Source organism: Adiantum capillus-veneris, chromosome 22, assembly GCF_014529385.1.
Source record: "Adiantum capillus-veneris isolate H3 chromosome 22, ASM1452938v2, whole genome shotgun sequence".
NCBI lineage: Eukaryota > Viridiplantae > Streptophyta > Polypodiopsida > Polypodiales > Pteridaceae > Adiantum > Adiantum capillus-veneris.
The window spans coordinates 97,213,973-97,286,061 of NC_140952.1; the positions used below are offsets into that span (position 1 = coordinate 97,213,973).

The 72,089-nt window shown below is 42.9% G+C and overlaps 1 protein-coding gene and 1 pseudogene across 1 annotated transcript; both read right to left on the reverse strand.

The window, feature by feature from the left end:
- Window positions 1-24,787: 24,787 nt before the first annotated feature.
- LOC147429863 (ran-binding protein 1 homolog b-like) lies at window positions 24,788-29,876 on the reverse strand (annotated as a pseudogene).
- Window positions 29,877-39,976: 10,100 nt separating this feature from the next.
- On the reverse strand, window positions 39,977-46,576 carry LOC147429864 (auxin transporter-like protein 1). Its single transcript, XM_086495069.1, has 11 exons — window positions 46,471-46,576; window positions 45,932-45,960; window positions 45,114-45,173; window positions 44,855-45,067; window positions 43,919-44,104; window positions 43,448-43,560; window positions 42,823-43,006; window positions 42,076-42,173; window positions 41,727-41,934; window positions 41,217-41,474; window positions 39,977-40,540 (listed from the first exon to the last, which is right to left on the reverse strand). Exons 1-11 carry the CDS (start codon window positions 46,574-46,576, stop codon window positions 40,343-40,345), a joined length of 1,653 nt encoding a protein of 550 aa, XP_086351195.1. The 3' UTR covers window positions 39,977-40,342.
- Between the last annotated feature and the right edge of the window lie 25,513 nt (window positions 46,577-72,089).

Below are 72,089 nucleotides of genomic sequence, written 5' to 3' on the forward strand. Positions count from 1 at the left end.
TGGATAGCTAAGGGTAGAGGGGGTGGTTTGTAACCCCCCCCCCCCCCCCCCCCTCCCTGCCTCTGCAACCTCGGATTCGCATGTATCCATTTGAAATGACCGGCCACAGTAATAGACGCGGTAATGGTCCCGATAATATCCGCGGTAATAACCGCGGTAATGCCTGACACCTAAAATAGGCAAGAAGGCAGAGTATGCCGTATTTTTGTTGCATACTCTGCATTCTTGCTCTCCGCCATCGCTCCCAAGCTTCCCCCCCCCCTTTCCCCCATCCCTCTCTCTCCCTCTCCAAGCTTCCCAAGTTTCGTCGAAGGGGGTTTCGTCCAAGTTTCTGCCCTCGTCTTTGGAACCACAACATTGAAGGGGATTTCGTTGAAGGGGGTTTTTCGCCATCGTCTTTGGAAGCTCAACTTAGCCGAAGCTCAACCGCGCTACAAAGAAAGAGGTAAACACAAAAGAAAGCACCTCCCCCCCTCTTTCCCTTTTGTTTTTTAGTTCTACTACTACTACTACTACTACTACTACTACTACCACACACACACACACACACGCACACACGCACGCATAAATCGAAAGAAATTTAAAAAAATAGAGGATCCATAACATACTTCATTCATTTGGAAATGGTTGCTTTGCGCGACTTGTTTGGAAATGGTTGCTTTGCTAGGCTTATTTGGAAATGATTTCTTTGCGCGGCTTGTTTGGATAGAATTTTAGATAGAAATGTTGTTAGAGAGAGAGAGAGAGAGAGAGAGAGAGAGAGAGAGAGAGAGAGAGAGAGAGAGAGAGAGAAATTTAAAGAGAGGGAGATAAATGGAGAGGGATAAATAGAGAGAGAGAGAGAGAGAGAGAGAGAGAGAGAGAGAGAGGGATAGAGGTAGATAAAGAGAGAGATAATTAATGAGAGGGAGATAAATGGAGAGAGAGATAGATAAAGAGAGAATGAGACAAAGACGGAGAGATAGAGATAGGGATAGAAATAGAGAGAATGAGGGATAGACAGAGAGAGAGAAATAGGGAGAGAGAGAGAGAGAGAGAGAGGGATACAAAGAGAGAGAGAGAGAGAGAGAAAGAGAAATAGAGAGAGAGAGAGATAGGAAAAGAGAGAGAGAAAGATAGAGAGAGAAAGATAGGGAAAGAACTAGATAGGGATAGAAAGAGAAAGAGAGAGATAGAGAAAGAGGGGGGGAGAGAGAGAGAGAGAGAGAGAGAGAGGGGGGGGGGGGGGGGGCAGCGCTACATGGAGACAAGAGGTCGTAGGTTAGTTGAGGGCTAGAGTGCAAAAGGGTCAATGCTCAAAGTGGGACACCGTGTGCAGGTAAGGGGAGGTGACCATGAGCAGTTAAAGCGGGGGAGATGATCAAGAGCTGTAGGCCAAGGTGGGAGAATGGGGAGAGCACCAAGGGAGGGCAGCTCGGACCTTTTGAGGGTCAAGGCCGACCATTATAGAGGAGAAGCCAGCGCTATAAAGGGAAGGGGCTCTGGGCATGAGAAGTGGGGCCGCTGGCGGTATATGAACGAAGAAGGGGGCGCTCTAGTTGCAATATAAGAGAAGGGGCCCAGCCCGTAAGAAGGGGGGTGCATACCATGGATAAGAGGGCTGAGGTGTGCAGGAGTCTAGGGCTACAAAAGAGGAGTCAACTCTCCAGAAGGGGTCACGACCTGCAGGTGAAAGGGTTAACATGCATGAGAGCAAGGAGGGCCAAGGAGAAGAAGGGCTGGTTTGCAGCAATGGAGAGAGAGATATTGGTGAGTTGTACCCATGAGCAGGACACGTGAATTGTGAAGAAGCAGGAAAGGGTGTCAAAAGCTGCACTCAGTTAGCTACCAAGCTGATATGGATTGTAAGTGGATTGAGAAAAACATGGGTAGTAGTGTCGAAAGCTACACCAGCACTTGTAAAAGCCTTGATTAAGATTCAAGCTCATCAAATATAATGCAATTATCTCTCAACTAAGCCATAGTTATTACTCTCTCTCTGGTCCCTCTCCTCTTCAGGCATGATAACACCTCTTTGCTACTCGCTTCTCAGATTATGCCATCTTTGCCATACACACTCTCACAATCAAGCACCCCACATGTTCCCGGCTAAACAAAAAACAATGCGACATATTTGGTGAACCCAACGCAAATTTAACCGGGGTAGACGGAGCCAGCCATGTCAACAAACCAAGAGGAAGAGATGCAGCAGATTATGGGGTTAATGGTTGCTATTTTGCAGCAGCAGTATGCAAGTCAAGTGCAAAATACGAATCCAAATTTGGGTACCAATCTGAAAGCTGAGAACGGATAATTGTAGCAGTCTGCAAAAAGTGAATTGGGTGAATTTCAAGGGCAGTATAACACAAAAAGATGTAAAGTATCAAAGCCACTAATAGAAAATAGGAAATCTGAAGCATCAGATAACTAGAAAAAAGAGATGTTGCTACAATTAGCACTTGAAACTAGAAAATCTGAAGCGTCAGAAAACTGGAAACAAGAGAATTAGCACTTGAAAATGCCAAACACTCATTTTTTAATCACTAGGGGATTTTTGATGGGTATGATCGAGTAGGATACTTATGAAGAGGAGCTGAAGCTGCATGGGGTGCGAAAAGAGAACAAGATTCAAAAATTTGACAGGTTTGTGATCCGAGATTTCATTGAGCGAGTTCAGGGGCTTCAACAACAACATATGCATAGTTGGAGTGAGTTTAAAGCTGCAATTATCCGAGAACATTGGGATCCAAGCATGTATGAAGATGATGAGGATTGTGTTATTATGCCTATCTATGTGAAGGTTTGCAAGCAAATTGAGGCTATGCTAGAAACTACTATTGATGAATGCTTGCTTGAGGATGATAGGCTAAGGATGATGAAGAGGTTGTGCAAGATGTCTATGCAAAGCTTGGAATTGCAGACTCCATGTTAATGGCTAAATTTGAATACTTACAGGGTCAAGAAACGCATGAGGGTCTAGAGGGTCTATACACACTTGAGGGTTCAGAGGGTGTAGATGTACATGAGCATCTACAGGACTTGTGTATATCATATTTATAGGGTTTGGATGTACCAGATTTCAAAGGCTTGGATGTGCAAGAGTATGTTCTTACAGATATGCAAAGTGATGATTTAGAGGGGCTACAGACTCCTTCTTTATCAAGAGTTTGTGACACAACGTTCACTTTATGGCAGAATGATCATGAAGTTGATGATGCTTATTCAAAGGGGGTGCACACAAAAGTGCAATCTCTTGGTGCTGCATATGATTGGTTGCATTGTGCCGATGACATGGACGGGACTGTCAATGCAATTTTCAATGTGCATGCTAAGCTTTGTGCTACAGAAGTTCAAAGATATTTGGATGAGGGGGAGAAACTTGATGAGCAGTCTACAACAGATGTGGCTAGAATGCATACCATATGTGGAAAGCCTAGTTTGCAGGCTGAGACATGCGGGATAGAGGAATCTTTTGAAGCAGTGGACCTTGAGCTTATGTGCTTATTGGATGAAGCTTTGGAAGGCTTCTCAATTACACATGCAAAGGGTACCAAGCAATTTGATTAGAATCATACCGTGCACGTTTATCCAAATGTGATTGATGATGACCTTATGTAGTTGTTGGATGATGCTCTATTGGGTTTAGGGCCTATACAAACTAGGGGAATGTTTTTTGATGCATCTTGAAAGTCAGATGAAGAGGATTTTTCCAAAGACTTGATGTATCCAGATATGCATGATCGTAATTTTGATGCTAGAGGGGGTGAAGGTGAATAACCAATCCTCCTACATGTGGTTGATGATCAACAATTGGATGAGCATGATGCACAAGGGAGATGGAAATATCGAATGTTGCCAGATGCTATATGGGATTTTCTATTACCCTAGGAAGTAGGGGATTTTTACCTAGCTTTTGACCTAGGAGGAAACAATTATATGCACGGTCCAAGGCAATTGTTTGATATACCGTTTGATCTGGGTGGAGCTAGAGATGTTTGTGGTTTGGGATTGTTGACTTATATACCATATGATCTAGGTGGGATTCAGGATGGTTTATGGGCTAATGGATACTTATGACTTTGATGAGAAGTTCTTGTGTTTTTTCTATGATGCTGGAGGAGAGAATATTCAAATAAGACCACAAGTTGCAAAAATCTTCAAAGCATGTTCACAGTGGGGATGTGCTTGTAGGTTTACTGGGTTTTTCTTGCAGTTTGGAATAATGGTTGGCACATACCAGAGGATGTGGAGGGTTTAGAGGGGGTGGATATCCTGCCGCTTTGCGGGCATGAGGTGAAAGATATAAATTTGCATACATATTTGAGGTTTTACCAAACTTATGGACAATGTTAGGGGTTGTTATGTCAGCAAGTGGTAGTGGAAATCGAAGCTCTATGTGGTTTTCTAGACCAAAAGGGATCCAGGTAAGGGTTGACAGGGTGGCATGTCAGGACAAGGGTCCTACGGGGCAAGGCCCAACCTAGGGGGTCAGGGACCTAGGCCAAGGGCCTGGACTGGATCAGTGCGGACTGAGGATCCGCTTAGGGCAAGAGCTAGCAACTAGGCCTATATAAGGGGTAGTAGGGAGGAGGATCCTATGTTCAGTTACCCTAGGTCTTATATTGGTATCAGAGCTGAAGGAGGAGAGAGCTATGGAGGAGGAGGAAGCCTTGCACGGATGATCTCTCTCTCTCTCTCTCTCTCTCTCTCTCTCTCTCTCTCTCTCTCTCTCTCTCTCTCTCTCTCTCTCTCTCTCTCTCTCTCTCTCTCTCTCTCTCTCTCTCTCTCTCTCTCTCTCTCTCTCTCTCGGAGTTCCACATACACAAGTCGTGGGAGCGGAGCGGACCCTTGGAGGACGGAGGAATCGGGTCAAGGACGACCGTGTACAGCGTTGCTTAGAGCAGGACAGGAGGTGACATGAAACTGGGCGGAGTGTGGCTTGCTGGGTTTGCCCTGGGCTAAGGATGACAGTTCGTCACAATAGAGTGGCTTGAAGCTCACGGCAGCACCCATCAGCGCTCTGAGTTCCCTGCGCAGTCGTCTGTAGTGCCGCCATCGTTTTTTTTTTTGGCATGAGTTCATATTATTGAACATGAGAGTGCCCTAAGTTGGGCACCCTCCCCTGTTAAGCAGCAACTCCCGTACGATGCATGGCATACGAGAAGCCTTCCCTCGTGATGCATGGGATACGAGAAGCCTTCCCGCGTGATGCATGGGATACAAGAAGCACATACAAGCAGATACGCAGGAAGCGAAGCATTAGTGGACGCCGATTGTTTTTGAAAGGAGACAAGCAGATACGGAGGAAGGGAAGCACTAGCGGATGCCGATTTTTTTTTAAAGGAGTCCGGCAAATTTCTAGATTCAAGCAGTACCAAGTCTGGTACCAATTAGGTGATGCCAGACGATATGGTCGCGGTTTGCATACATGCAACGTCGTTTGCAAGATCACCGGCAAGGCACTTGGAGCTGGCAAGTGAATTCGAAGGACGTGATTGACCTCGGCTATGGACAAGCAATGATTATCAGGTTTGAGATTTCATGTTATTGCAGTTTTCAGGTGTGCAATTGTATTGCAAAAACAGGTAATTATGCTAATCTTGGCTATGTTTCCCTGCGAGACTACCTATGGGTCAAGTATGCCCATGGTCATTATGTCCATTTTCTTGCGCATCGGGAAAGGCCCTTGATAGAAAGAGTATATCATCTATTGCACCAATTAACACGTTTAGAAAATCATTTTTTGTTTTTCTTACTACTTCCAAATCATTCGCTTTTTGGAACTGCAAGATTGGTCGGCAAGTGTGCTTAATGAGGTACGCAGTTGATTTTTGTTTATTGCCATCTGCATAGCTAGTTACACAATGCTGGCTGTATCTCTACATAAGGTAATGTATGAGACTGTCATGAGACACTTAGCATACATGTATCCATAAGGTAATGTATGAGACTGTCATGAGACACTCAAATTTTGTTGCATACAAGGGCCAATTTTTTAGTATCTCAAGGAGACATACATGGCCTCTTACTGGACGTGTTGAAGGAAGCAAGGCTTCAATTTACGATTCTTGTATTGCGATTTTTCCCGTTTGGGGTATGCTATGAGCACACGCCTTATGGGAATTTCTCCATATGCCTGCAGGATATTTCGGGCCAACTTTCTCTCGCGCAATAGAGATGATTATGATCTACATTTGAGTGAGTTTTTCTTCCATCTCCAGACAACTCGTTAGAGCAGGATGACAAGGTTATTTCATTACATGACAGAAGGGAGTATATGATACAAGGGACGTATATGTACATACGACAGCCTATACTCGTCCAACAGATATGGCTATGCTCCATTTTTATGCGTATTTCCTTCCACGGAATCTCGGGCCGATGGGTTACAGCAAAGACCAGGTAAGCCAATTTTATGTTCTTCATAGTTTTCCATGTTTACATCTTTGATGGGAAACTATTGCTTTTGTGCAAAGCAAAGTGTTTTCACAATTTTACATGAAGCAAGGCTTCTCCCTTGTGCCAAGGTACTGCCCAATGACTTGGAATCACGAGCAGTGGCACACAAGATTGACAAACTAGCAAAATAGGGAATACCACCTCACAAAATCCCTGTTAGGAAATAAGACGTAGCTAAATAGATAATTGAGTAGATTACTTAATGGAGAGAGACAGATTTATATACACGAGATTATAGAGTAGAGAGAGAGAGAGAGAGAGTACACACGATATACATGGTTCACCCAATGTGGGCTACGTCCACGGGAAAGCAACCACTCAATGGCTTTAGTACTTCAAAACAAGAAGTAGTTTACAAAAGGATTATACCCTTAATGGAGCTCCCGCCTTGCTTCACTCTCACCACCTCACACTCACCTTGTTGCATCAACTTCACACTATGAAATGTGTGTAGATATGGCCTCCTTTTATAGGCCAAAAGAGCTGCCCTCTCTAATGAGAGACAGCCATGTGTAGCCGCCCTTGTGCGAATAAGTCCAAATCGGACCCTCCAATCCGCCCATGTGTGGCCGCCCTTGAGAAGACAAGTCCGCTTTTGAATTCTGCCACCGGCCATTGACTTCCGACCACCGGCCAACCGATCGGTTGTTTTCCGACCACTTTTCGGCCGTCGTCCGGCCATAATATTCCGACGAAAAAGAATATTCCGGCGAAAAATAGTCTCAGGGGCCTCCGCCCCCGAGGCCTTTAAAGTTGGCCCTGATTCTTGTCCGTGAAAATTTTGGTTTCCGGTGAGTGATTTTCCTTCACGCACGATGGCTTCTCCTCATAATGGGGGCCTTACAAATGTGCGCTTTTACCACAGAAAATTACAAGGGTAAATCAGGCTCCATACTTAACAATCTCCCACTTGGAGACTGATCTCCAAACCAAACCTGTGATTGCTTTCCATTCTGGCTTCTTATCCTTGAATGCCGATTGAAGATGAGCAAAAGCTCAACTTCTCCTTGTTGACCACCTTTGTAAACATGTCTGCAGGATTTTCACTTGTATGCACCTTTCCTAGCTTTAGTTGTCCCTCTTCCAAAAGAGTGCGTATGAAGTGATATCTCACCTCAATGTGCTTTGTCCTTGAATGAAAGGCTGAGTTCTTCGCAAGATGGATAGCGCTTTGGCTATCACTGTACAAGACACAATTGTCTGGTTTGAATCCAAGCTCTTCTAAGAATCTGTGAAGCCACAGAATTTCTTTGCTTGCCTCCGGCATTGCTACATACTCTGCTTCCGTGGTAGAAAGTGAAACCACTTTCTGCAGCTTTGAAGCCCAGCTTACTGCTATGCCTCCAACCGTGAACACATAGCTAGTAGTGCTCCTTCGAGTATCTTTGTCACCTGCCATATCTGCATCAGCATACCCTTCTAGAAAAATATCAGTTCCTCCAAAATACAAAGCATTTGTTGTTGTCCCTTTCAGATACCTAAGTATCCACTTCACAGCTTGCCAATGCTCTTTACCTGGGTTGTCCATGAACCTACTCACAACTCCCACTGCATGTGCAATGTCTGGCCTTGTCCAGACCATAGCATACATTAGAGAACCTACCGCTGCAGCATATGGAACTTTAGACATATATGCTATCTCCTCTTGTGTCTTTGGACACATATCCTTCGTTAGTTTAAAATGACCAGCCAAAGGTGTAGAAACTGGTTTTGCATTTTGCATTGCAAACCTTTCTAGTACCTTCTTGATGTAATCTTCTTGAGATAGCTTTATTGTCTTCTTCGTCCTGTCCCTTGATATGTTCATACCAAGTATCCTCTTTGCAGCACCTAAATCTTTCATTGAAAAAGATTTGGGCAGCTCCTCTTTTAGGTCTTGGATGTCCTGCATGTTAGCACTTGCAATCAACATGTCATCAACATACAACATTAGGATGATGAATTTCCCATCTCCCAAATTCTCCGTGTAGACGCAGTGATCCGAGTTGCATCTTGTGAATCCATGATCCAACATCCATCGATCAAACTTCAAGTACCATTGTCTTGATGCTTGCTTTAAACCATACAAGCTCTTCTTTAATCTGCAAACCATTTTCTCTTTACCTTTTACTTCATACCCCTTTGGTTGAAGCATGTAGATTTCCTCCTCTAAGTCACCGTGAGGGAATGCCGTATTTACATCCATTTGCTTGAGATTTAGATCATGAGCAGCCACAAGGCTTAAGACAAGCCTAATTGAGTTCATTTTTACAACAGGAGAAAATATTTCATTGAAGTCAATACCTTTCTTTTGAGAAAAACCTTTTACCACAAGCCTAGACTTGTACCTTTTCTTCCCACCTTCTTCTTCCTTCAGCTTGTACACCCATTTGTTTTGAAGTGCCCGCTTACCTTTAGGCAACTCAACCAACTCCCATGTTTGGTTGCGATGTAGTGAGTCCATCTCCACTTGCATGCTCTTCGTCCATTCTGCTTTGGATTCATGTTGCATAGCTTCTTCATATGATTCCGGCTCTCCAGAATCTGAGATCAAGAGATGGTTGAAGGAAGGAACAAACCTTTTTGGAGGTCTACTTGCTCTTGTAGATCTTCGGGGACTAAGTTGAGGCTCCTCGTTTGGTTGACGTTGTTGCACATTGTCACCGTTTGCAGTCCTTGAGTCTTCACCGTCCTCAAGCTCCATGTACTCATCACCTGTTTCTTTTGTTTGATTTCTTTCCAAGTAATCTTTGTACATATTTTGTTCGTTAAAAATTACATCCCTACTCCTTAAGCTTTTACCATCTTCAGGATTCCATAGGCGATACCCAAAGTCACCTTCTCCATAGCCAATGAAGAAACACTTTTTGGACTTTGTATCTAGCTTTGATCTTAGGCTTCTATCTATGTGCATGAAAGCCTCACACCCAAACACTTTGAGAAATGCATAATTCACCGGTTTACCTGTCCATGCCTCTTCTGGAACTCCCCCATCCAATGTGGTTGAGGGTGACCGATTGATTAAGTACACAGATGTACTTACAGCTTCCGCCCAAAGCTCAAGCGGTAGGCCAGCATGTAGCCGCATGCTTCGTGCTCGTTCCATGATTGTCCTGTTCATCCTTTCCGAAATCCCATTTTGTTGAGGTGTCCTTGGGGTTGTCCTTTGCCTCCGAATGCCATTGCTAGCACAAAAGCTTGGCTGCAATATTCGCCTCCATTGTCGGATCTGAGGCATTTAACCTTGGTACGTGTTTCATTCTCCACAAAGGCTTTCCACCTTTGAAATATGGAAAATACATCGGATTTATTCTTCATGACATAAACCCATGTTTTTCTAGTCGCATCTTCTATGAATGTTAAATAGTACAATGAGCCACCAAGTGATGGTGTACTTGCAGGACCCCAAACATCAGAATGAACCAACTCAAGTTTTTTATTTTTTCTTTCATTTCCTGATTTTTGAAATTTTACCCTCTTTTGTTTACCATAAACACAATCTTCACAGAACTCTAAGTCCACTTCTTTCAAACCTGGTAGAAGCTTCTTTGTTTGAAGGATTTGCATTCCTTTGGCACTCATATGCCCAAGTCGGTAGTGCCACACCTCACTGTCAACTTCTGTAGTTGCTGCACAAGCTGAAGGTTGCGTGCTAACATTACACAAGTAAAGTGTACCGACTTTTTCTCCCTTGGCAACCACCAAAGATCCCTTTGAGATCTTCCACCGTTTGTTTCCGAATGCAATGTTGTGACCTTCATCGTCCAATTGTCCTGTAGAGATCAAATTTTTGCGAAGAGAAGGAACATGCCTAACATCTTTAAGCTTCCATTCATTTCCGTTAGCAGTTTAGACAAAAACTGTACCTTTGCCGACAATCTCACAAGCTTCATCATCTCCCAAGTATACATACCCAAAATTACCTTTGGTGTAGTCTTGGAAATGTTGCTTGTGTGGTGTCGCATGGAATGAAGCCCCGGAATCTACTATCTAGGAATTAGACACATTGTCTAATGAGAGAATTAGAGCATCTTGCTCTACTTTACCTGCCACATTGGCCTCCGATGTTGGCTTGTTGTCTTGAGACTCTGTCTCCTTCTTCTTCTTGGACCAGCAATCCTTCTTGACGTGGCCCTTGTTGCCGCAGTTCCAACATTCAAGAACTGACTTTGTGCGTGACTTGCTCCGCCTTGAGCGATCACGACCCTTTTGGTTTTTGAACCTCTCCTTAAGCCTTCCTCTTGTTTCCACTGATAGCGCAGCACTTGATGATTCTCCTATGCTTCTCCTTCGCATTTCCTCGCTTAGGAGAACACCCACAACATCATCAAACTTAAGAATATTTGTGCTAGAGATAGAATTACTTACAGCCATCACAAGGCTGTTCCAACTATCTGGTAGAGATGATAGTATAAGGAGAGCTCGCACTTCGTCATCGAAATTGATTTTCACTGATCGAAGTTGACTTATGTTTGTGTTAAAGTCATTTAGGTGTTCTGCAACTGAACCATTCTCTGCCATCTTTAGATTGAACAAGCGCTTCATAAGAAATACCTTATTGGATGCCGATGGTTTCTCGTAGAAGTCGTCAAGTGACTCCATCAAGTCCTTCGTGGTCTTCATCTCCAAAACATTGAAGGCCACTGTTGACGCCAAACTTAACCGGATTGTTCCCAGTGCCTTTCGATCAAGGACAATCCATGCTTCATCTGCCATTGTTGCGGGCTTCTTCGCAAGACCGCCTAGTGGCAAATAGAGGTCCTTCTGGTAGAGATAGTCTTCAATCTGCATCTTCCAATGTTGGTAGTTTTTGCCGTTGAACTTCTCAATCTTGAGCTTCCCTTCCTCCGCCATAACTCCCACTCAATTCAAGGAATCCTTTCCTTGAGATAATTTAGCTACGAGAAAACCTTGCTCTGATACCAGTTGTAAGAAAATAAGACGTAGCTAAATAGATAATTGAGTAGTTTACTTAATGGAGAGAGACAGATTTATATACACGAGATTATAGAGTAGAGAGAGAGAGAGAGAGAGAGAGTACACACGATATATGTGGTTCACCCAATGTGGGCTACGTCCACGGGAAAGCAGCCACTCAATGGCTTTAGTACTTCAAAACAAGAAGTAGTTTACAAAGGGATTATACCCTTAATGGAGCTCCCGCCTTGCTTCACTCTCACCACCTCACACTCACCTTGTTGCATCAACTTCACACACTATATGAAATGTGTGTAGAAATGGCCTCCTTTTATAGGCCAAAAGGGCTGCCCTCTCTCATGAGAAGCAGCCATGTGTAGCCGCCCTTGTGTGAATAAGTCCAAATCGGACCCTCCAATCCGCCCATGTGTGGCCGCCCTTGAGAAGACAAGTCCGCTTTTGAATTCGGCCACCGGCCACCGGCCATTGACTTCCAACCACGGACTACCGGCCACTGACCAACTGACAGTTTTTTTCCGACCACTTTCCGACCACCGTCCGGCCATAATATTCCGGCGAGGGAAAAAAATGTCTCGGGGGCTTCCGCCCTTGAGGCCCCTAAAGTTGCCCCTGATTTTTGGCTGTGAAAATTTTGGTTTCCGATGAGTGATTTTCCTTCACGCACGATGGTTTCTCCTCATAATGGGGGCCTTACAAATGTGCGCTTTTACCACAGAAAATTACAAGCATAAATCAGGCTCCATACTTAACAACTATGTGTGCCGGCAACACCTTCCCAAGGTGTGTGTGTAAGTGTGTGTTGTGTGTACTGAGTGGGTGTGTGAGCATATATGTGTGTATGTGTGTGAGCATACTCTTAAATAGGCTCACAAGCTGAAAAATTCAAATTTGCCTGCTATATGCATCTGGAGGAGTACTCACTTCATGCATGGCAGCTCTAGTTACATACTTACAAAGTGTCCCAACCTGCTCAAGAGCTCACTTAGTCTCTCTCTCTCTCTCTCTTTCACGGAAAGTAGCCCACGAGCCCTGTGAGTGTGTGAGGGCGCCCTCTTACTGCCAAACTCAGTCTGCAGTGGCATGGAGCCAGTTCCCACACAGCCCCCGAGTCTCGGTGCCTCCCCGCACAACTTTAGGAAAATTTAACTTTAACCTAAGACGAGCAATACGAATCAGAATTTAATGTCGGAACTTTCTATACTAAGCTCTAACTAAGGTGTATTAACCTGGGTACCTTCCATATTTAGCAGCCCCCCGGCGTCCGAAAGTGCATTTTTATCAAATTTGGGATACAGGTGCAGTTTTTCGAGATGGTCAAAACTGATGGGTCGGGTGACCAAAAACTTACTATATTTGGAAAATTTCCACAAAAATTATTTTAATTCACTTTTGGAAGCTTTATGACATTCTAAACATCATGGCATCGACAGATTTTGGAAAACTGCTAAAAATAGTAACTTTTTCCATTATGATTGTTTCATGGTACAATGGTGTTCTTTTAGCTCGGGGTCGGAGACCTTACAACTGGGGTCAAAAGCAATTAATACTTGAAGCTGTCAAAACTGTTAGAGGGCTTGCATCCGAAAATGTCGAAGACGGTGCGGATACATATGAAGACATGGTCTATTTGGAAAAGATAAAGAGCAAAAAGGTAAAGTGGAAGCTAGAGTTGGGAGTGTTGAAGCCAGCAGATTATATGCCTATTGCGGAGGTAGCAGAGTGATCTTTGGTCCGACCAAATGTGATTCCAAGTGTTTGAAGTGCAGAACCTGTTGAGGTAAGGCCTACTATTGGTTATGTTCCTTGGAGGTTTCCAGTTTGTGAGGTGCATGTGCCGAGGGTGAACAAGCTTGTCAACGAGGAGAAGCTTCATGATGAGGCCAGCCAAAATGCAAAAGCGGTAGCAAATGTGGAGGTTTCGGTGCGCATTGAAGAGATAAAGCCTGTTCTTGTGAAAAGTTTGCATGAAAAGATAGCAAAATGCAATCGAGATGCAGATACCGAGGGTTTAGAAGCTGATGAAGAAAGAGAGCAAAGTCAGGATGATGGTCAAGCTTTTGTGGAGTAGTAAGCATATGAAGATGTAGATACGGAATTGGTATATGTTGGAATTAGGGTTGCAGAGAAATGCACACAGCTTGGAGAAGATGAAGGAAGCTCAAGGCACACAATAGAGAGTGCATTACTTAGTGTGCAATGGAAAGATAGATAGCCCTAGAGTGATGGGCGTATATACAATGCTCGGGGGAAAAAACCTCTTAAAGACTGAAAAAATGCCTCGGCGGTCCTAGTGTGTTCACACACATCACTACCACATGTATATGGTAACAAATCTCCCCTGGAGTGATGCGGTGAATGAGAGCTGGCACATGAGTAAAGGGAAGTGCCATGCCCTGAGGACATGATCAGTCCACAAAGGGGAGTAAGCCCAAAGCTTTACGGAAAGCTTCAAGCTTCTCATGAGACAATGCCTTCGTGAAAAGATCTGCAAGGTTGTCCTGTGTTGGCACATAAGCCAAGCTGATCTCTCCTACTGAGAGCCTCTGCCTGACATAGTGGTAATGCACCTCAATGTGCTTTGTGCGAGCATGAAAACTGGGTTCCTCGCAACTACCAATGCGCTCTGACTGTCAGTGTAGATAGTGTTGGCAGTATCCTGTCCAACACCCAAATCAGCCATAAGGTGTCTGAGCCATACACACTCAACCATAGCTGTGCAGACTGCCCTGTACTTAGCCTCACAACTTAAAGTGGCCACAGTAGGTTGCTTCTTGCTCAACCATGATATACATGAACTGCCAAGCATGAAACAAAAACCACTTGTGGACACTCGTGTGTCAAAACAACCAGCCCCAATCTGAGTCCAAAAAAGCATGTAAGCCTGGCGGAAATGATCCCCCCTTGGGTTAAAACAAGCCAAGATGTAAAGTGCCACTAAGGTAGCGGAAAATCCTCTAGACAGCCTACCAATGCTTAGACCCTGGGCTATGCATAAATCTGCTGACATGTGAGACTGCAAATTGAATATCTGGCCTCGTGTTGCATACATAAATGAGGCACCCATCAACAGTTTGGTAAAGAGTGACATCAGAAGGATCGCCAGCATCATGTAGACTCAACTTCAAACCTGTTTCCATGGGAGTGGCAATAGGTTTGCAATCCTCAAGTCCAAACTTACATAGCAATGTCTCTATCTAACTTTTCTGACACAAGGCAATACCACCATCAGACTGCTTAAACTGTATACCCAAGTAATGATGCAACAACCCCAAATCTTTCATCTTGAAAGTAGCATTCAAATCAGCCTTAAATTCAGCAATATGTCTCTCATTTGGTCGAGTGATCAACAACTCATCCACATAAAGAACCACAATGAGAAGTACATCACCATCATGCTTTACATACAATGTGCTTTCTATTGGACTGTTACAAAAGCCTCGTTTAACCAAATGAGTGTCAACTTTCTCATACCAAGCACGAGGAGATTGCTTCAACCCATACAAAGCCTTCTTACATCTGCACACTTTGTCCTCTTGTCTTGCTTCACTACCTCACACTCACCTTGTTGCATCAACTTCACACTATGAAATGTGTGTAGAAATGGCCTCCTTTTATAGGCCAAAAGGGCTGCCCTCTCTAATGAGAGACATCCATGTGTAGCCGCCCTTGTGCGAATAAGTCCAAATCGGACCCTCCAATCCGCCCATGTGTGGCCGCCCTTGAGAAGACAAGTCCGCTTTTGAATTCTGCCACCGGCCATCGGCCATTGACTTCCGACCACATGCCACCGGCCATTGACTTCCGACCATCGGCCATCGGCCATTGACTACCAGCCACCGGCCAACCTGATCGGTTGTTTTCCGACCGCTTTCCGGACGCCGTCCGGCCATAATATTCCGACGAAAAAGAATATTCCGGCGAAAAAAAGTCTCGGGGGCCTCCATCCCCAAGGCCTTTAAAGTTGCCCCTGATTCTTGTCCGTGAAAATTTTGGTTTCCGGTGAGTGATTTTCCTTCACACACGATGGCTTCTCCTCATAATGGGGGCCTTACAAATGTGCGCTTTTACCACAGAAAATTACAAGGGTAAATCAGGATCCATACTTAACAATCCCAACCAGTTTAAATTGTGCAAGGCACTAATGGTTTTGGCTCTCACGTTTGACGCCATCACTCTCGCCAAGTGCTTCACAATTTGTATGCATGGCATGCTAACAAGGTGGCATAAATTCCACTGCTTCAGAGATTACGCTTCCGCTATGACACCAGGCACTCTGTCACAGACATAATAAGTTCTGGATTGTTTAAATTTATGGTTGCTGTCAACGCACACTACCACTATATGGAACCTAAATCTACGACATATTTCACAGGCAAAGTGCCATTTTAAGTCATTTTTCTAAAGTCACGACCCCATACATGGTAAGAGGTCAAGTTGTGGCTTGTGCTTTCTATCCCCTCTCTTGTTGAGAGCATTATACAGGCCGATTATTGCATGCTTATAGGATAAGCTATCAGTCAGGCATAAGATGTCTAAGAGCACACATTCTGGGCATGCACACACTAGAAATTTACGGACAGTTCCTCAGCCCAGCATAAGCTTTTGATACATATTCTGCTTGTGAGTCAGCTTGAGCCCAGGTTCTCTAACTCACAGCTAGCACGTGGCTAAGATGCTACTCAAATTAGTCTTCATCGGTTCATCAATTGAACACTATTTTTCATAAGGGCTATGAGCCAAACAGGCTAAGAGCCGTTATCAGGCCAGGGGCAAGGCCCAACTATTGGCATTCTTTGGGTGATTTTTTTCAAGATATACTCACAACAACTGATCTCTACAAGAAAGTATAGATGCAGCAATCAGTTGCAACAGCATGGTTGCCCATAAGAGCTCGGCAGTTCAATTGTGTGGGTATCCTGCTCTCTCTATAGCACTAAGGAAAGAATTCCGCAATCTACCAAACGCGGTAGCAGACGGACACACTTTTCAAGTTGATTCCAATCATTCTGAACACGGTTGACTATGTTGGTTACTGTTATCTGCTAGTTGAGCAGTTTCTACAAAGAGTCTTACCAAGGGGTTTGACTACGTAGATTCTAATCCAAGGGCTTGGATTGCAAAGGCAACACCCAGGGTTCCCAGTGCAATGCTGTTTGTTTTTTCAGCTAAGGGGACGTGATCCTCTATATTTGAATCCATGTAAGTGTACATTACGTTCAAATCTCCAGGTACGCATCCATTGATTTGGTGTTATTCCATTTTTAGTATGCTTTACTCGGTTTTTCAAGACGTATAAGTACGCTTGAATGTTACAGAGCCATGCCAAGGGCATGTCGGCACAAAGTATTTTGGGCCAAGTGTCCAATCTATCTTTCTGCTTTATGCTGTTACGAACCTACTTGTAGGGTTCAATTTGGCACATGTTGTCACATGGGATACAACATGGTCTCGGAACTCAAGGAGTTTGGTTTAGCCAGTGTGGAGCAAGGCTAATGAGGGTCCCTCTCATTCCCGTCGTAGAGTGTTTGCAGTTACCTGCACACACAAGTACATCTTGTACTTGAAGGATGTTCTTTTTTACACATCCTTACATGAGACATATTCCACACGTGGAGAATATGAGTCTCTGGACTGACACTGGCACCATTATTTCAATTATGTGTCACGACAAAGTCCCTAGGTGCTGGTCACATCTGTTTTCTAGATCGTTTTTAGCACGACGTATCAGGAGCAATTTCGTGGCCAAAAATTGTCGAATACTTAGAATGACTTGTTAAGGTACAAGTACTGCTAAACAACATTACATATGGTTGTTTATACATATAGCAAGGCTATAAGTTGTTAATGAAAAAGTTCCATTGTCTGCACCTAGAAGTGATCAATGTTTCACCTTCTATTGTGATTCAGACGTTTCAGCAAGGCTTGCAAAAGATTGCAACAAAAAGTATTTAGTTTCTTTTCAGAACTATTTACATTCCTTTTAATGCGTGCTAGGCGCATCACATTTGCCATAAGTATTGGCAAGGATCATTATGGATATACAGGTTTGGGTTAGTTTTTGCTAAATGCATGCACACTAGGTGTTATGGGCCCTAGTGTTTAGCAAAGGCTGATTTGGAACGGCATGCATATTCCTCAGGTTGTTGCTTATGAAGCATGTTGCACTCTATGTGCACTATCTTTATGAGATTAATTTTGGGTCTACTAATCACCAATAGAGGTCATGGCTCAGTTTGGGGCGTTTGTGGATTTTTTCAAGTTAACCACGATGGTTATTTTGGACATTATTGATTACTCACTAATGTCATACACTACTGTGATTCCCCGTTTACCAGTCATCTGGGACGACTGTCTGTAAACTGTGCAAAAAACACACCTCAGTACTGTCAGTTATCCAAGGGGATAGGTAGATTACCTTGTGCTAAAGGATCTGCTAAGAGCATACGTTAGCACAACGCATTTCTGAATAGATGTTTCTTCCTATTCTAGAATTTGCTTAAGTACAATTTTTGACTTTGAGCACCTGTTGTGGTGGGGTTGGAGATTGTGTCAATACTTTCATACGTCAAGGACTTACCAAGTGTGCTGACAAAGTATGTTGGCAAGTAACCTTCATTAGGGATGAACATGTAGTTCTTTGTGTTCCAAACTATTCAGAATTCTAACACGAGGACACTCCCTATCTATGAACTTTTCAAGATACTCAGGCGAGTAGAAAATCTGGCTCACAACTGCATGAAAAGTTACGCCAAGGTTTCCTTGCATTATTCTAGTACCTTCAGAAGATCTGAAAACTGGTTATGCCTTTGGACAACTCTTAGTTGTGGTTATGAGTTATAAATGGAGTTACCATTTAGACCAAAGTGAGTCTTAGTTGTGGTTACTCCTTTACAGTACTCAAGTGAGTCATAACTGGAGTTACCATTTAGACCCAAGTGGTTGCAAAAGGACAACAATGTTGAAAATCAAGATGTTGCTCTTAGTTTCATTGAACCTCCTCACTGCACCAGTTATCGATCATACAAACAACTGGCTCACATAATGGGACATCAATAAAGAAACATCAGTCTTCTTAAGAAGATATTACTACTTGAGTTTTCGAGGACGAAAATTCTTCCTTAAGGGGGGAGTAATGTCAGGACAAGGTTCCTATGGGGCAAGCAACCTAGGGGGTCAGAGACCTAGGCCAAGGGCTTGGACTAGAGCAGTGTGGACTGGGGATCCGCTTAGGGCAAGAGCTAGAAGCTAGGCCTATATAAGGGGTGGTAGGGAGGAGGATCCTATGTTCAGTTACCCTAGGTCTTATATGGTAGGTGAAGGAGACTCAAGGTGAGGTTTTTTGGCTTGGGAATATAGAGCTTGAACTCTTGAAGTCCCAGATGGCTCATCAAACAGAGCTACAGAGTGCAAGATATTAAAGTTTGAAGTTGCAGTGCATTGCAAATTTGAGACGGACGGGGCAAATGGGGACATGTGATCAAAGTTGATGTGAATGCACGAGCTTGAAATGCTCATCATGTGGAGCATGTCGATATTATCAGATCGTCATTTGGAGTACTGGATGCCAAGATATTGCTAGATGAAGTTTCATAGGGGGGCAAGTTTTGAGCCAAATAGACTGCCTTGATAAGTGTGCCACAAGGTGCTGTTTGGTCCTAGAAGCACTTTCAGAGCATTATATGCATTGTGGTGAGTCATTAGAAAGTGACAGCTCCTCGATTGGATGCCTGGACAATGCGATACGGCTCATTAAAGTTAATGCTAGATGACGTGCGGTGCGAGATGTTTTTGCGGATTTTGGGACCGACGATTGATATGACCGAGAAACATGTCCCAAAACACTTTGGGACTTGTATGAGTTGTGTTCAAGAACAAGCTCTACAAGCATGGCTTTACGGCTCAAGAGTTGGGGATCCCAGTGCAACAATCGGCAAAGCTCAGAAGGAGGGCAAAAAAATTAAAACTTTTTGGGATTTTTGTGACGGTTTTGGTGGAGTTTTGGAACTCAAGGGGTCGGTTGATATGGGTCTGCCACATGTCACTCTGAAAAAAACCACATGTAGAGTTTGGCGCGAGCAGCTAGGGGTATATGAGCTGGGTTTATGCGCCTTAAATGAGCATCAAGGTGAGAGAGAGGGAGCTCTCAAGCTCTGGCGATGGCGAGCTGAGCTCGCCTCTGTGGGCGCTGTGTGCGGAAGCTCTGGCGGCACATTCACTTGAGGGAGGTGGTTGAAGGTGCTACCGGCTTGTGGTGATGCCCTCGGGCAGCACCGCTGGTGCATGGTCTGTGACGACATGGTGCGGTTCACTGCGGGTATTCCCACGCGCCCATCAATGGTCTCTTTTAAATTGAGGTCGAGAAAAGGGGAGAGTCATACAGAAATAGAGGGACGGTGCATGCAAGCAAAAGAAAAAGGGGGCTGAGCCTAAAATAAAAGGAGTTCTCACGCACCCAAAAAGGGCACATCTTTCACGAGGTTGGAGGCAGTTTTTTTTTGGCAACTAAGAGCTCATTTTGGAAGAAGACAGGGGGAGATCAAGGAGGGCTTCTTGGGGGATAAAGAGGAGAGCAAAAGGGAGGAAGTTGAAGATTATTGTCGGTTTTTTTTTTTAGGTGAACGAGGAGGGAGATCTCTCTCTCTTGTTCTCGGAGCTAAGCAAGGGAGAAGCATATATGTCTCTCTCAACAACCAAGACTCAAGGAAACATCAATACAAGAGGGAAGAGCTTGGGCATCGAAGCTCAAGTTTTGTCGGTTGAAGCAAAGAAAAGGCGCTCTAAAAAGGCAAAAGGAAGCAGGAGTTTGATTTCGAGCGAATTGAAGAAAAGCGGACGGATCACGAGGATGTAAATTGTGACTGCAGATTTTTCCATCAGGAGGTTGGGATATCTCAATAGGAGTTTGCAAATTAACAAGCATACCAACACCAGCGTATGCAACCGATGTGTACCAAAGGGTTCTCAGTTATTAATTTTAATGGAAGCATCTATGGATTTCTAGTGCAAAATTAGTGTCGATATCTTGATTCAATTTGTTCTTAGCCATTAATCTTGTTCTGAATTGTGATATTACTCTGTAACTACTCTACAAGCAGCCTTAACTCATCTTACTAACATTAAAACCGATGCTAACTACACTTGGTTGCACCTTGACTAACTACCCGTCTACAGCCAGAAGCCCGGCATTTTCTTGATCGACCCCCGGAGAAGCACGCACTCCGACAATTTGGCCACAAAATTGTCGGAGTGCGTGCTTCTCCGGGGGTCGACCGGGAAAGCACCGGGCTTCTGGCTGTAAATGGGTAGTCAGTCAAGGTGCAAACCAAGGGAAGCAAGTGCAATTAGCATTGGTTTTAGTGTTAGTAAGACGATTTAAGGCTTCTTGTAGAGCAATTACGGAGTAATATCATAGTTCAAAACAAGATTAATGGCTAAGAACAAACTGAATCAAGATATCGGCACTAATTTGTCACTGAAAATCCACAGATGCTTCCATTAAAATCAATATTAACCGAGAACCCTTTGGTACAAATCGGTTGCATACGCCAACGTTGATATGCCTGTTGATTTGCAAACCCCTATTGAGATATCCCAACCCTGATGGAAACAATTCGCAGACACAATCTACGCCCTTGTACTTGGTCAAGATCCGTCCGTCAAGATCTGTCCGCTTTTCTTTGAAATCAAACTCCTACTTCATTTTGCCTGTTTAGAGCGCCTTCTCTTTGCTTCGACCGACAAAACTTGAGCTTCAATGCCCAAGCTCCCTCCCTTCCACGTTGATGTTCCCTTGAGTCTTGGTTGTTGAGAGAAACATATATGCTTCTCCCTTTCTTAGCTCTGAGAACGAGAGAGATCTCCCTCCTTGTTCACCTTCAAAAACAACAATACTCTTCAATTTCCTCCCTTTTGCTCTCCTCTCTCCCCCAAGAAGCCCTCCCTGAGCTCCCCCTATCTTCTTCCAAACCGAGCTCTTAGTTCCAAAAAAAAAACTACCTCCAAACCTACCAAACAGGTGCCCTTTTTGGGTGCGTGAGAACTCCTTCTATTTCAAGCTCGGCCCCCTTTTGCGTTTTCTCACATGCACCATCCCTCTATTTTTAAATGGCTTGCTCTCCACGACACGTGGGAGGCACCGTGACAAGGGTGGGAGACCCTCCCCTTTTCTCCTCAACTTTAAAAGGGCCCTTTGATAGGCACGTGGGAACACCCGCGGTGAACCACGCCACATCATCTCCTACCCCGCACCAGTGGTGCTGCTCAAGGGCACCACCATAAGTCGGCAGCTCCTTCAACCACCTCCCTCAAGTTAATGCGTCGCCACAGATTCTACACACAGCACCCATAGAGGTGGGCTCAGCTCGCCATCGCCAGCGCTTCAAAGCTCCCTCTCTCTCACCTTGGTGCTCGTTTAAGGCACACAAACCTAGCTCATATTCCCCTAGCTACTCGCGCCAAACTTTGTATGTGGTTTTTTCATAGTGACACGTGGCAGCCCCACATCGATTGACCCCTTGAGTTCCAAAACTCCACCAAAAACTTCACAAAAATCCCAAAAAGTTCCAATTTTTTTGCCCTCATTCTGAGCTTTGTCGATTGTTGCACTGGAATCTAGCTCTTGAGCTGCAAAGCCATGCATACATATCATGTTCCCAACCACAACTTTTACAAGCCCTAATGTGTTTTGACCTTTTCGGGCCTGCCAACCTTCGGTACCCAAACCTGCAAAAACATCTAACACTGCACCGTCGTCATCTAGCATGAACTTTAACGAGTAGTGTCTCACTATCGAGGCATCCAATTGAGGAGTTGTCACTTTCTGATGACTCACCACAATGCATATCATGCTCTAGACGCGCTTTGAGGCCCAGAAAACACCTTATGACATGCCTATTGAGGTGGCCCAACTGGCTCAAAACAGACCCCTGGTGAAACTTCATCTAGCAATATCTTGGCATCCAGCACTCCAAAGGATGATCTGAGAAGACCGACATGCTCCACATGATAAGCATTTCAGCCCCGTACATTCACATCAACTTTGATCACATGTCCCCATCTGCGTTATCCGTCTCAGATCTGCAATGCACTCCAACTTCAAACTTTAATATCTTGCACTATGTAGCTCTGTTTGCTAAGTCGTCTAGACCTACTACTTCAGCACTTCAAGCTCTATATTTCCAAGCCAAAAAACCTCACCTTGAATCCCCTTCACCTGCCACCCTGTCGCCCCTACGTAGAGTCCTTTTGGTCTAGAAAACCACATAGAGCGTACATTTCTATTGCCAATTGCTAACATAACAGCCCCTAACATTGTCTATAAGTTTGGAAAAATCTCAAATATCTATGAAGATTTATACCTTTAACCCCGTGCTTGCAAAGCGGCACGACATCCAATGCCTCTAAACCCCTGCACATCCTCCGATATGTGCCAACCATTATTCCAAACTACAAGCAACACCTTGTAAACCTATATTAAGCACTACCCCACTGTGAGCATTCTTTTAAAAAAATTGCAACCTGTGGTCTTATTTGAATATTCCCTCCTCCGGGATCATAGGGAAAACACAAGAACTTTTCATCAAAGGAACATAAGTATCCATTAGCCCATCAAAGGAACATAAGTGTCCATTAGCCCATAAAACCATCGTGAATCCCACCTGGATCATATGGTATATAAGGCAACTACCCCAAACCACGAACATCTCTAGCGCCACCTGGATCAAGCGGCATATCAATCAATTGCCCCGGACCATGCATATAATTGTTTCCTCCTGGATCAAAAGCTAGGTAAAAATCCCCTACATCATAGGGTAATAGAAAATCCCATATAGCATCTGGAAACATTTGATATTTCCATCTCCCTTGTGCATCATGCTCATCCAATTGTTGATCATTAATCACATGTAGGAGGATTGGTTATTCACCTTCACCCCCTCTAACATCAAAATTATGATCATGCATATCTGGATTCATCAAGTCTCTGGAAAAATCCTCTTCATCGACTCCCAAGATGCATCACAAAACATTCCCCTAGTTTGTATAGGCCCAAAACCCAATAGACAACAACTGCATAAGGTCATCATCAACCATATCTGGATAAATGTGTGTATAAATCAAATCAAATTTCTCGGTACCCTTTGAATCTGTGATTGAGAATCCTTCCAAATCTTCATCCAATAAGCACATAAGCTAAAGGTCCACTGCTTCAAATAATTCCTGTATCTCACATATCTCAGCCTGCAAACTAGGATTTTCACATATGGTATGCATTCTAGCCACATCTGTTGTAGACTGCTCATCAAGTTTCTCCCCCTCATTCAAATATCTTTGAACTTCTGTAGCACAATGTTCAGCAAGCACATTGAAAATTGCATCGACTCTCCTGTCCATATCATCGACACAATTCTACCAATCACATGCAACCCCAAGGGATTGCACTTTTGTGTGCACCCCCTCTGAATAAGCATCATCAACTTCATGATCGTGCTACTTTAAAATTTGGTATATCCAAACCCTGTAAATATGATATACACAAGTCCTGTAGATGCTCATGTACATCTACACCCTATGAACCCTCAAGTGTACATAGGCCCTCTAAACCCTCATGCTTTTCTTGACCCTTTAAGTATTCAACTTTAGCCATTAACATGGAATCTACAATTCCAAGCTTTGCATAGATAGCTTGCATAACCTCTTCATCATCTAGGAAAGAAAACAAACAAAAATGTAGTTGATGAGTACATGGAGCTTGAGGAAAATGAAGACTCAAAGAGTGAAACTGGTGATAGCTTGTAACAATGGAAACAAGGTAAGGAACCATGACCTATACCCCAAAGATCTACAAAAGTTAGTAGACCTTAAGATAGATTCATTCCTTCCTTTAAACATCTCTTGGTCACAAACTCTAGAGACCTGAAGTCATATGAAGGAGTCTTACCATAGCCCGAGCGAGATTTCGCGAGTGAACTAAAACCCGAGCGAATAATTGCATCTACCCATGTTTTGCCATGTTTACTCTTAATTGATCATTTCATTCCATGTATAAGTGAAAGGTGCTTAGGTGTTGTCTGCCTTTGTACTGTCACACAACATTGGGCCTCACAAGCATTTTTGTTACACATTGCAATGTGGTTCAACCTCAGCATCGCGCAAGGTGTGGGAGTTATATATAGGTGGCACTACTACATTATTTCTCTTTACTTATCCAGCATGATTAGTGATGTGATCTCCAGCTCCATCCGGTATCTCTCATGCAAATTGCACATCATCACAATTATCATAGTACTCAATGATGGCCCGAGTAAGTCTCCAGTGAGGATGGGTATCATGGACCGAGTAAGGATGGACGATGTCAAAGTCTCCACCGAGTAACTCTAGTGGGCGTCCTTACATCACAAGTCAAGACGCTCGCTAGACTTGAAGGTTGTGACACTCATTTTTCCACTGAAGAGGCGATGTCTTTCTTCTCTGGTGGCCTCGACTCCTCAACTTTCTTGTTCAAGTATTCACTCTTGGCTTCCTTGTCACCAACTTTTAGCCCCTCAAGAAACTCACCCACCCCCTTGGGTTGCCCGACATCTCCTTTTGAGCAGCCTCAAAAGCCTTTTTAGATGCTTGAACATTTTCCACACTCCCAAATAAAATGCATAACATTTCATCTTTCAAATATACTTCTGCAAAATAAGAGGCATGCAGGACCCAAGCCTTGTCACTGCCCTGATGTTCCTACAAGTAGCTTATAGAGGGAAATATTGTGTGATTTGCATAGATTTCATGACCAATCAAATGTTTTTGATCTTCTTATGATCGAGTAGCTTTACGTGCCCCATACCTCTCTCTTTCCACTAGTTGCCGTCCTTATCAAATTGGTATAGCTAATTGGCCTTTAGGTCAATGAGAACATCCTCATTCTCCTTGCTAGTGTACTAACAGCAGCGACATCAAGCTTGATGATGTGGCACCTGTGTCTTCCTCCTCAGTTGCAGGTCTTGCATCATCAACTTCCTCTATAGGGGCATTTCCCACGGGCTCTTTCTCTTCCTTGAGTGCTTAGCATCCATTTGGACTAAAGTGGGCAGAGAGAGAGAGAGAGAGAGAGAGAGAGAGAGAGAGAGAGAGAGAGAGAGAGAGAGAGAGAGAGGGGGGGGGGGGGGGGGAGGGGGGACAACCTACAACAACGAAGAACGAGCTCAACATTGTTAAGCTCTACACCCAATACTCTATAGCAAGGGAGAGAATCAAAGTTTCCTTTGCATCATTACTTGCTACAAGGAACACACATCGGTGTGCTCATGACCCTTCAACAAGAGTAGGTATATTCAATATTTTTGAGGTGTTGCATTTTGGGGAATATGATGTTGTGGTAGCTCATGACCCTTCAGCAAGAGTAGGTATATTCAATATTTTTGAGGTGTTGCATTTTGGGGAATATGATTTTGGGGAGAGAGAGAGAGAGAGAGAGAGAGAGAGAGAGAGAGAGAGAGAGAGAGAGAGAGATGATTTATTTAGATTTTATTATCATCCTCGGAGGTCAAATATGACCTATGGGACCAAAGTTACATGTGATGTAGTATGTGTATGGCTGTGATGAGTGACTCTTGATGCTCCAAAATTGTGGTGATGAGAGTCGCAATGGAGAGACCACACTGTGGCTGGGAGAGGCAAGTGTCTAGGTCTAAGCCATGGCTGAAAATGTGAGAGAAGCAAGTTTGAATGTGACCAAAAGCTAAGCACTCTAGTAGTGTGTGGTACTCAAACTCTCGAACTTGCAGTGAGAATAATATGCACAGTCGATTTGACTCTTCTCCATTGCCCCAACGCCCTATCTCGCATCGAAGGAAATGGGAGCTAAGCCAAATGGCTGTGATAGTGCATATCGCCAACAAGGGGATAGGCTCAAGCATGTAAGTGTGAGTACGGTTTCCTCTTTCAGTGAAAAACATGGTTTTGTAGTTGGGGACAATATGGGCGGTGTAATGTATGAAGCGTGACCCACCGGATTTCTCCCAAGCCGTAATGCATTGGCGTTGTAGAAAAGCTTCATTCACTTTCAATTGAAGCATCATGTAGCAAGTGTAATTCATCCCATATCCCAAACCACCTCTTTATGTCTTGCATCCATCTCGTCCTCAAGATCTTGCATTTATGCATCTTTTGAACTTTTTTGCTTGCTTCCCATGCAATTGTAGGAAGTCCATGTGAGGGGTTTTCACGCATCTTTATCATGTACTCCACAACCCTTTCCATGCCCATAACCTCAATTGGAAGAGATCCCGAATAAAGAAGTAGGAGCGTATATGGTGTTTGTGTCTTAACTTGAGAAAGTTTGTAAGAAAACGCTTTTGGACATTCTCAAACTCTTTCCAAGTAGATGTTGAGATGCTCCCACCCCACACTTCAACTCCATAAAGAAGAACCAGTGTCACCAATGCATCAAAAAGATACTTCTTGAGAACCCAACACTTGATGTTTCCCGCATTACACATGTTCTCAAATGCATAATATGCTCTCTTTCTCGCTTCTAAATGATGCATAGCACATTCATGCCACTTGTGATTGGACGAAACCTCAAGGCCAAGGTACTTAAAGCTCTCAACAACTTCAAGTGTCTCATTGTTGTACACAATGCATGGCTTCTCCTTATGGTTGTTTTTCACAAGCATAGCCTTTGTTTTGGATTCATTCACAATCAGCCCACTATGCAAGCAAAAGTTCTCAAGGACAACGATAAGCTTTTGTGCATCTTCTAAAGTGTGTGCTAGAAGCACTACATCATCCGCATACAACAAAAGCATGATTACCGCATTGCAAATAGTGACCTCTTCAATGCCTTCTTCTTGCATAAAGTCAAGTACCATTTGTTTCAATTGATTGATGCATAGACCAAAGAGAGTTGGTGACAACGGACATCCTTGTTTAACCCCAATAGTGCTTACAAAAATTTCTAAAATTTCTCTTCCCATGCGCAATTGACAAATCACCTTCTCATAGAGAGAGAGAGAGAGAGAGAGAGAGAGAGAGAGAGAGAGAGAGAGAGAGAGACTATGAGCTTTGAAACTAGAGCAATAAAAATCCTTGCACTAAAAGTCTAGAGAGTCAAGTTTGACTTGCATCAAAGTTTTCTTGGGAATGTTTGATTGCGCGATGACTTCCACCAACCCTAATTTTAGATGAGATACTCTCTCTCTCTCTCTCTCTCTCTCTCTCTCTCTCTCTCTCTCTCTCTCTCTCTCTCTCTCTCACCCACCGCGCCACGACTCTCACCAACCATGCGCAGCGACAAATCCACTTGTACCCTAGGTGATTGCTTCTCTCGGTCAGTCACACTGTCACACTTAATATTTTAATACTCACTACTGCAAGGACCGCGTGCCAACATGCGGTCCTTGCAATAGTGAGTATTAAAATATGCATACGATAGAGAGCTAACATCTAAAAAAGGCCCTTGATGTGGACAAAAAACAATGAAATCTATAACATTTGTGTTGACAATTGGAGAGAGGATTTAATACTCACTGCTGCAAAGACCGCGCAGCCTCCTTCCTAGTGCTTCCCAGAACCTATTCTAGAGCTCCCCCCTCAAAACCAGCACTACCTCCCTCTTTTACCTACTCCACTCTGCCTTCTTTTTCCACTGCAGCCAACCACCTCCTCCACTTCATGCACTGGCGGCCCCTTCTTTCTTGCCAACTGATGGCGCCCTCCTTTTTCTCCTTCAAATTGCCACTTCCTTCCCTGGAGCCCTCCCCCCCCCCCCCCCCCCCCCCGCCCCTGCATGCAATCGACGTCCCTCCTTTGCCATTAAAAAATAATTTTGCTTGGTCCGCTTTCCCACGCCGTCGACTACTCACTTCAAGTTTGCCAAAAAAGTCTTGCTTTATTCCTTCAACTCCACCTCATGCACACCCTTCGACTCTTGAGTTCAATCACCTTTGAGAAATGATGCTTAGCTTCCTTTCACAACATTTTCCTTGATGCTCGCCTTGAGCATGACTCATAAATGAAAAAAATTTGAGAAAAAATAAGGCACGGTGGCTAGGAACACCAAAAACCTTACACTACAATTGCCTCCTAGTTGATGAGCTGCTATCCACCAGTCTCCAAGCATCATAACTTGCCCAAATAGTACAAGCACCCGGTATCATATCATGGTACCATCCCGTGCACGAATATCCAACCTCTTTAGGAGATCCAATTGACTGAGCTTGAAAATCCCCTTCGGTTTGCTAAAAGCAACCGCCTGGCATACACATCATGACCGAACTTGTCGAGTACTTCATCAAGAATAGATTCCTTCCCCGCCTTTGTTGATGCTGCCCTTTAATGAGCGGCCACGCATTGCCCTTCTAACTCAATATGTTTTCCAATGCACTATAATTGGCATATCCTTCTACAAATTCACTGCAAAAGACACATTCCAAAAAGTTCCTCAAGCATTTTTTTACGTCTCGATGACATGCTAAGCATATCCTGCAAATAAGTATGATATGTATCCTTCGGCCCTATTTTCCACTGTGGAAGTTGAGCGACACGACATCCACCCCCTCTGAAAATACATAGCCTCTGGTTTGTGCCAATGCCTCTTAATCAAATTTTCATTTCATAATCATCACATATCCAGCACATCCAATAGATGGAAACCCTGTATCTGGAACCCCGCCAAACTCAAGTATGTTGTAGCTAATCATGCACACGTCTTGACCATCAAGCTTGATTTTGGAAGCCCTGTCAAGTTCAAGTATGCTCTAGCCTCTCTTGCACACGGAATGGCTGTTTAGTGTCAAGTCCTCTCTTTTGATATCAATCCAAAAGAAGTGAAGATATTTCAATTGCCCAAAGCGATCGAATGAAAGCTAGCCCCATAAGCTAATTGATGACCATACCAACCACAAAACCCAAAAGAAGAACTTCCCTGCATAGCATAAAAACAAAAGAAACCATTGCCACACAACCTGGTACAAAAAAAACAATTGCATTTCCTTGAACCTCGATCTGCACTTCAATATCCTCCGGGGTCCCACGGCATATACATCAACCGACTTAAAATAGGTGCACCATGAGAGCCTCTGCCTAGATCAAATGGTACCAACCACCCATATAACATCTATATTAGGTATCCACATAACTACATACATTCATAGGTAATAGGCTTCGCACTTAGGTCAAAGGAACGCATCATAGAGCTAAGCATCTATATCAATGATGTACATATCAACAGTTTACATCAACCCCTCTAGTTGAAGAGGTCCGAGTATCTGAAAGTAGCACATCTGGTGCTTTGAAATTTATAACCCTGTTTTGATCTTGGATCACTGCTGGAATGCCATCTGAAATAAGCACAAAACTTCTAGAGCCTCATTGAGAATCTGCATCAAGTCTTCTTCATCTACATCATGTTTTGGATCAATTTGTCGACTTCTTGAGAAATAAGGGGCTTGAAATCCCTCCAATGCATCATCCAAAATATCCAAAAGTTCTTTGCCATTCATATCTGCATAGATTTGTTGCACTACCTTTGCCATCCCTCCAATCTCTCACGTCGGGTTCACCAAATTGTCGAAGAGCGTGCTTCTCCGAGGGTCGATCGGGAAAGCGCCAGGCTTCTGGCTGTAGACAGGGAGTCAGTCAAGGTGCAAACCAAGGGAAGCAAGTATAGTTAGCATTGGTTTTAATGTTAGTAAGATGATTTAAGGCTTCTTGTAGAGCAATTACGATGTAATATCATAGTTCAGAACAAGATTAATGGCTAAGAACAAACTGAATCAACATATCAACACTAATTTGGCACTAGAAATCCACAGATGCTTCCATTAAAATTGGTAACTGAGAACCCTTTGGTACAAATCGGTTACATACGTCGACATTGGTATGCCTATTGATTTGCAAACCCCTATTGAGATATCCCAACCTCGATGGAAACAATCTGCAGACACAATTTACGCCCTCATGCTTGGTCAAGATCCGTCCGCTTTTCTTCAATTCGCTCGAAATCAAACTCGTGCTTCATTTTGCCCTTTTAGAGCGCCTTCTCTTTGCTTCCACCAAAACAACTTGAGCTTCAATGCCCAAGTTCCTTCCCTTCCATGTTGATGTTCCCTTGAGTCTTGGTTGTCGAGAGAGAGATATATGCTTCTCTCTTGCTTAGCTTTGAGAACGAGAGAGAGATCTCCCTCCTCGTTCACCTTCAAAAAAAAACGGTAATACTCTTCAACTTCCTCCCTTTTTCTCTCCTCTTTCTTCCCCAAGAAGCCCTCCTTGAACTCCCACTGTCTTCTTCCAAAACGAGCTCTTAGTTGCAAAAACAAAACTACCTCCAAACTCGCCAAAGAGGTGCCCTTTTTGGGTGCCTAAGAACTCCTTCTATTTCAAGCTCGGCCCTCTTTTGCTTTTGCTCGCATGCACCGTCCCTCTATTTTTGGATGGCTTGCTCTCCACGGCACGTGGGAGCCCCCCCCCCCCCCCCCCCCCCCCCCCCCCCCCCCTTGTTGTCACTGCCTCATGACAAGGGTGGGAGACCCTCACCTTTTTTCCTCAATTTAAAAGGGCTTGTTGTTGATGGGCACGTGAGAACACCCGCGGTGAACCGCGCCATGTCATTGCCTACTATGTGCCAGCGGTGCCACTCGAGGGCACCACCACAAGCCGGCAACACCTTCAACCACCTTCCTCAAGTGAATGCACCGCCAGAGCTTCCGCATAGAGCACCCACAGAGGCGGGTTCTGCTCCCCATCGCCAGAGCTTGAGAGCTTCCTCTCTCTCACCTTGATGCTCGTTTAAGGTGCACACACCGAGCTCATATACCCCTAGCTTCTCGTGCCAAAATCCGCTTGTGGTTTTTTCACAGTGACACATGGCAGCCCCACATCGTCTCACCCCTTGAGTTCCAAAACTCCACCAAAAACTACACAAAAATCCCAAAAAAGTTTTACTTGTTTTGCCCTCCTTTTGAGCTTTGCCAATTGTTGCATTGGGATCCAACTCTCAAGCCGAAAATCCATGCTTGCAGATCCTATTCTCGATCACAACTTGTATAAGCTCCAATGTGTTTTGACCTTTTCGGGCCTATCAACCGTCAGTCCCCAAACCTGCAAAAACATCTGGCACTACACCGTTGTCATCTAGCATTAACTTTAACGAGCCACATCTCATTGTCCAGGCATCCAATCAAAGTGATGTCACTTTCTAATGACTCACCGCAATGCATATCATGCTCTAGAAGCGCTTCGAGGCCCAAAAAACACCTTATGGCATGCCTATGGAGGTGGCCCAACTGGCTCAAAGCTGGCCCTTGGTGAAACTTCATCTAGCAATATCTTGGCATCCAGTACTCCAAATGACAATCTGAGAAAATGTACATGCTCTACATGATGGGCATTTTAGGCCCGTGCATGCACATTAGCTTTGATCGCCTGTCCCCATCTACCCTGTTTGTCTCAGATCTGCAATGCATTGCAACTTCCAACTTTAATATCTTGCACTTTGTAGCTCTATTTGATGAGCCATATGGACCTGCTACTTTAGCACTTCAAGTCTATATTCCCAAGCCAAAAAAAACTCACCTTGAATCTCCTTCACCTGCCATCTTGTCAGCCTCTACCTAGAGCCCTTTTGGTCTAGAAAACCACATAGAGCGTACATTTATGCTAGCACTTGCTGACATACTAGCCCCTAACATTGTCCATAAGTTTGGCAAAACCTCAAATATGTATGCAGATTTATATCTTTCACCCCATGCCCGCAAAGCGGCACGACAACGCATTGTCGTTCCCCACCAACACCACCATGATGCCTACATAGCGCTGCAGGCTTACTGCCATGGCCAACGAGCTCAAGAAGATCATCCTCACTTTTGATGCCCAAGTGATATGCACACTACACTGCTATATTGCACCACCCATGGCCTCACGTTTGCATATGGGACTATTCAGTTGCTACATGGCCTATCCTTATCACTCCACCCTCCAAGGCTCCCTTTTTTCTCCTATTTTCAATCACTTGCTGTTTGATGCTCAATATTCTAGTACCCAAGTTGTAAATGCCACCTAAATTCTTGATTCTTGGCTTTGACTTGTGTGAACTGCCTCACATTTTGACTTTACCACGCCCCCCAACCGAGGCCGCCAAAACGGTGAAAAATCATCTAGCATCGCATTGTCATTAATTGCCGCCAACTTCGACCATCAATATCTTGATCATCCAAACTCCGATTGACATGCCCTCAAATCCTTTGGCCTTCACATACCACGTAGGTTGCATACAAACCCTAAAAAAGATGCAAAAACCCCAAATGGCACACCGAGCAAGGCAGTCAATTTGACCCAAAATTGACCACCAATGAAACTTTAACTGTCTATGTCTTGGATGTTTAAGCTCCGATTGCCAATCTGAAAAGATCGACGTGCACTTGTAACATGAGTGCTTTGTAAGATGGCCCTTTAGGCCCATGCACTCACTTCATCTCTAACCCACCATCTGCAATAGTCCAATGTGGTACGAATCTGCAAACCACTTCAAGCTGCAAGCTGCAAGCTGCCATAACTCTCACATCGTAGCTCCTATTGACAAGCCGAGAAGACAGTCTTGTGGAGCACTCTCAGTGCTACATTTTTAGTCCATAAACTTCCATCTGTGAAGATTTTGAACATACCCACTTTCACCATCAAAAATATAGTTTTTGACCCTTTGCTACATTTTTAGTCCATAGACGTCCATCTGTGAAGAATTCAAACATAGCCACTTTCACCATCAAAAATATGGTTTTTGACCCTTTAAATCCGCATATGGCATATATGTAGCATTAAACTTGCCTGTTATTGAGCCCTAGTAACTGCTCAATAAACATGTACACTTCAAATAGGTTCAATATGTATCATTTTGTTCCTTTTTCCATCGTGGAAGCGGAGCGACACGACATCGTTCGAGAGGTATTTATAAAACCGCATATTCTACATTTTTTGAGGTTTATACAAACCCCAAATGTACCACTTTTCTCAATAAAAAGAATTCTTGTGTAGCAAAATTTTCACTTTTTCAATTTACAACATCCTTTTGCATGTATAATTCTTGTAAGTTCATAAGAGAAATTTATCCCTTCTGTTGAACTCACATGTTATTCCATTGAGATTCTATGTGGCAAAGTGTACCTCCCCGCAGACGATTCACAACTTACTTATCAGAGGAGGTGTTTTGGGGATTCCTTTTTGTGTACGCCATGTCGTGGACGCTTGAATTATGTCTAAATGAAGATTTTATGGATTGCCACCTTGTGTGGTCATGCTTAGAAGCCTTCCTCTTTGCATTCATGACCATGTGCACTCCATTGCCTCTATGATGGGTTGTGTGTTGTTCATTTTGAAATTGAGATCACTATACTAGGAATTTCCCATGAGGTGGCGATTGTCAGCAAACCCGTGGTGGTCAATTCCACTCAGAGGCATGTCTCTAGAGAAGTTAAGCCACCACCCGGGGAGTCCACTATGTAAAAATTTCATATATCACGTGTGAACAATACGCTATTTAAATAATCCCTTAGCATGATATTTTCAAGTATTATATGTACCTCTTATGTATGCATTTTTGTAAAAGAAAACTAGCCCTTATATATGAAAATTTTCACTTTTTTAATTAAAAATCCCTTTATGTAAGTACATTTTTTTGTAAATGAACCTACTTATAAATTCCTTATTTTGTTTGCATGAGCTATCTTGCATATTTCCTAGTGGAGTCCTCGGGAGCCACCAACGAATGCTAGCATGTTGAAGGTGGGTCTATCTGATCATGATGTGGTTGAGGATGATGGTCATGCTTCAACTAAAAAACAAGAGGAAACATGTAAGCTAGCCCGATCCTCACGAGCCTCACATAAGGTCTTGACGAACGATGAAACCCACCATCACAATAGCATAGTTAGTGGTAACAATCAAGAACCAAAGGTAGATCTCCTTAGCCACTTTGTTGATATATGTGGGTCTCCCAATAGTTTTAGTCTGATAAAAAAGAAGAAGCAACTTTCCTGTCAGTATTTTGAATTTGTGAGTGTATGGGTTGTTGGCTTCTTATAAAAGCCAGATACTTTTAGCCCTTGAGTCCCCATGGCAAGGCATCTTTGCATGGGTTAGCTTTGTAATTTTCTTGTTTCTGTTAATACAAATATCCCACATAATGTGGGGATTGCCAAAAAGAAAAAAGAGCTAACAAATAGAGAAGTCACAAAGGCATGTTGCAGTTAAGGGGGACAAGAGTTATCTAGAGTAGGCCTAAATGTGTTCCTGCAATTACATATTATTATTGTTGTTTTTTTAAATATATTTGCATTTTCCAAATACACACATAATCATAAATGCCTTACATGTTTTTTTGGCCATACTCACACTAGTGAGTAGAGATGTTATATTACATCAAAAAAGATTATACAATCAACCTCAAGCACAACTTGTGCCTTGAGGGGCGCAACTCACAACAGGGATGGTGTAGTCACAAGAAAGGAGGCAGACAACGATATACTAAGAACACTCGAGTGGCCAATGCAGTTAAATGCATGTTTCCAATCTTTGATATCGGCGTATGCCCCTCTCTTTGATCCTGCAATATAAATGAGCTCAGTGCTCTCATTCAAAATGTCATTAAATTGCATTGTGACATGTTTGCCCGCAAAGACTCGGAGGTTTGTGGCTTTCTAAATCTACTTCAAATAATAGTATTTGATGAATTGGGTGTAAACCATGATGGCTTGGTGATGCGATCTACTTCCTCCCAAGATCAGATCGTTAGAAGTGAAGAAAGATATCTTCCGAGTCCGGTGCACCCATTTGCAGAATTTTGTAGCTAGACCTCGCATCGAAGGACAATTTTTGAATAGATGAAGGGGATCCTCCAAAGCTGACGTGCAACCAAAGAATTTGTCAGTTCCAAGCCCTCAAGAGAAGATCTTGTTCCCAATTTGGATGGCTTCCCATAGCACCTTCCATGCAGACCATTTAGTCTCCGAGATGGTAACAGCCCTCTTTTGCTAATTCTCTTCTGACTGATTTTCCTTGAATATCGTGACAAGTGAGAAACTCGTTTGCTTTTTAAATTAGCTTGTCATACCTAGGTATCTTGAGTCATGGGGAGCATAAACGCTTTGTCTTTTGGCCAATACCATGCTTTCCAATTTAGCACTTACTCAAACACATGCATAGGCCCGAGTTCCAAGACATTATTGACTAGCAATGGCATACCTTTGTTGTTCACCTTTCATGAAACTTCCCTCCAAAAAGGGTTCAAGGATCCTCTTCCAAGTTTGGAAAGCCAAGGGGACCGATTCGATATGGAGCACATGAAGTAACAGGTTGACTCTCTCCAATCCAGATCCGAGGCTGCCTTGTTGCACTTTCATGCAATTTCCCAAGCTTAACGGAAGTCCAACAAGGTACCAAAATTTTATCATGGCCCTTACCTCATTCCATGTTCCACCTTGTGATACAAGCTCTTACCGAGTTGATCATGTTCAAGGCCATAATTGTCAATTCCTGCCTTTGAGTAGTTAGTGAGACAAGTTTTGCACACATGGCTTCTATGTGTAGCACAGGGTCCAAAATCCCAATGCCTCCTTGGTTCTTGGGTCTCTCCACCCACTCCCATTTCCCCCATTGCCAACCACAAGATTGTGCCTTTTGTCTTGTTCTTCCACAAGTATTGTTTGATAGGCTTCAAAATTCTTTCCAATGACATTTGCCCATTTTTAAAGTATGAGATACCAATCAGATGTATAGGATCATGAAGGCATTAATCACAGTGAGTTTGTTGTGGAAAGGAAGTAATGCATACCTCCACCTTCTCATTTTACTATGAATCTTGTTTAAGACCCAATCGAATCTTTGTTTATGCAATACGTCCACCCCCCAAGTGGGGCGTCAAGGTCTCTGAAAAGAGTGCCCTTCCCAATTCCTTCTCTTGACCACTCGATTTGATCAAATGAATTGCTTCCAAAGAGTAAGATTAGTCCTGATTTCTCGATATTGCACTTTTGAGCTAAAAGCAATAGCAAATATTTCAACAATTTCTAGGGCTTTTCTTAGTATTTTGAAGTTGGCTTTTATAAATAGTAGCGAGTCGTCAACAAATAGTTTTGCAACTAGCTCCTTTCTCCTTGGTAGTGAGAGGCCTCGCACTAATCTTGAACAAGGTTCCCATAGGATGTGTTCCAATTGCAAAGAGTAGTGAGGCAAGGGGACACTCTTGCTTACATGTTACAACGGTGTCATGCCGCTTTGCGGGCATAGGGTGAAAGATGAGGATCTGCTTGCATTTTCATGGTTTTGCCAAACTGATGATTTAGACCAGATTATGCTATGACATTAGAAGATGATAGGAATGTACGCATTATGTGCTTTTCTGTAGACCAAAAGTGCCTCAAAGAGAACCAATTGGGCTGACAAGTGAAGATTGAATGAAGGGCTAGTTTTTTGCTTAAAAAGGTAAAGCTTGAAGTGCTACGTAAACTTGTCCAGACGGCTCATCAAACGGAGCCCTGGTGAGAAAGTTATTGCAATTTAAAGCTGGAAGTGGTTGCAAATCTAAGACGAATAGGGCAAATGGGGACAAACGGTCAAAGGCAGTTTGAAGTGGCAGATGCATAGGGATTAAATTATGGAGCCTATCGATCTTTTCATATCAATAATCAAAGTCTGAAAGGCCAAGTTATAGAGCTATGATGTTTTGACAAGGACCAGTTTGATCACTTTGGAAATTGTGTCATCTGATGTGTTTTGGGCCTTGACATTGATCTACAAGGTAGTACGCATCATGTGAAGTTGGCCGAAAGTGACAGCTTGTGAATCAGATTCCCGATGGCCAAGATAGGACGGGTCAAAGGTGTGAGCCGATGCCTGACAGGTGGGTGGATGTTGTTTTTTTTGGTTTTCCAATGCCCCATTCGAGGCCGTGGCAAAGAGGAAACGCAACAAGATTGGCATGATTCAAGGCCGACAGCATGAAGTTTTGGTGGCACTTTACATCTCGGCTCTCGGACTCGAGCAGAAGATGACAAGGGATGGAAGTTGGGCGGATTTTTCTTACCTTTATAAGTCTTTAAGGAGTATTTTCCCCCCCTCAAGGGGTGGCCATCTCAGAGGCCACCATGTGGCAGCCCTAGTAAACCCACATGTGGGAAAGCAGGGCCGGAGGACAGGGTATTTGACCCAGGGCGAAAGCCCCTCAATGTTATACAAAGGGGGAGAGAAAGCAACTCCCTCACCCCATGGCTATGGCGTGGCCTTGGCGGGCACTGTGCACGGTGGCACGGGCGGGGAAGATGGTGCATTTTGGTTGAAATGTCCAGTGGCCAATGTCCCAGTAGGTGGCTCAAGCGACAGGTGATGTGGCAATGCGCCCCGCGGTCCCGCACCTGCCATGGGTAAAAACTTTTGAGAGGAAAGGGGGAGCCCCACTAGCGATATCGCTAGTGCTAGGGGAGCTGTCCCACGATAGCTGTGAGGCAAAGAGAGAGAGAGAGAGAGAGAGAGAGAAGGGGGGGGGGGGGGGGGGGGGGGGAGCCAATTTGGGCGGACAAAAACAAAGGGATGGGTCCCACAGCAAGTGAGTCGACGTGTCGGCAACATGCAGTGGTTGCTATAAGGGATAATGCCAATTGTATGTAATGCAAAATAGATGCTATATTGAGCTCAAGTTGATGGTAGGAGCAATTAAAAATCCTTTTTTTTTTCTTTTAGCTTGGCCACTCCTATGAAAGGAGAAGCACACAATTTTGGAGGGTTCTTCTTTTTGGGCCAATTTCTTAGGGTTATTGGGAGGGCTTTTTGGGGAATTAACGGCAAAGAATGAAAGGTGAACAAGGAAAATCGGGAAGAGCGTCAAGAGCACAAGGAAACTGGATGGCAGTGCGGCTTGGGGAAGTTTTTTGAGCTGAGGGTTGCAATTTGAAAGGCATGGCGAAGGTGGCATACGCAAAAGAATTATACAAGAGCAATCAAAAATCATAAGTTGTATCTGCTGTCAGTTGACAACATCTCTTGAGTCTTGAATCTCTGTTTCTTATTGTCATTTCAATTCTTCGCGTTCTTATTTGCAAGCTTCTCTCTCTTAAACTCTCTTTAATACTAGCATTTCGTGTATTAAACCATTAATTAAGACTATCTGCACTCGTTTATCCGAGTTTGAATGTCTGTTAAACTCTTGTCTCCAGCCATAGGCCCGGTGCTTTCTTGGTTGACCCTAGAGAACAACGCACTCCGACAACAGACCAACTTAAACAAGGGGAAAGATCGCATTGATATTCAAAACAAACTAAATTGAAAAAGAAATAAAATAATAACAATAAAATAAAAACTCGTTGATAAATTAAAACAAAATAATATTTTATTAATTTCATAAAAAAAGATAGGTTTCATAAGCATAAGAAGTAATTTAACAATTTAATGAAATGGACTATTAAGAGGTCTCTACTTGAAAAGATTCTTTCATGAATTAGAATTAGAATATTGCAACATCTCACATCATGTGATCAAACTTCTATGAATGCACTCCTTAATGCCTTTGTTCTCTAAAGGCTTTTTTAAAAGGCCAAAAAGAATGGGCACTTCAAGTTCTCCTTCAATTTAGTCATTGATATGTCAACAGAAGCCCCACCATTCCACGAAGGCAAGCTCTATAGCCCATATGCAAAGTATAGACGATCCATTAATTAATTTATTTACAAGATTCTCCTACACATTAGCAGTCAAATGCAATCTCTCAGTTGCATCCATTGCACACTAAAGAAAAATTAAGCAAAGAGAAACACAAAATAAGTAATGTGCACCCAACCATCTCTCTTTTTATAAAGAGAAAAAGTCTTATGACTTTCCATTTCCACGGGTCTTTTCATTATCCCCTTAGATGTTTTGAAAGGCTTATCAAGCCAAAACTAACTACAACTCATGATATTAAAGAAGCTAAACTCTACAATGGTCCTTACAACATACATCATGAAGGGTGAACAAAAATCTAGAAGCTTTAAATTTGAAGCAAGTGCACTCTTGATGAAGTTCTCAAGGGGGTACTCTTGGTACCTCAATCATGTGTTTCATAATCGTGTCCGAATGACGTACTGTTGATCGCTGTTATCTGCGGTCATTGTTGTCTATGAATTTAGGGATCTTCATAGGAGTAGAAAGTTCACACAAACAAAAAGGCAAGCATAGTCTTCTATAAAAAGGAAGTACATAAAATGAAATGCAGAGACTAACCATCTTGCTAAGCGCACAATTTGTTGAGTCTAGAAAAAAAAAAACTACAAAAGGATAAACGTTCCCAAAGCCAAAATCTCCCAAGATGTTCTCTTTCTACTAAGGTTTGACGTACAAAATTGTGACAATTGCAAGCTCATTGCGTCCCAAACTTTGCACAATAATCACGCAATAAGTAGCTTAAGATGGTGAGAACACTTCTTTCCAAGAATCTTAAAAGAAAATTTGTCTGGGTAGCAAAAACAATAGCACAACAAATTGCACAAGAAGTAGCCTAAGAGTATTAAACACTCTTTCAAGAATAAAAGGAAATGATTCTCTCTCTCGACATGATAGCAAAGGGACCCACGGATCAAACAAGCTATGGACATGTGCACGTACCCGGCGCTCCGCATTGTAATTGTAGCGTATGTTCCTTGAATGGCAAGGCAAGTGCCTTATGGCATGCCCAAGATATACAAGGTGTTTCAAATAGAAAAAGTAAAAGAATATTGTGTGTTTAAGTTTCACACTACTACTAATGTTTGAAAAACTAGTTTGTGTAGTATGTTAGATGTACTAAAAAGAGGAGCAAGAGGGAAAAGGGTTCACACTTGACCGGCTAGGCTATGCCATATTTTTATTTGTGTGTAAGGGGCAAGTAAGTAGGCTATTAATTTGGAGCTCATATATGGGTAAAACCTTCACAAAATCAATTAAGAATTGAGTAAGGGTTTTCAAAGGGAGGTAAGATTGATGTGTGTAAAAAATGTGTTCCTTGCTAGTGAGGGTGCTTGGGAGGGCATTGGTAGCACTTGGCAAAAAGGCCAAAGCTGTCTATTTGTCGAATGAAGTTGGTGACACTAGCCCAACCCCCAAAGCCCACACCCACCACCAATGTCCACACCACCACAAATGCATTCACCATGTACATGGCTGCCCAACTTGGAAGAAAGCGAGGTGGCTTCTCCACCGCATTCTACAACACACGCACACAATTCATATTAGTGGTCATACAAATCAATTGACTTCTTCCTAACACACACTAGTTTTGGCCTACACAAGGCCTTAACATATACCTCTTTGGAGCAATTGTGTACCATTAAATAAAGCTACTACTCGATTAGTGCCACACGGCAAGTTATTGATAGCAAACTTTTGTGATTCTTATGTATGTTACAATGCATGCCTTTGAATGTGCATAAAGTTATGTGACATCCGCATGCTACATCATTTTGTGGCCCAAGTGAAACACAAGTGTTGGACAAATTCTCACAATATTTCCCACATTGTTACTTACCTCAACATCATGAGCTTCTGTGAGGGAGGTGCCGCATACCTAGCTAGGTATGTGGTGCCTCTCGAGCAGAAGCTGTATGTGGTGCCTCTCGAGCAGAAGCTCATGATGTTACGCATTGTATGAAAAACATTGAGACATACTCCGTTTTCCTACATGAGAAAATTTCTAAATCTTCTTGTGAAAGAAACCACAAAGAGAGCCACTTGATGCTTTATTAAAATGTATACACATCTATACATACTTATGCATGAATGCATACACACAAACATATACATAGATCCTATTTTGTATTACATGATATGCATGGAGTTATTGCCAACATGTGCAACCATGGGTGTGTATATGCAACTCTTACCTCTCTTGCGGATGCAGTCCGGTAAGTGAGCATATGAGCTGCAGCTGGTATAATGTAGACAGTGAAAGTGACTAGCAATGCACCAACTGCTGAATTGATAGGTCCAAAGAAAGGGAAGATGATAGCCAAAAACCAGATTGGAGCGACCACCGGCAATCGGACAATTGCCCGAAGAAGCACGCTTTTGCTAGTGTGGAACCCAAGAACTTTCTCCCATACAAAATATAAGGGAGTGCAAGCAAAGCCAAATGTGATGAACTGCAAAATATGAGAGCAAAAGCTTTAATGATGATCTAAATTTGCCTTTGCATCTTGTGATAAGCAAATGTTGTGATAAAGTCTTGTAAGGCAGAGTTCCTTCCAGTAATTCCACATTGCATTTACTTGTTTGCTATCATGGTTGCTTAGAGATCTTTAAAGTCCGATTTGCATTGGACCTTTTGTATAGAGAAACCCTGATAGAAAAAATATCTACTCATGATAGAGAAACATCTTTAGAACTATGCTTACTTGGTGAATAAGCATCAAGATCACCGCAAAGTCGCGGGCGCCAGATTTGGGAAGAAGTGAGAATGCATTTGCGTGGTCCAAAAGCTGGTCACCAAATGCCCAATAGACAGAAATAGCTGATGGTAGCGTTAATGTCAGGACGTAGAGAGTTGCTAAGAGATAGACACTCTTGAACTTTCTCGGTTTCCACATGGCATGCATGATCTCCCTGTCAAAAACACCGGAAAAATCACATCACCACTTGCTAGCATGAGTTATTCTTGTTAATATAGCAACATAACTTGCTAGCATGAGTTATTCTTGCAGCATTGAGAAGAGAAGAAGCACTTGTAATTGGATCCTTACTTACACCGTAACGGCATGCCCGCCAAAAGTGTAGAGGATATTAGTAGCCCCTGTGAAGTACAAAACCATCTTGGTGGGAGCTGAATGAGTTACACCTGCAGCCTGAGGGACACATGTTAGCTTATCATATCCCATGCGTCTTGCGGAGAACAAATGTTAGCATACACATATTGAGTGTTGGACTGTAGGATAACATGAGGTCCCATTCATAGCACGTGCGCGCGCGCACACACACACACATAGACACAGAGAGAGAGAGAGAGAGAGAGAGAGAGAGAGAGAGAGAGAGAGAGAGAGAGAGAGGGGCTAATGCAAAGATACCATCTAGATTATTTAAAAGCTTGAAATAAAACTTACAAAAGACTTGCCTTATAGGCTCTACTCTAGGGCTTACATCATGCCAAAGAAGCTTCTAGTGTCTCAAACCTTAGGCATAGGGTATTGTGCAAATACTAGTGCAAATGTGCAAAGCTATGCTTAAACAACATATGCCTCCATAACATGTAAATATGTACCTTCATAAGGTGCATACATATATATAATGGGCAATGCCAGGCAATGTACAAAGATGTGCATAATTCATTTATTGTTTTCTTCATAACTTTTCCTTAGTTTACTTGCAGACTCCGCCATTATGAAGCCTAGCATTAAAAGAGCTAAAGAGCTAATTTCTTATAATTAGCTCTAAGAAATTAGCTCTTAAAAAAAGGTAGATGCCCATGGCAACAGATCTGACTTGAAGGATGCTTACCTGTCCATGAACAAGAGCCGCAATTGTAAGGTACCATGCCGTATAAGTTGTCATACCGAGCCCCAGAAACGACCACACGCGGTAGTTGTGATATGATGGTATAAGCACTGTCAGAGCACAACATGCTCCAAAAATGTAGGTCCATGTCCGCTTGTTCAAATGATCATTGATGTAGTATATGTTGCTGAGGCACAAAAAGTAGAGTAAAGAGGACCTCAATTCAACACCATGGAGTCTGTTTCACTCTCACATGTACATGCATACATATAGACACACATACAGTCCTATATATATACTTTCATACACACACACACACATACTTTCATACATACATACATATATAGCAACTCTCTTGTGGGCTATGCTCATTAGAACATAGACATGCATGCGTACATGCAGACACACACACATACACATCTACACGCATACATACATACACATAGACACACATGCATACATACACATATATGTACAAGCACACATACAGGCATATTCAATATATATCAACAATTATAGCAAGTCTCTTGAGACTTGCCCAATTAGTCTCTTTCAATACACCAAACGCATAATAATGTTAACTTTCAATGCATGCCAATTGAAGAATATGATGAAAACTGAAACTCACCTTCCACAAGCAATGAGCTGAATTACAGAACCGAACAGAAGGAACGTGCAATTGAAGGCAAGTCCCACAGCTTTCCAATAGGGACCAAGCAAGCCATCAAGCACTTCAAACCACTACACACAAAAGCAAGCCATCAAGCACTTCAAAACACTACTCACAGCGAGAATCTCGTAAATATTTCCATACGCACATACATACTTGCATACATGCACACATATGCGCACACACATACATACATGCATGCATACATACATAACTTCAATAACCAACAATGTAAGCTCTTTTCTTGTGGGCTATTCTCATGTCCATAGATACATACATACATAGAAATGTATGTTGCAAGCACCATAGACATGAACAGGCTACATGTTATGCATGGATGTTGCATGTTTTCCACATCAAAACAAGGAAAAAACAATCAATTACGTTTTGGAGAGCATTTAATTGAAAAAGATGTCAAGATGGATTTACCTGAATGATATGGTTTTTGAAGCTGAAATTCTCTCTCTCTTTCCGCGACCGATACTCTAGATACAAGCAACTAATTAAGTAAGCTGTCCAGCTTCCCATGAGGCCATAGAAGACTTGAAAGAGCACCCCGGACAACATGCCGAGCTGGGAAAAGGAATATGGTAAGGTAAGAAGCACTTGGGCAACCTGCATTTGCAATTTTCCCGATTATTTAGTGATAAGAGGTAAACAGGCCGTGCGCGCTGTTATTCTGAGATAGGCCTACTCTTGCCGCATCTATGTTGTGAAGTGATGCTCATGTGATCACATGTGAGATACACATACCTACATACATACTTGCACATGTGAGATACATTTACATACATACTTGCGCGTGTGATCACATGCGAGATAGGTAGACATGCATACATACATACTTGCACATAATTCTTGCATTGCAAAAAATTATTATCCTAACCATACACAATTCCTTTCTTTGCTTCTTCAAGAAGAAAATTCCAGAAAAGTCAGCTAATTTTTCAAGAAATTTGCTCAGATTTTGCACCGAATTATATCCTTCTCCTGTTGCTCCTAACCGGTATTATTGAATTTTTGAGGGGCATTATTGAATTACTGTCCTGGAAAACAGTGTGTGTGTGTGTGTGTGTGTGTGTGTGTGTGTGTGTGCGCGCGCTACCTTAGGTGCATGTGTATCACGAATGTTGAATGCAGAATTCTACAAGCAAGAAAAATTGGCTATTTAACCATTTCAGAATAGCCATTGATTAAACTACCTGCTAATTAACCATCTCTGTATAAGCACTGATTAGACTACCTGCCGATTAAAAATTTCTGAACAAGCATTGATTAGACTACCTGTTGATTAAGAATTTCTAAACAAGCATTGATTAAAATACCTGCTAACTAACAATTTCTGAATAGAATTGATTAAATTACCTGGTTAGATGCACAGCTAAACCATGCATCATACACAGAACCTCCATGCCAAAACAATTTCTTCACTACGCCCGAGCAAGAGGCGGAGGCCTCGTTTGTGCCGCCATCTTCGGCCTCTTTCACATGATGGCCTCCACCATTTTGCTTTGAATCAGTGGCCTCTGCTTCCGAATTGACCATGGTGGTATCCAGCTTGGCAGAAATTAGAGGGGACTGTAGGGGGAATTTTGGCAAAGTTCAGAGAATCAAATGTGGGTACCGGGAAGTGGATCAAAGATGGGTAGTTGAAGAGAGGGAAAGAATGAAGCTGTTGTGAATGCTGGCAAAGAAAGAAAGTTTAGCAATATGCTAACTGGAGGTGCTAAAGCCAGAGAGAGAGAGAGAGAGAGGAATAATTCGTATATTTTTATGTATGTGTATGTGAGTGAGTGAGTGAGGGGCGTGCTACGACACACAAACACAGAGAGAGAGAGAGAGAGAGAGAGAGAGAGAGAGAGAGATCAGAGAGAGATTTTGAGTTGGGGGATAAGGTTCAGTCAGCTGGATGTTTGCGTTTCTATGGAGAGAGTGGGCAGCACTCTGTGCGCGCGCGCGCGTGTGTGTGTGTGTGTGTGTGTGTGTGTGAGAGAGAGAGAGAGAGAGAGAGAGAGAGAAAAGCGGGTCACTGCATCTGGGTATGGCACGAGAAATGTTGAAATGATGATTCAAAGAATCACTACTATTCAAGAGTAGAACGGCCGCTGCTGCACAGAGGAGCTTGAGTTAACAGATGGACTGATGTGCATTTCGACGAAGACGTGCGCTGGTGCGTGTGTGTGTGTGTGTGCGCGCGCGTTAGAAAGAGAAAGAGGAGCGAGAGTGCATGGCAGCCTAAGATGTTGTACAGCAAAGCGGAGAGCTAGCCAGTGTGAGTGAAAGAGAGAGACCACCTGCACTTCGCGCTACCTCCAGCTAAGTAAAGCAGCATGAGATGGAGAGAGTGAGGATAGTACGACGACGGCCCACAGAGAGAGAGAGAGAGAGAGAGAGAGAGAGAGAGCGCCGAGAGGAGAGAAGAGAGGTAGAGAGTGGGAGTACCTGCTCCTTCCGCAGCGCAGATTGCGTGACTAAAGAGTCTCACTTGTCATGAGTTTACAGAGAGACGGACTCCTCTAGGCTCTCGGACCGTCTCGATGCCGAAAGAAGCGCTAGAAAGGCTGGAGGGAAGGGGGGGGGAGTAGTAGTAGTCGTCGTCTGGAGGGAATGTGTGTGTAAGAGAGAGAGGGAGAGGCTGGAGAGCCTCAGAGCAGTGGTCTAGTATAGTACTGTATGGCGCATTGCGCGCAAGTGTCTAGAGAGAGGATAGAGGGGGTATGGGGGCAGGCCTGCCACTTTGCGTTGCTCCTTTTCTCTGCACATACGCCAGCGAAAGTCCCCTCCATGTGACACGTCAGCCCTCGCGCCTTCCTGCACTCGGAGGTCGTACCTGGGTCCCTCGCATTTAATTGGTCCTTCTTTGACGCCGCCACGTGTCGGTCGCTTTCCTTACCCTCAACCGGATCCAGCCGGTCCCCTCCTCGTCAGTTGCATTGAATGCAACAAAAGGAATTTACATTTCATTTTGCTTTCCTGTCTACCTGTCATTGTGACTCGTGAATCTCCAATGTTATGTACTGTATTACTTTCATGGGTTGGATTCACACCCTCCCCCCCTCGGGCCTCCACGGTTGCTGCAAGCACCATCATCGATGACCTGTCATCAATCCAATTTGTAGAATAGCCACCAATGAAACTCCATAGAATGATCTCACCACTAAGTAACACCCATATTTAAGAGGGGAGGCAATGGGATCGAAGGCGGAGAAGCTCACGCGCGAAAGTCGAGGAGATCGAAATCATAGTAGTCAAATCAAAAACTAAACCTGGACGGGCACTAAAACCTGGACAAGCTCGGGGATGCATGTCACCTCACAATATAAGGGCATAAAAACGATTAGGCATACATAATGTGCGCATGGGTGAGGTAGTTAGCCTATGCGACCCTCAGCCTGTACTGCAAGGCCATTGGTTCAAACCCCGGCAACGCATCTCATTTTTCCCGTTGGTCAAGTTTACTGCGCCTCGCTTTTTGTGCGGCCGTGTTTAGTGCGCCTCAAGATTCCGCCCCTCAACCTGGACCGTCGATCCCATTATTCCACCCTGCATTAAGGATGGGATGAGGCGATGGAGTCTCAATAGTCACACTCTATTTTGGGTTCCTCCTACTAACTATCGAGACTAGAGCGGGAAGTAAAGACTAGTGTAAGTTTATTGTTGCACTCTATTTTGGGCTCCTCCTAATAGTCGAGACTATTGCAAGAATCAAAGTCTAGGCCTTCTTCCCTTGGTGTAAACAATGCCTTGATTGCCACAATAACTTACCCCCTCGGTTGCATGCAGGTCCTTGAGCCTCCCAGCTTTACAATTACAATTTAACCTATCATTGGGTAGAGGAAACCAAGTTCGTATTTGTGCCAAGAGCACGGTGTACCTATGCATTGTGCAAAGCACACAATTAGAGGAGTCTTCAAGAGACTTGGCTTGGAAAGAAGCACTAATAGATTGCAGTGTGGAGGTTGTAGACAACTCCAATTCAAGACAAAATTGTCAGGCCAAGGGCCAAAGACCACGGGCCAGTGTGAACACAGCTCGGGGGTGCCTATAAAAGGCTCTGGCTGGGTGTGGGTGCAGAGTTGGCATTCAGATCTCCCATGGTCTCATAATGGTATCAGACCTTAGGTGGTCGTGGAGCCAATTTTAGAAAAGCACCATGCATGAAGCTACTCTATTTTGGGGCTCTTAGGGAAGGGGATGAGCACATGGAGGCTCGCGAAGCAGTAGGGAGAGGAGAAGGTCGACCATAAAAAGTTGCTTCTTGCTCCCTCTCTCCCACGGTCTATGGCGACATGTCTTCATCCCCTACTGTTGGCCCCATCACTCTTGTCAACAGTAGCTCAGCTTTTCCCACCTTGGGCGCCCAATACCCTTTAGGGTTTCAACTCAATTAAAACAAAGCGCAAGGGAGGGTGCTCACGGACGAGATCACCCCCACCCTATTCTTTGCGGTTCGACAAGGCAACCAAGGCAAAGATTGAACATCCGTAATTTTTTGAAAACTGCAGCGATTCCCATGAATTTGTAAATATTCAAAAGGTCATCGTTGTCAAATATCTGCATACTCAAATATTACAAGAGAGCTCAGAGAAATTGGAAGGATACACAAAGTGGTATTTTAGTATGTTGTTTGCCATCCAAATGTTGAAGTCAAGGGTCAAAAATCTATGTACATTTCACCATTCCACAGGTGGATAAGGCAAAGGGAGCTCAAGCAGATGTATTAACAAAAGTTGGCACATGTATTCCCATCCACTAGTTGTGCATGGGTCTTTCCAAACTGCAATAATCCAAGATGGATGATTGGATCACTTGAAGAATGTGATTTTATCCCAGCCAACATTGAAGTTGAACCTCGCACTTTGATCCTCAATCTAAATGGTCCTCTCATTCCCAAAGTGGATCTAGAAGAAAAAATGTTCTTCCCATCCTGGAATCTTGAATATGACCAGGTTTTGTTGGAAAATCCAAGAAGGCCTTACTTCCTCGTGCGCCCTAGTGCAAGACAATTTCTGTTGTGGGCAAGCACACACTTCAAGATCTACATGTGGAGCTCCTGCATAGAACACAATCTAATGGTGTGTTTCCATGAGTGCTTTTCAGGTTTGCGAGATGTGATTGCAAGATTCATTGCACAGGGTTCATGTGATGTAACAGAATATGGCTATAACATTGATTGTAGCGGAATTAAAATAACAGTAGTGAGAATTTCCTTAAGGAAATTCTTAAAGAGCATAAGGAGAGCACTTGATTAAAGGTAGAAAAATGAACATTATACCTAGTTAGATTGGCATGAACAGTACTTGTAAAAGAGAGAGAATTAGAGAAATTGACAACAGTTGAGTACCGGATTTAGTTGGAGCCGGTCCACCCTCCAAAAGTCTTTGTATTATAGATTCTCCCATGAAGAGACTTGGTACAATACATGCTTTGTGTTCCTTGAGACCTTGTTAATGCAATGAACATGGTAAACTTCATGCACCAAAGTTATGCCCGTAACTACCTTGCAAAAATATTAACTTGTCCCCGACCTCAATCCCAAAACCTCAAACACCTTCAAAGGTGGAGAGAGCTAGCAGGGAGTGAGGAAAGGGAAGAGAAAGAAGAAGTAGCATACGAGAAAGAAGCAGTTCTCCTCATACTATTACTCATAGAGCATAGCATAGCATAGTAATGAAGATGAAGAAGATGGTAAGCATTTCTTTGAAGCATGAATCTTGGTTGGATTTGCATTCCATAGCTAGGAGGTGTTGGTGTAGGCTCTCTACTTCTCAAGATTGGAGAAGGAGATGGAGTTCTTGCTCTACACAATGAGAGAGTGTGTGAGAGTGTATATGAGACAAAATGAGATCCCTAGCCTTGCCTTGGTCGAACCCTCTCTATTGACTCTAGCTTGATCCTTGTTTGCCCTTGCCAGGCTTGGCCAATCACAGGCTATGGTCATTTCAAGCAATAGGGGTAGCATTTGGACAAGTGTCCTTCTTTCCCCTTTTGAGTGAGAGAGCTTAATTAATAAATTAGATGCATCTAATTTAATAATTAATTAGATGCATCTAAATTCTTATTGGACCTCCCTAAAGCCATCCAATAGGATTCAGGCACACCATGAGGGCAACATGGGTAAGTGCTTGACATGTGTCCTTATTGCCTCTTGAGTCTTGGTCTTGCCTTGTGTTTGTGTTTGTGTGTGTGTGTGTGTGTGTGTGTGTGTGTGTGTGTGTGTGTGTGTGTGTGTGTGTGTGTGTGTGTGTGTGTGTGTGTGTGTGTGTGTGTGTGTTCTCTCATGCTCCTAGCTTTAGGGCTCGCCCCCTCCTTTGTAGGACACAAGTTTGAACACCTCAATTATATTGGGCATCAAGCATGACAAGCATCTCAAGCACCTTGGTCATCAAGCACGACAAGCACCTCAAGCACCTTGGTCATCAAGCATGACAGGCACCTCAAGCACCTTAGTCAAATCAAGCACGACAAGCACCTTAGTCAACTCAAGCACGACAAGCACCTCAAGCACAGGCCTAGCTTGCTTAAGGTCTAAAGTACCTAAAGGTCCTAGGTCTAAGGACTTTTAACACTAACCTTTGGAGGTCTTTAGTGAAGCTAACTCTAATGTCTTTTAAGCTCCATTACCTGCTCATCAAAGCTTCATTGGAGAAGCCCAAGTAGTTATTTGAGGAGGGGAAACCTGAATTGGAGGCTCTTTGGTAGACCATCTCCCTTTTTGGACCCTTCATGAGATGTAGCCTTCTCTCCCTTTGGTCCCATGCGCTGAGATATATCTAAAAGCACATATCTATACTCTAACTCTTGTTCCCATTTATTTTCCCACATTAGATGATCAATTCAATATGAGATTATCATTTGGGATAGTTAGATATTAGATTTTATGACATTACCTCTCTTGAAACTATAGTCGTCCTCGACTATGAGGTAGAGAAGATAAAGCCTTAGTCATTAGTCTATGTTTCTTAGCAAGTAGAGGATCCCATTTTACCCTACAACATCATTCCAGAATGGATGACTAGTCCATTTGGTACTTGGGAGACTTAGTTGTCGCAAGCATGTCTGCTCTTTAGTCCATATCATAATCTTAAAGCAGAGTGAAAATTTTTACTTGGTGTTTGGGAGACGTCGTCATCACAAACAAGATTCTAAGCATGTTTACTACTTAAATTTGTGCACAATAAAAAGAGAACTAGTCTTATGAGACAAACATTGTTCATTTAAAAAAACATTTACATTTGCTTTGGTGTAGCATTGTAAGCATTGGCAAAGTTCATACTTTCCTTAAGTTGTGTTCCTTGCATCCATCAAGCATCTTCAAAAGGATAATTTTTTGACTTAATAAGATACCGTCAAATAATCTTACCATGTCTTAGTACCTTGTCTTCATGTCAAAGGATGGAGTCGAGCTGGAGCACCTCTTCCTGATCCTCGATCTTGGGCGGGTCCTCAATTATTTGTTCTCTTGGTGTGCCTCCTTTGTAAGTCTTAAGTAGACTCACATGAAAAGCATTGTGTATGAGCCAATGATTGGGCAATTTTAGTTGATAGGCCATCTTGTTGATTGGTTTTAAAATCTTGAAAAGGACCATAGTATCTTTTTGCTAGCTTAGCATAATACTTTTGGTGGGCCGTAGGATTTTTGCCCATCATTTGCCTCAATTGAGCCTTGCGAAACTTGAGTAGGACCCAATCGTTTTCCTTGAAAGTTAAGGCCCTTCTACGCTTGTTAGCAGCGGCTTTTTGCCTTTTTTATGAGATGCATAGAGCCTCCTTCATCTTTTGAAAAGATTCGTGTAGGTCTCGGCTATACTCATCAGCAGTGAAGATCTTCCCATGTACCTTAAGTAGCAAGGGACTTTTAGTCTTCCCTCAATGATTTCAAAGGGTGCCTTCCCCTAGTAGTATGGACAGTGTTATTATGCGCAAGAGGTAGGTACTTCTCCTGTTGTGAGCATTGATCTACTTTTGTGACATAGTTCTTGAGTAGATCTAGAATCGTAAGGTTAGCCATCTCACTTTGGCCATCCGTTTGTGGGTGATAGGCCAAAGAGAAATTTATCCTCAGTACCTAGATTCTCAAAGAGACCCTTTTAAAAATTACTGGTCATTTGAGGATCTCCACCTGAAACTATGGATGTTGGCAAGCCATGGTGTTTGAAAATCTATGATATGAAGAGGGTTGCCATTTGATGTGCCTTAATAGTCTTTTTGACAGATATGAAATGTGCTTGTTTACTAAGCATGTCAACTATTGTCCATATTCATGTATTCCCATGGATATACTTGGGTAATCCAAAGATAAAATACATGGAGATATTCTCCCATGGTGAATTAGGAATTGGCAATGGCTAGAGTAATCCAGGTTGCTTCCCTCTATCATACTTGGCTTTTGGCATACCATGCATTTTGAAACATACTCTTGTATGTCTATTTTTATGGTAGGCCAATAGAAATATGTCTCTACTCCTTGAAGAGTAGGTTGAATCCCTCTATGCCGAACATATGGAGGAGCATGGGATTCATAAATTACTTTCTCATGAATGGAGTTAGTAACACATAGTCTATTGCCATGGAGAAGATAACTATCCTGGAAGATGAATGGTTCTTCATTCTTCCCTAAGGCAAGGTATCTTAAGGCCCTCATTCCCTCGTTTTGGAGGTAGCTCCATAGGATGTCATCAATAAAAACATCTTGGAATCTATTTAGAAAATTAGAAAACTCTGATTCCTCTTGATTTCTACCACTTTGATTTGGTAAGACATTAGGATCATTAATGGACGCTTTGACAAAAATCATGTACGTGGAAACCAAGCTTTTCATTGACTTACCAAAAACAGGTGAATATACAAGAGGTATAGTGTGACCCAACTCATTAGTATATATGTGCATGTTCTTTTCCCTATAGGTGAAATAAATTCTCCTTTAAGGAAACTTCATATTGGCAGCAATGCGGTTGAACCATGGTGCCCCTAGGATAACATCCTCATGTTGGAGAGGGGAGATGAAAAAGTCCTCTGTCGATGTAGCTTTGGACATGAAGCCTCAATTTCCCAATGAAGGGAGTAACAGTGGCTTATGTCCCTTGAAAGCTCCATCGGCAGTCATGTATCTCCCATCTCCTCGGGAGTACACTATGTAATCATGTTAATGTATAACGTGAGTTCGAAAGGAGGGGTTTTAAATGCAAAAACATTAGGCAATTTAATAGAGATACATTAAAATAAGGAGATTTTATATTCATTTTTGGGAAAAAATCATAAAATAAGCGGTCATTTTATTCATTAAGACATGTTAAAAGAGAGCTTTTATTAATACCCTGCGAACACACGTTATATATGGGGGGAATGAATGGTGAACCCCCAAGCCCATCTCGAGAGCTTGGATGCCCAGCTTAGTGGCCAACTCCGTTGATATGAAGTTGTGAGTAGAGCTAGGGTCAAAAAGGATAAAGGCATCATGCTCCCTCACCTTTAGGGATTTTATTGGCATGATCAATCGTGTGATTATGTTAATAACTCTAGTAATTACACAAGAAAAAGACGTGATCATGTTTATAATTAGCGTGACCTTGATGATGACCTGCAAAACCAATAGAGCTGGTTAGCGCGTCGGGTAAAAGCCGCATTCCCTCAGAGCCCATTGAGAAAATAAAAAACCTGGCGAGCTTAATTATATAAAGTAAACCTCGTGCTTATCGTGGTTCTTTGACTAGGCAAATCCCTAGCTAGGGAGTGTATTCAAGCACCGGGTACAATCATCTCCTTGTGAATTGACCTAAGGTTACAAAGTCACAGGTCCTTTTTTTGGGCCGAACGTGATTCTTAATTCGGTAACCACTTCTAAAAATATTTAAATCCTTCATCGAACATAAATGTACGAAACCAAAACAATTGAGAATGTTTAGAGTCATGCTCATTGTAACGAAGCCATTGGTCCATATGAGAGCTACAGTTGGTTTTAGAAGATGAGCATATGAAAATGACGAGTCGATAGTCAAGGGTCGGATGTCCTGTACTAGTGTACTGGGCATATAAAGATCCTTGAAGTCTTGCATTTTTCACCATCATAGATTTGAGTTGATATATATTGTCACTGCACAATATAAGGGCTATAATCCTTAATTGGGTGAAAATAGCTTTTATATATTGAATTGTATGCATAAGGGGGCTACAATCCTTGACTGGGTACAACTAGTCCTCAATTGTGTAATTGTATTGAAGATCCGTTTGCATTGTTCCATGCATTGGTTTATATATAGAGTGCATTATGTATTATAAAAGATTTTTAGTGCATGACATGACCAATCATAGATATTATTGCTTTCATGTGTGTTTTGCAAATAATTGACATCGTTTCAGTGTAGAAGTTGATTATTCTTGTAGCATTTGAAATTAGGTGTGTCTTATTGTTTGCAAATTTAAGAGGATGTAAAAATAATCATCATAATAATAACTGCATTGAGAAATTCATAGCATTGTTGTATTTATAATGTCGTACAGAGAGTGCATTGCAATGTCTATGTTTACTCACAACATAGGTGATTGATATGTGGATTGACTAAAGTGTATTGCAAATCTCATATTATGCAGATTTGATTACTTTCTTAGTGATTGATTTTTTAATATATATTGAAAGGAAGAAAAATGTTTTAAAAATTGAACATCTAGTTTTTATGTCTTCAATTTTAAATTAAAAGCAATGGAGCAACACAAGTTTTCATAATAATCAATATCTAATTCTCCTAAATGATTTTCTCATATTAAACTGATCATTTAATGTGGGGAAGTGCCAGGGGAGAAAAGGCTAGAATATTGGTTAAGCTAGCAGACCGGCCACAGTAGGGATCCAAAGGAGGGAAAATAGGGATTCAAAGGGGGGGCCATCTGCAAAAGAGCCATGTGCAACAATGGGCTAAAAAGACCCTAAGGTTCAGCCCATTAAGACTTCCAAAATTCAAAGGTTGTGTCCAAAGGGTTAAAGCTGAGGGGGAATTGGATGCTTTGTGTGCTCTCCAAAGTCAACACATATCCCTACATGGGAGGGGGCGAGCCCTTCTTCTAGGGGATGAGAGAGAAAGCCACACACACACACACACACAGGCTCCCTTTACACAAAGGGAATGAGGGACACATGTCAGCTCCCTAGGCCAGATGCCCACAAGGTGTGCCCAGTTTCTATTGGATGACCCTTGAAGTGGAACAATGAGAATTAAGCTAAAGTAAATCTAGTTTAATTAATTTAAAAAAATTTAATAAAAGAAACCAATGAGAATTAAGTCTCCTAGAAGACTATTGGGCAGTCTCACAAGGGGTCTAATGAGCATTCAGAAGCCCAATGGCTTGCCTGATTCCTATTGGCCAGGAGGCAAAGGGGTCCAATGAGAGTTTAGTTTAATTATTTAATTACCTAAAGCTCTCACAAAAGGGGAAAGGGGGACACATGTCAAAAGGCTATCACTTATGCTGCTTAATAGTCATTGGCTTGACTTGGGGAGAGCCAATGAGGGCTCAGCAAAAGCAAATAGCAAGAGGGCTCGCCCAAGAGAGAGAGGGGGCTGATTTTTGCAAGGCATTATCACACACACACTCACACAATCTCATGTGTGAAGAAAGAGAATACTATCTCTTCCCAAGCTTTAATGGAGAGCTCATCACCTACTCCAAGCTTGTGAGATACAAGCCTGCATCAACACACTCTTGGCATGTGGATGCAAATCCAACCAAGAGCCAAGCTTCAATGCATGCTCATCTCCTCTACCAAGCTAATTACTAAGCTAAGCTATGCTAATATGAGTGATTATGTGAGGAGATGTACATCTTTCTCGTAAGATACTCCTTCTTCCTCTTAATCTACTCTCATACCCTGCTAGCTCTCACCATCTTTGAAGGTGTGTGAGGTCTTGGGTCTGAGAACGGGGATAATTCAAGTTGTGTTTGCTAAGTGTTTTGCTTAGTGCATGAAGCTTTCATCTTCATTGCACTAGCTAGTCTTGAAGGAACACAAAGAATTGTATTGTACAATGTCTCTCTTGATGGGAGAAACCATAATACAAAGCCTTTTGGAGGGGGGACCGGCTCCATGCAAATCCGGTCCTCAACTGTTGTCATTAGCTTAATTTCTCTCTCTTTTGAAAGTATTGTCGATGCTATCTAACTAGGTGTTATGCTTTTTGTTGCTCTCTCCACCCAAGCACTCTTGTAATTCTCATTAGGAATCTATTCTAATGAAATGCCCACTATGTTCATGCTCATTTCCGCTACACACAAGTTATTAGGCCATTAAATGTTACATTGGTATCAAAGCACAAGGTTTCTCTTTTCTTGCTCAAGAAGGGAGGTCCTCGAGCTAGCTATAAATGGTTGGTATTATTAATTTCCTGTGAGTAAGTAGAATAGGGATTTTTCAGCCTTGCAGTGCGCCTACCTTCGTTCAGTTAACGGGGCATCACCGTCGAGAGCTATGGTCTTAATAGTGGAGTCCTACGGGGCTTAACTACGGCTTAACCACTATTGAGCTATTAGAAGCTTGACAGGAGCCGGTGCCGTTTTGGTGTCGAAAGACCCTCTCTTCTATTCCTTGCAATTAATGGTATTCGAGCCACAGGTACAGTAGCTTGAGTGCTTTTTCTAAAGGGGTAAAGAGGAGTAGCAACTAGGGCTTGAAGTGCCAAAGTACACCTAAAAAGTTCACACCTAAAAGTTGTTAGAATGGCTGACAATAGTAAAGAGAGTGAAATTAATGTTGATAACTTTGATTTTGCTCATGAGCAAGCTACTAATGATGCTTCAATGCTTGTTAACTATCTTGTTTCTAGGCTTCAACAAGCCATGGGCAATCCATCTCTCCAAAGTGAAGTGCAACGGTAGCTCCGTGCTCACGGGATTCTCCAAGCTCATCACCATGACGAGAGAACACCTTGGAAGCCTCCTTGTGAGACTACCAAAAGAGGTCTCTCTCCGATTCGGGAAGAAGAAGAGAATCCATATGAAGGGCTCAAGAATTTACTTCTTGATGATGCATCTCCTTCCCAAAGGAGAACTCAAGAGCCTCCACCGAAGGAACGAGAAAGAAGCGAGTCTCCCGCCACCTCGGCGGAGATGGCTCCACGAAGACGGCGGGCTAAACGCTCTCCATCACCACCAAAGCGGAGAAGACTCTCCTCACCACAATTCAAAGAGGGATGATAAAAAGCAAGAGAAGAAAAAGGCGAGAAAGAGGACACCCTCTTCTCCACCTTCTTCAAATTCTTCCTCTTATGAAAGTGATGGTGAAGACGACAAAGATCAAGACAAGAAAAAGGCGAGAAAGAGGTCACCCTCTTCTCCACCTTCTTCAAATTCTTCACCTTCTGAAGAAAGTGATGGTGCAACCTTTGAACCATAAAAAAGAAGAGGCCATAGGAAATCCTATGCCGCATGGAAGAGGTCGTCCAAGCTAAAGAAATTCAAAGAGGGAGGAAAGAGCATCTCTTTCCTTACTTATGATGGCACCTTTGGTGCTACGGACAAAGTCTTGGCCTTTATCCAGCAATTCGATGCGGCGTTTGGAGATGAGGGCTTCACGGAGTCCTCTAAGCTACGCCATGTAGCTATGCACTTTCAAAAGTCCGCCAGACAATGGTGGTCTAGCCTACGAGCCAATGGTGAAGCTCCACGAACATGGAAAGCTTTAAGAGCTTCCATTATGAAGCAGCTTTTGGCCACCGATGCAAAAGACAAAGTACTCACCGAATGGCGAAGCTTAAAGCTCTCCCCCAATGAATCCATCCACAAATATGTAGACAAGTTTTGGAACCTACAACTCAAATCCACTGTCTTCAAAAAGTTGGATTTTGGAGAGCAAAGGCAACAATTTTGTGCGGGCTTAACCGAAGAAATGGCGGAGTATGTCAACTCCCAAAGGCCACGCACCATATCGGCGGTAATACACCATACTATGGTGGCCTCTCGAATCAATTTCCAAACGGGGGCTAAAAGAAATAATAAGCCCCCGGAAAACAAGGGTTCCAATGGGCCTAAGGGGAAGGACAATGTCCAAAAGTCTCCTAAGGGCAACTCCAACAAAGCTAAAGAGAAGGGAGTTTACAAAGGTAAGAATAAACTCTCTCCTGAAGAGCTTGAGCGTTATCGTAAGGATAACCGGTGTTTCAAGTGCGGCGAACAAGGGCATGCGTACCGCGCTTGTCCCCAAAAGAACAACCGCCAAGATCCTCCTAGAGCTTCCTTGGTTGAAATCCAAGAGGAGGAGACTCACCAAACTCACCACAAAGGATCTCCTCTATGCCATGCTTGGGGAAAGGTAAGAGAACATGATGCTTTTATTCTCTTTGACTCTGGTTCTACTCACAATTTTATATCTATGGAGTTAGCCACCAAGCTAGGCATACAATCCTACGAGATGGGAGATGTCCTACCCGCAGACAGTGCCTTCAAGGGGCAAGAAGCTTCAGTCACTCCCTTAATTGGGAAATTGAGGCTTCATGTCCAAGGATATGTGGACAAAGAGGACTTCTTTATCTCTCCTCTCAAGCATGAGGATGTAATCCTAGGGGCACCATGGTTTGATCGCCTGGCTGCCGATGTTAAATTTCCTGAAAGGAGAATCTCCTTTAAGTTCAGGGAAAAAGACATGTATATAGATGCTAAGGAAATGGGTAACACTATCCCCATTGTACATACACCAGCTTTCAACAAGTCAATAAAGAGCTCTATTTTCGTGTACATGATTTTTGTTAAAGACTCTCAAAATGAACCTAATGCTTTAGCAAAAGAAAATAAAAGCAACCAAAAGGAATTAGAGTTATCCAATTTTCTCAAGGGGTTTCAAGATGTTTTTATTGACGACATCCCTTGTGAGCTACCTCCTAAACGAGGTAATGATGACCATGCAATCGAACTTCTTCCAGGAAGTTCACCGCCTAACAAACCTCCTTATAGAGTTTCTCAAGCTCAACAAGAGGAGATTATGCGGCAAGTGCATGAGTTAGTTGAGAAGGGTATGGTTAGGCCAAGCTCATCTCCATTTTGCTCACCTGTGCTATTAGTGCAAAAGAAAGACGGCACATATCGTATGTGTGTCGACTATAGAGCACTAAATAGGATCACTATCAAGAATAGGTTTCCCGTTCCACGGGTAGAAGACCTATTTGATAAGCTACAAGGATCGACCTACTTTAGTAGGATTGACCTAAAAAGTGGCTATCATCAAATAAGGATAGTTGATCAAGACATTGTAAAGACCGCATTTCGCACCACATTTGGTCTTTACGAATACATTGTCATTCCTTTTGGCTTGACCAATGCACCAGCCACATTCAACCGCTTGATGGAGAAGCTGTTCAGGCCTCATCGAACCTTCACTGGAGTGTTCTTTGATGATATTATGATCTACTCTAATTCATTGGAGGAACACAAGCAACACCTCCAGGTAATATTTCAAGTTTTAAGAGAGAATAAACTTTACGTTAATCGAAAGAAAAGTGAATTTTTCTTGCAAGAGATTCAGTATTTAGGTCATATTATCTCTCAAGATGGCATCCAAATGGATCCATCAAAGTTAGAGGTAATAAAAGGATGGCCTAAACCAAGGAATCTTCATGAACTAAGAAGCTTTATAGGTATGTGTGCATACTATAGACGCTTCATAGAAAAGTTCTCACAAATTGCGGGACCATAACATGACCTAACAAAGAAAAACGTTAGGTATACATGGTCTTCTAAAGAGAACAATGCTTTCGAAAAGCTTATCTCTCAAACTGTGCTTATACTACCGGATCTCTCAAAACCATTTGAGGTCCAATGTGATGCTTGTGGTGATTGCCTTGGAGCTGTTTTACTCCAAGAAGGGCACGCCATAGGCTATGAGAGTCGAAGGCTTGACCCTGTTGAGCAAGCTCTAGGCATATATGAAAAGGAACTCCTTGCAGTTCTACATGCCTTAGATGTTTTGGAACCATGTCAATGCTTTTCCTTCTAATGTCATTCCAAACCCTTCGAATTGAGTATGGAAGTCAAATATGCATTCTGCTCTTAGCACTTGCTTAAAGCTTGCTAAGTGGTCATTAGATCCACTGTATTTTTTGACCCATTTCTGAAGATCAGCTGGTATGACATGTCTATTTGGTTCAACTCCCAGTCTCCTAGTAGTTGGTCCTGTTTACGAGTCCTTCAAACCAGTCTGTTGGAAATAGTGACTCATGTAGCCCTAGAATGGCTTTAGTGTCACTCGGTATTTACTTTAGACTGGAATTATGGTATTTACTTCTGACCCCCATTTGTCTATCACGTCAGGGTTTCAACTTGTAAATACCTAGTTCCGTTTCTATCCATGTACATTTTTACTTGTTTGTTTGCCATGATTTCCTCTTCAAACTCAATACCATGGTCATCAATGAAATAGCATACTCTTCATTAGGATCCAGGTAAACCTAAGCTCCATGGCGATTAGTCTTATAAAAAGAGAGTATATGCTTATAACGCACTGTTGTTCCAATTTCTGAGTGAGTCGAATAGGAAGACATTTCAGATGTTGATTCTGAAAAAGTATCTGAGACTTCTTCAAGATAGTGTCCAAGTGCTCACCTTGATTAAAACTCTCTTCGGTTGATACTCTAATGGAGGTTTCTCCAAATATGCCTTGGTTTCCTAGTATAGACCAGATCTAAGGTTCATAAAGACTTGTGAAGCCCTGGATAGAGTACTTATCGTTGGATTGACTTGTTGTCAATTTCTTCCACTTGACTTGCAACTTCTGTCAAGCTGTCAATTCCTTGTCTGCAATCTGATTCCAATTTGGATCCGATTGAACCCAAAATTGCCCTGTGGCCTTGTATTATGTTGGCATAACACTGTACAAGTTCAAAAGTCAAAAATGGTGTCTCTGTGTAGCAGTTGTAAATAATTGTGATTATTTACTTTTCTCGGTTTTTAACACTTTTTGGCTTGATTTGCCAAGTATACGACTAGTTAAGGTCTCTGGACAAGTTTCACTAAGTTTGGATAAAATCTGTTCAAGTTTAGCAACTGTTTCGTATTCGCAGACTCAGTTTTCAAGAATCTGACTTAAGTTTCACTTTTGTGATCCAAATTTCATCAAAATTGATTTGTGTGGTCTACTTGATATCCTTGATCTTGTGGTATACTCAAATGTCCAAGATTATCAATTTTTGTAGCAGATGTAAATAATTGCGATTATTTACTCCATCTATTTTTTTGCAAGTTTTTGTCTCAATCTTGACACAGATCTGTTAAGTATCTTAACTTAAACTCTCTAGCCAAGTTTCATCAAGTTTGGATAATTTTTATTCAAACGGCCATTAGTTTTGTATTTGTAAACTGACTTTGCAAGTTTGGCCCCAATTCTTAATCCAATGATCCAAATCTTACCAAATTTGGTTTGTGGGCTTAATACAACATGGTAAAGCTAGTGGTATGCTGACTTGAAGTTGAAAAATGGGACATATGTAAATAATCACGATTATTTACTTCTGGCAAATTTTTGTATCTTTTTGGTCAACTGCATGTACACTTTTTTATCACATCAATACAAGCCTATGAATCAAGTTTCATTCAGTTTGAACAAAAATTTTCTCAATTTACACTCAAGTTCCCGAAAGTCAGTATAGAATTTAGTTTTTACCCAGTTTTTGGTCAATTTGGTGATCCAAATTCTATAGTCCTTTATAAAAGTTGTTTGTACACATGCGTAGAGTCTCTGATATCAACCTTGGGCAGTTTTGAGCAGAACGTAAATAATCACGATTATTTACTTTAGGCCTAAAATAAACACTTTTTTTACCTTTTTAACTAAACAGTCATGTCAAAACTTAATTTGGCCTAAAATGTCAAGAAAAAGTAAATAATCCGAGTTTTTGCAAACTCTTGAAATTTTTACCTGAGTATGTCCTTGAGCGTACCCACTGGTTCATACAACTTTTAAGCATACTCTCCGGTCGGATTGAGTGGTTGGCAGTCTTTTCGTGCTATTTCTAGCCGTAGACCTGAAATTCTGCAGCTTCACATAACAACTCACAATTGATTCTTTCGGAGAGAGCAATCTTATGAATTCCACCTTCGATTCTACTTACCCTACTCCTAAGTTCTACTGCAATGGGGTTGTGGAAAGTGTCCACAAACACTCGTTTTCTTAATTTTTATGGTGTCCTGAGCCTTGATCTTAAGACTTGTTTTGCCCGTCAATCATTCTCAAAACACTTATCTAATTCTATAATCCTACAATCCTAAAGGTACTCAGCAAATACGATTACTTCCAAGCTACCTCTACACAACAAAAGAGGACAATCTTAATCTATGCGGTCTAAAAGAAAGTTTTTTACTCTAGGAGATCCTAAAGGAAGTCAAAGGATAACTTCACAAGACCCTCATTTTTTTTCTTAGTTTAGGTCTCTTCAATCCCTGGCAGCGGCGCCAAATGTGGGACGGGTGTCTAACCTCACTCCTATCTTATTACAGATGTAGCGAGAACCACGAATAAATTGTCCATCCATGGGACGAAGCTGACTCGACTAGCACATAGAGGCTACAAGAGGTTGTCAATCTCTTGGAAACAACTCGCACCTAACCCAGGCTACACTCAAGTGACTGAAATCACCAAAAGCCAATCGTTGATCGACAAACAAATCACATCCGTTACAACATCAAATGACATCCAAACGTAACAAAACTTCTAGGACATGTTTATAAGACCTAAGCACACATGCTTATGGTCTCAAATCTCACTTTAGGTCAAGTGCAAAAATCGTAATTATTAACAACAATGGATTTTTGACATAGCCGTTTTTGACCTAGAATGCATCTAAATGCTTAGCAATGATGTCCCAATACCCCGCCTATGTTTAGTTTTTGATTTTGAAGTGTAAATTCCTACTTATGATGAAATTAAGCCGCAGATTGAGACGCCAAAAGCTATGAAATACCATGAAATACTTACATCAATGCGTAGAGCTCTTACCTACAGTGACAATGCAACAGACGCGACTGCAATGTGACAACCGGAGAGGGAGTAGGAAGCACGAGAAGGAGAGAAGTGAGCCTTGTTAGCTCACGCTGTGTATTTCATTATCCAAAACGTAATAATAACTTTACAAAATTGACTTTTATACCTTAGCCAAGGTTTTTGGTTGGTTAAAACTAATAATGTGAGAGCTCTAACTAAACACAGGTTGATACAATCTGGAAGCTTGTAGCCCCGGCTCATCAATTACAAAGTTTATCCGGAAAATAGGAGTTACAATATCTCCGATTCATCAAAATAATAAATGCTTTTACAATGAGAGATCCGAAAAATGGTATCCGAGTTAGTTTGTTGCTAACAAAAAGGAGACAAGTCCACCTCTTAGTCTCAATCCTCCCCCGAAGCTCAGCAAGAGGATTTTCCCCAAGCTCCAATTCCTCCACCAATCACTCGGAATCAAAAGGACTCCCCCACTCCGATAGCAAAGCGCCCGCCCAAGACCTCCTCCAACAAAGGCAAGAAGAAGGTCAACTCCTTTGCCCTTCTTGACTCCTTGGGTGAGGAAGAAGATGAAGGTAACCCTCATCGTTCACTAGGAGAGCAAGTCAATGCTCTAGATAGGTATCTTATTGAGTCAAAGAATCATGGAGAGCCCTCGAGTAGCGAGTGGCCTACCCCTATGGAAGTGCAAAATTTCAAGTGAGCCACCGACCCCGACATACCCACCAAAGCCTCTAGGCATAAGCTCACGCCCAAAAACAGAAAGATGTCCTTTTTTGGGTTTTTCTGATTGTATCTATTTGTATCAAGGCTTTCATGCCATTCATTGTAATGCTCCTTCTCTTTATATATACATTTACGCGCTTTACTCGGGAAGTGAAGGGGGGGGGGGGGGGGGGGGGGGGGGGGGGCGGGGGGGGTAATCTTTGAGAAAACTACCAGCAAGACCTTATCAAGCCTTGATTTTTATTTTTGTTTTACAAAACTCACAAAATTGTGAGTGAGATATGTATTTTAGCCCAAAAAATGTCAAGCCTTGATTTTTTAAAGAGGATTAATGGAAAGACAAGATGTCAAACAAAAAACAAAATTGTGGACGCAAGCAAAACCATCCATCTTGGATTCGTTGTATGTGGGTAGATTAATTGGTTTGATCTCTCCATCTTCGATTCGTTGTATGGTTAAATCTCCTTTTTGAGCGGGAAAAGTTTACCTCAACTTTCTTTGATTTGAAGAGTGTGTGTGTGTGTGTGTGTGTGTGTGTGTGTGTGTGTGTGTGTGTGTGTGTGTGTGTGTGTATAGAGGTCACAAATGCTTGACAATGTCCGGATTATCATAATAAGAATAACGTACATAATTGCTTGCTCATTGAATGTAGTTGAGAGAAAAATTACAAATGTAGATTCTTGAGTATTCCTAAAATCATAATAATTAAATAATACTGAAATCGGAAGCTACTCATAAAAATTTAGACTATCTAAAGCAAGAAACCTTTGGTAGCATTCGAAGGGGCTTGAAGCTATGGTGGGTCAAAGTCGATGAATGACATAATTAGAAAGAGTGAGGCCCATGTCACAACAGGGCGTTGGCCACCACAGGTGAGTTGCTTGCACTCGGATTGCCACTTTTCCAAGAACATCACTGCCTTGACCTCCCTCCCAGTCAGACGTAGGTGCCATCCATTTCCTACAAGCGACATGGCTACCAAGTTTTAGCGCATTCAGATTGGTTGCAAGCGAGGATGGGCGGGGGTGACCCCTCCCTCTCCCTCCTCACATCCCCAATGGATGTCAATGACATCACCAATTGGTTATCTGCTCATGCTCTATAGATAAAACAGTGCATCTCTGCAGTTATCACCCAGTTAGTGTTATGTAGCACAAAGAGGATGACTTATATGACAAAAATTTATCTATTTGACATAGAATAACAAGCAAGGATATGTAAACTGGTGAAATACAGTGCATGGCACTCATGTTATCACCCAATATATATCATGTTTATAACTCATGTTTATAGCTATACAGCATGAAATGGCACAGATGCACGTGTTGAATACAATTTAGCAAAAGATATCACACAATAGAGCATCAGATAGCACATCTATTTTTAGGAAATGGAAGACAAGCCCGTAGCTACTATATATCACACAAAAGCCATACTATGTAGATAATGGTAGTAGACAAACCTTTGCTACTACATGGCAAAAAAAACTCACAATAGAGCATTAAATAGCACATCTATTATCATGCAATGGTAAACAAAACCTGGCTACTATCTGCACAACAAAAAATCATTTTCATTTGTTCTTTTAAGATGTTCACATGAGTATTTGCATTGTGGTATTCACATCGTAGTGTGATTATATTGTTTGCCCCTTAAACAAATACACTTTGCTTTTCTTTTGTGAGGAGGTAGGAATGGTAAGTAGCACTTAACACAAGACCCTAAGAGCCAAATCAAGAGTGGCTAAGATCTATGTTTTTACTTCACATGTGAAATCGGAGTACACAAATTTAATGTGATAACTTATGTAACATAATGATTTTGTGGATGTATGCGGAAAATAACTTGAATAGAGTGGGGCCAAGGGCTTCCAATTTGTATATGTTTCAATTTTGGCACTACATTTTGGACTAAAACCCATTGCAACCTTTGCCTAAGGTATAAAAGAAAATTTTGTAAGTGTTTGACAAGTTTTGGTGGATAATCAAAGCAAGCATGTTGTTGATTTGAGTACTTGAGTCTACCTTCTTTATTGTCGTGCTTGTATCTCCCTTGTACAAAGTATTATATAACTAGTATGTGACCCGCGTGTTGCTGCAGCCAAAGAAACATTGCTTCTATTCTTGTAAGGCTATCTTCTCTTCTAAGTGAAGCACTATCAATACTCTCTTCTTACATTTATATTCTATTCCATTAGAAAGAGTATGGGGTGTAGGAGGGCCTCTTTATTTGCCATGAGCTTATGAAGGTGATTAACATTTTGACGAATAGGTGTATGCCATGTGTGCAAGAATGGTGGGTGTGTAAAAGATGTGTAAGAGTGGTCAAAGGATGCACTTTTCCCCCCAAAAAGGAGGTGGACAATTTTATTATTGTCGGCCTTCCATAACTCCCACATATGATCTCCAATTTGAGCGGAGATCATAAATCTACAATCTATGTGTCAAGCTCTTTTATAGATATGCTACATGATATGGTTTTACCCGCTAGATTTTAAATTTCATTTTGGGGGAAAACTTATAAAAGCTGGCTGGTTAAAGTGCTCAAAATGAAAAAATGGAAGTGTCAGAGATAGCTTTTGATGTGTTCTCCAAGATGGTCCAAATAGTTCCTCAATTGAAGCTACGAAGTGCAAGATGTAGTAGTTTGAGTCTAAAAGTGGTTTCTAGATCCCCACCGAATTGGACAGTGGTAGATAGATGGTCAGAGTGGATGTGAGTGAATGGGCATGAAGTGGTCCATTTATGGTGCATGTCAATCTCTCGGATTGAAAATCGGAGTTCGGATGGCCAAGTTATGAACTATTGAAATTTTTCCATGGTCCGCCGGTCACGTGCCAGTTTGACCGCCTTGGTAGACATGCAATCAGGTGGTTTTTTTACCTCACCATGTTTGTACAAATAATGTGAATATAGAGCTATCAAGAAGTTACATTGCATCAATCAAAGCTTGAAGTGCAAAGATGCCGAAGGTTGAAGTGAGTGCAGCTATGAGGAGAATGGTACCAGATGACTTTTGTCCACCTTTGGGCTTGTCATTCGAGGATACATGGAGGTCAGAGTGCAGAGTTGATGTTGGGAGCAATTGGATGGTTTTTACTATGGATCCATCTAGCAGGTGTGCAGGAAGTGGGAGCAATTCAAAGTGGGGACACAAAAAGATTATTTGAAGCTTAATTGAGGTTTTTTTGGTAAAGTTTAAAGAAGGAAAATTTCGGAGGTGCCACGTGGCAGTGGGATGAACCCACATGAGGTGTGGGCAGTGAAAAACTCACATATGGGATTGTACCCTCCATTATGCATCAAGAGAGAGAGAGAGAGAGAGAGAGAGAGAGCTTTGTCAAACTCGCTCTGGCATGGCACTGTCTTGGTGCTGCGTAGGTGGCATCCGGGCGGCTCTTGGCGGTGATGTCATTCGTCATCAATGGTAGCATTTTGACATTGTTGGCCACCACACGCAGTTGTGGGCGGCAGTTCGTTGGTGTTGGGATACAGGCGCTGCGCCTTTGCCTAGGGCCGTGGGGTCGAATGTCCAGTGTCCGACCGTCCAGCCCACATGTGTACATACCCTTATTCTTTCTATATAAAGAATAAGGAGCTCCTCACTACTAGTTCCAGAGTCTTGCTCCACCCACACACTCTGTACTCTCTCCTTCTCTCCTTTCCACATGCACACCGCATCGCATACATAGGAATCCGCGTACACGCACTCTTCAGCTAGTATCAGAGCTTTGGCAACGTGCACGCAATGGCTTCCCGACGGGATGGAAGTGATGGAGCTCGGCTATGGCGGCTTGAGCTTGGCGACGGTAGAGATAAGGAATAGGGAACACACCCAGCACACAACACAATGCCTCGCTATAGCCCAAGGTATACACAGTGCCCCAATTCACTAGAGTTCACCTTCAAAACTCGACACTACCCGCAAGAAAACCACCGCTTGCACACAACCATACGCACACACATCTTGCAATGCACCAGACAGACTCAGTCACTCCACTCCGCTCAATTCACAGCCTTCCACACACACACAGCCTCTCTCTACCTCTCTTTGCACGACAAACCTCGGGGGGGCACACATGCCTACACACACCGGAAACACACGCACACAACCAGAGAAAAGAATGGGGAAGGGAGAAGGGGGAATGACACCCAAAAACAATAGAGAATAGCCTTCTAGCATATGCAACACCATATACAACCCAATACACTGTCTGCATGAACCTCGGCAACAAGACAATTCCTCAAAGCCTAAACCGGCCAAGGAGCATAATGGCAAAAAGCCCTAAAAAATGAACATATACATCCTTTTATAGGGGTGGGCCTAGGAGACCTAAAACAGAAATAATGGGTGAGCTCCCATCTCATGCACTTCACTTGTAGCTTCATTTGGAATTCCCTTTGCATTGTCACCACTTGGCACTTTTGATTTTTTTGGTATCTGCATGATGCACACCTTTTGACTCCTTGTCCGCTCAATTTGGCCACCCTTGCACTTGCACTTTGGTACTTTGGACTCTTCTTGGATTGGTTCTCTCTCTTCCCTTGCTTGACATCTGTGGTGAGTGGGATAGGCCCCCTTGCCCATGCCCCTTGAATCTTTCCAACTCTCTCTCCTCTCTTGCTGTCTACTGGCCATGTGATAAGCCCGTTGACTGGCCTCGAACTCTCATTATCTCTCTCTCTCTCTCTCTCTCTCTCTCTCTCTCTCTCTCTCTCTCTCTCTCTCTCTCTCTCTCTCTCTCTCTCTCTCTCTCTCTCTCTCTCTCTCTCTCTCTCTCTCTCTCTCTCCATTCAATGCAGGTTGTCGCAGGACCTCCCCCTTGTCGAGCAATAGCAACATTGCTATTGGGCGGGGGGGGGGGGGGGACTTTTCCTCAAAAAAATTGGCCTCTAAGCGGGCGTGGCGTGGGAACCCCAGTTACCACTGAACGGCCACATCATCATTGTATATCACTAGCACATGGCACCGGCCAAGGCCACGCTGCCACAACCACCACCATGTGCCACTGCAGGCCTGCCTCGCGCCAGGCACAGCGCCCCAATGGGCTGCCATCGCCAGGGAGCTCACAACAAGCTCACGCCATCCAATTCTTTATAATGGCCTCACAGGCTGGTTTAAATATCCTCCACTCTCTTAAGAGGACTGCACATGTGGGTTATACAGAAGCCACATGGAAGCTCCAGGCTCAAATGGCCTCAATGCCCTCTAAAAAAACTTTATAAAACCCCATTGTTTTGCCCTGCTTTCCCTAGCTTGTCGATTGTTCATTGGTGATCCATTTGTCGATCCACAAAAAACGGACATAATTTCATCATGTCGACTTGAAGACCCCCTGCTCTAGCCGCACTTCACAATTCTCTGAGCCCTCGGAACCGAGGCCATAAAAACCAACCAAAGCATCTGCAATCAACTTCGGATAAGTGTACCCAATCTTCCGGCTTCTATATATTTTCGCTCCGGGTTGCGTTGGACATGTCGTCAATTCTTGCTAGCTTCGTATGATGCATACCCTGCTCTATAACCTTGTTGAGGCTCAAAAGATGCCAGATAGTACACCTCCCCATGTGGTCAGGTGGGCACCAACCTAGCCCCCGACAAAACTTCAATTGGCCATAACTTGCTATCCGTGACTCCTATCTGCAATCTGAAAAGACAGGTAGGATCCATAAATTGAGCACTACACGTCTATACCTTGTTGTCCACTTGGACCACCTATCCCAAGCTGCCCTGTCCGGCAAGAATCTGCAACACACTGAACCTTCAACCTTCAATATCTTGGGCTCCATAGCTCTGTTGGATGAGCCGTCTGGACTTGGTCCTTTAGCACTTCAATCTCTACATTCCTGGACCCAAAGACTGCCTCTTGCATCTCCTTCACCTCCTCTCCACCTTAGCCCCTTATAGAGCCCTTCTTGGCCTATAAACCGCATCAGTCATACATCTTTGCTGCTACCTGTCAGGCCATGATCTTCCTAGCTGCTCCAGCCTTTTGCCATGATTCAGCTAGCCTGCACATATCTTCCCATGCCATCTTCTATGGTCGACACAATTTGGTTATACCATCATTGCCAACCCCCTAGTTGAGCATTTACACAAGATCTTTATTCCATTTCTAATCGCAAAACGTGGCACACACTATGAGAAAACCAAAACCATATATACACAGTTTTATTGCATCCTACTGCCAAACCTTCTAATGGGTTGCCCCACTCTTGCATCATATAACTTCCACCTGGATCAAATACCTACCATGGATATCCTTCACACATTTGTAACTGCTCACCACAGTGCCGTACCGCAGCACCTAGATCATCATGTGTGTAGGCTACCCATAGCCCACCTGACACGAAGCTCCAACACATGTTTGACCTTCCGTCCCAACCAAGTAAAGTGGAGGCCTCGATCACAGACCCCTGCACCTACCAAACCATCCATCACATAACTGTTTATACCATCATTTTCATCAACCATAGCTTCCATACCTTTAATGGAAGCAAAGCCGCTGCTTGGGATTCTCCTTTCTCCACCATTGGACATGTCAACTGCATTGGAATCTCCACCGTCTTTGGCATCACAACCTCCTCTTTGGCCACACACTCAATTCCAGCATCATCGAGCCCTTCCTCGTCAATCGGCCCTTCAAGGTCGATGAATGCCTTTTGCTCTTCAGCTTCAACCTCTTGCTCTTCAATCACCTCTTCTACCGTTGCATCATGCTCCATCACGGAAGAGAGAAACTCGCTCTCTTTTGCATTCACCTTGAATTCCTCCATAGGCATGGCTGCTCTATCTCTCCTAGAAAAATTATGCACCTGTTGCACCACTATGGCACATTCCACCGCTACTTTCATCAGCAAAGCCATTAGCATGGCACCACACACCACCTTTACCTACATATCATCACCTATAGGCCTGGACCGCACCACTTGGTCTTCATCAAGCATCTCGGCTAGCTCTATTCCTTGATCTTCTTGAACATGGGCTACTACCATATCATCAAACACATAAGAGGGCAGCTTTACCTTTACCAGCTTAAGTTTGCCAGACTCCATCTCTTCGTCATAGGATGTGGAATCATCCGCTCTATTATCCTCGCTTGTCTCCTAGCTACACGAGCTTGTATCTTCATCATCATGGGCATCATATAGTGTTACCCTATACATGTGGTAGTGATGTGTGTGAACACACTAGGACCGTCGGGGCATTTTTTCCCTCTTTAGGAGGTTTTTTCCCCCGAGCATTGTATATACGCCCATCACTCTACGGCTATCTATCTTTCCATTGCACACTAAGTAATGCACTCTCTATTGTGTGCCTTGAGCTTCCTTCATCTTCTCCAATCTGTGTGCGTTTCTCTGCAACCCTAATTCCAACAATTGGTATCAGAGCAGGTTACGTCCTCCCGGGCTTAGTCGCCAGCTGCTCCAGTACACGCCTGCTAACTTTCTCCGATTTCAGTGAGCTTTGGTGAGCGTTCGCAGGTTGACCAATATTTCGGGAAAGGTCATAGAGCTTAGTCTGCTCAGATTTTTGATTCGAACTCATTTAGGCCTCCGTTTCCACTACAGGCAGTACTGCACAGGCTATTTCGTCATTTTGTGCAAATTTATTTTCAGTGCCCTTTTCTGCATAACAGGTGCCTCATAGTCTTCTACGGTTTGTGCTATATAGCACGTGTTGTTCTCGCTCCGTTTCTCCTATTTTCGGGCAGTTTTCACATGAGGTGCAGCATTTACCATGGCTGACAACAACACATATGTGTTCAAGATGTTTGTTGTTGAGGACAGGTTGGATGGGGACAACTACCCTATGTGGGATTATATGATGGAACATGTTCTTTTGTCAAAGGGCGTTTGGAACATTGTGCAGGGCATTGATGTACGTCCTTGTTCTGAGGATGTAGGCGATGTTGAGGATGTTGCAGGTCTTGCTGCAAGGATTGTTGCCATTAGAGTTGTTTTGCCTATGGCACAACAAGCTCGTTGGGATGTAAAGGATGCGCAAGATCATGCATTAATTGCATTGTCTGTGAAGTGCACCATTGTTCCTCACATCCGTTTAGCAAAATCTGCAAAACAGGCTTGGGATATATTGGCTGGTCTTTATGCAAGTCGCAATGAGGCTAAAATTTCTTTGTTGCATAAAGAGCTGGAGTCGAAGATTATGCATGAGGAGATGATATGGACACTTTCCTTGCTAGTGTCAAGGATATCAATGAGCAACTTATTTCTGCAGGTGAAGTTATTTCAGATAGTTCCTTTGTGAGACTGTTCTTGATGCCTTACAAGATTCTTACCAGACTTTTGCTAGTAGTTGGAGACTTATGACCCAAGGAAATCCAGAAGTTGTCAAGTTTGATGCATTATGCACATTGCTGTTGCAAGAGTCACTTTCCAAAAAAAACGGGACTAGACAGTGTGCAGTTGAACGGGCTTTTATTGCTTCTTAAAGAAAGGGTGCTAACAGCAATGCAGCCACTTCTTATGGTTCTGCCGCGAGATGCAAAACTTCTGTTCCTAATGCTTCTGCTGGTAGCACTTCGTCTGGCAATTCTGGTGATAAGGGAAAAAACAAGATGCGTTTCCATTATTGTAAAGCTAATGATCACTTGATCAAGCAGTGTCCTAAGTTGAAGGCCAAAGAGGCTAAGAAGAAAGAGGGTGGTTCCACTGCAAATGTTGGTTCCTGTACAAATGCAGCCATTGTTGAGTCTTCTATAAAAGGAGACTGTAATGCTGATGTTGATGCAGAATGGGCTTTTAGCGTAGAGTGCACTTACAATCCTGTTGTCCATGATGCATGCTTGTCCGTTGTTGCAGATTCACATGTGTGGTATTTCGACAGTGGTGCTACAAAGCACATTACCTCACATCGTGAATTGTTTACCTCTCTCGAGTC

Coding starts and splice junctions, on each gene's coding strand:
- LOC147429864 (XM_086495069.1), bottom strand. CDS start 46,576: ATGGTGCTTGCAGCAACCGTGGAGGCCCGAGGGGGGGAGGGTGTGAAT. Junction 42,174..42,822: donor CGGCTCTTGTTCATGGACAG/GTAAGCATCCTT, acceptor TGTGTCCCTCAG/GCTGCAGGTGTAACTCATTC. Junction 41,935..42,075: donor GGCGGGCATGCCGTTACGGT/GTAAGTAAGGAT, acceptor TGTTTTTGACAG/GGAGATCATGCATGCCATGT.